Here is a 68875-nt window from a genome sequence, read left to right as displayed (position 1 = left end):
TCCCCGAGCAGTGATCGCTGCCCCCTGGCGAACTTCCCCCAGCTTATAGACTGAGTATGATGTCATATGGTATGGAATACCCCGTTGGCCATTTTGGGTCAGCTGTCCTGGCTATGCTCCCTCCAAGCTTTTTGTGAACCTGCTCGATGGCAGAGCATGGGAAGCTGAAAAGTCCTTGACTTAGTGTAAGCACTACTTAGCAACAACTAAAACATCAGTGTGTTATCAACATTATTCTCATACTAAATCCAAAACACAGCACTATACCAGCTACTAGAAAGAAAATTAACTCTATTCCAGCTGAAACCAGGACAACTAGGCATAGGGGTGAAAATGATGGAGATATCGCAGTAGCATCCATGGCAGTAGCCTGGTAACTTCCACATTGTGTGTTCTTTTGGTTGTAAATAGAGCTCCGTGAGCTTACTACCGACCTCATCATCCTGTGGGAAAACAACTGCAGAATTGGGACCCAAAAATGTATATACAGTTTTACTGATGTCCCAGTCATGGTTTCCATAGTGCAGGAGGAAGACTGATGTGGAGGCATGGCACTTTGGGACAAAACATGGAGAAGCAATAAGGGTTGTGAATACTGAGAACATTTCTTTCGTTGCATAGTGTTAATTTCAGCAGTATTCATATATATGCACATGCATGTGCATATTCACAAACCTCTCATTTTCCTCTGAATTGATGGCTTTCTGTTTAGTGTGAGCCCTCGTCGTCTGCCTGTGAGGGGCTCAGGAACACCCCCATGCCTAGCCCTGACAGACGAGTCTCTAATCTCAGCCACATATTTCTCTGGTAATGGCAAGTCCACAATCTTCCCTGTAAACTTGTTCCGTTGCCTAACTTTTCCAATAGTTATAACATTTGCCTAATATTAAATCTAAATTCCCCCTTGCTGCATCTTAAACCCATTACTTCTTGTTCTGTCCTTGTTCTCTAACGAGAATAATTGGTCTACGTCCTCTCCATAACAGCCCTTTGCATATTTGTAGACAGTAATGCTTCCCCTCAGTCCTCTTTCCTCCAGACTGAGCAGGCCCTGCTCTCGTAACCTTTTCTCAGAGGTCTTATTTACTAACTCTTTAATCATTTTTGTTGCTCTCATCTGAACTCTCTCCAATTTCGCTGTCTGTTTTAAAATGCGGTGCCCCAAAATGAATGCCGTTCTCCAAACGAGGCCTAGCCAATGCTAAGTAGAGCAGAATAATTATCCTGCTTGTTTAACATGAGGTATTCCTCAGCGTGGCTCTCGCCTCATCTGCCAGAGCTTGGTCCTCTCACCTCTCCGTCCATTTGTCATCCTTTATAACGCCACAGAAAACAGGAGCTTTCTAATCCAACATTTTTAGGGCAAAGACAAATAAATTAAGTCCCGACGTCTTAATTACCCCCTTTCCAAAGGAGAGGCACTCCCCTCCCCATCTGCTTACAACATGGAGGAGCATCTGGCAGCCGAGCTGCCAGGTCTCGGGGAGGTCCAGGAGGCTCTGAGGCTTCTCACCCCACCCCACAGGTGCTCCTCGCCACAAGCCATCGCGCTACGGCCTCGCGCTCCCCTTCCCCGCGCCTGCCCAGGGGCTGTGACCTCCCACGCCTTCCCCTCGCGGGGGCCCCTGCAGCCGGGACACTTTCCCCGTCTGCTGTTAGCGGAGATCAGCGCTGCCGTGACCCGGGGGTGCGAGAGCCCCCAGCCCCCAGGAGGTTTTTGCTTGGCGAGGAGGTTCCAGCTGGGATGGCGTCCTCATGCAGGCGCGAGGCTGGCAATTTCACCGCTGTCTCCCCACACCACCACGCAGTTCGATGTTACTTCTTGGGTAGAACCAAGTGCCGAGCCCAGGATGGCTGCTGCAAGCCCACGTCACAGGGTGGTGTGTGGGCAGTGCTGCCGAGAGCCCACCTTTGGGTGAGATGCACCCCACCATTTTTAGTGAGGATTCACCATTGCCCACCCTTTTGGCGTGCCAGGAGTCAAGCCTTGCGGCTTGGCCATTGGGTTTCCCCAGTCCGCTGCAGCTCTGGAGACCTGCACAGGGAGCCTCGCACGGATGGGAAGGACGGGTCTGGGGAGGGGGTGGTGAGTGCCACCAGCACGCTGGTGACAGAAATAGCAGGGTCAGAGGAGGAAGAGCACATTAATTTTTTCAGGCACACCCAGTGAGTGAAGGATGTATTTATCCTAATTCAGAAACGGTTATCAAGGTGAAGGTTTTTATTTTGTTTTCATGACCATACCATGAATGGTTTTCTCGAGCATCATTCCTGATACCTGTTTGGGCTCTTGGCGCGGAAGATTTGAGGGGTGAGGCCGCTTTGCAAGGGCTGCCCGGCAGCATGGGAACTGCTCAGCTGGTGGCTCAATGCCCCTGGCAGGCAGGCACTGTTTCGAAGCTCCCTCACAGACAGCAGCTAAGAGGTTATTTCCAAATTCTGTGCCAGCTCACACCAGCGAGAGCTGAGGTGCTGATACCCTCAGAGGTCGTGATCCGGGGAGAACACAGAGAAACAGGATATCACTCGTAATAGCAGCCACCACCATTTTGCGTAGGAGCCTTTAGCAAAACTTTGGTCTCTTTAACGTTGCAATTTATGACCATGATACAGGGACAGCAATACTTTCCAAGGAGTGCCATGTGGCGTACTTAAAATGTCTGACAGGCTTTGGAGCTGGATCCAGAGCTCTGTCTTTCGAACATCCCCTTTGACTTTGCAGAGCTTGGAGTCGGCCCTGGAGACCCTGTGACTGGAAGGGCTGCTGCAGATGATTACTTCTTTCAGAGAGCAAGACAATACCTGCTGACACACCATTTTGCCTGCAAAGAATTAAAAACTCAGCGAATGTATTCTGTGTAAATGTTCCAGTCTCAGACTTTGAGGGAGAATGCAAGTGGTAAAAGTACACCCGCGTCCCAGGCTCCATGTTCAGCAAAGGCGCTGGGCCAGAGTTTCAGCTTTGCTGAGTCCACATTTGTTGAAGCAGAGTGAGGAACTGGTCATGGCTTCCAAACTCCTTGCCTGGCTGCCAGCCCACAGCCAGGTTGGAGCAGTCAGGGAGCTGCTCTGACATGTTGCATCTAGGGGCATCTCCAAGGTCTTAGCCACAATGAATGTGGATGGACAGTGGTGTAACCTGGGTGCATCCCCTGCACCCTTCTTTCTCCTTCTCATCTCTGCCTCCCCTGCTGGCATGCCCCTTGGAGCAGAGGTAGCAAAGAAGCAGCAGCGTGGTTTGAGGGAATGTTTCAGTGCTGGCAATCAATCATGCATGCAGGTAGCACAGCTTCTCTCTTTTACCTCAGCACCTCTTAAGCAATGCAGAGAACGTGCCCACAATTTACGAGGCTTGTGCTGAATGCAGCCAGCATCATTGACTGCTACATTTTTCCAGATCGGTGCACCAGTATGCTGCTTTATAGACCTCTGGCATAATGTGCAACAGTACTGAGCTCTATACCTTAGAGCTAAAAACGAGGAGACAGGAAGAGATGAACAGCATAGTTGTTTTTCATGCCGCACAAAGTGAAGTTACACAGGAAGTAAGTCACCTCCTGAAGAGACTAGACACAAGAGGAGCTATCTTTCTCAGTTAAATTAAAAAGAATGATTAAGTGCCAGATAGAGCACGTATGGCAGATACTGCACAAGTGCTTTTCTTGCTAAGGAAGTGACCACATAAGTTACCAGCTGACTTTAAAACAACTGAGAAAGTGTAGTTGTAAAAATTGTTACTGCTAATTTACCTTCTGGCAGGAGTAGGAGAAAGCAGCTTTGGCTGGGCGTATTACTTCATACAGTATTAAAATACCGCGGCTTGTAAAGAGCGTCTGAACATGTGAGGACATGGTGTCTGGGTTGCTCCATGCTTGACTGGTGAACTTGCATGGCCCTCACAAAAGCTTCACATATTGATCAAAGAACTGTGAAACCCAAACCCAACTGACTGCATAGTCTGCCGTCTCTTCTGGCTTTGCAAAGGTATGGGACACTGGATTCACATAAGCTGACTGAAGGTGGGGACACTGGAGCAAGGTCTCCTCAAATCTCTTCTCAAATCCAGCATCTCTTTGGCATTTCTTGTTAGCCAGGGTCAATACACCTATCAGAGGAAATCCTTTTCCCGGGGAATTTCTCTTGCTGTCCCAACACTAACCCTGTTCTGCCTCAATCACAGCGGGTAAGCAGGACCAGAATGGTTCCTCCAAAGCGTTTTCAGCACAGCCTACATAGCAAATATCTCTATATCAGAACTTGTATCCAAGGAAAGATTTTTTTTTCACCTTTCTGATTTCTTCCCTTTCATTTCTCACCAGCTAGCACATTACTCATATTTAAAGGAAAAGTACAATTCATTTTAAAGACTGTCCCACTCTGATCAAAACCTTTCCATTCATCTCAGCAAATGCTGGCAAGTTGTAAACCTAACTAGTAAGGGACAGTCCTGTAGAGAGAGGGACTCATCCCATCTCTAAGCTCTGATTCTGGAGCAATTTCCTCTTTGCGAAGATTTGCCTCCTCCAAGAAGTATGTGCATGAGTATTGTAATTGTTTGGGGCTTAATTGGAACTGATGTCCTGTACAAAACCTTCCCCCACAAGCCTAGTTTCTTCATAAAGAGGAAAGAACTGCTGTATTACAGCAGAATAAAATTTTTTGCACAGAGACCTGGCACAGTATTACTGCCCCATATGGGCTATTTCACACAATCAAGCCTTATGTTAGGACCTAACACCTACGTGCCTTTCAGCTCCCCAGTCAGTGGGAAGTTTGGGGGAATTTCTTGATAGGCTCCTGCTCTTTCAAACTCCCAGCATTACCACAGATTCTCTGACTCAGTGGAATAGTAATTAAAAATAAGGAGGGGGGTGTGAACTTATCCGTCTGGTGTCCTAGGCCGGAGGGAGAAGCGGAAAAACTTTATTATTCAGATCAGCAGCGTATAAACTCAGTTCTTCCCTGCTTGTCTTTGGTTACTTCTCTGATTGCTGTCTGAGGGCAATAGCGGAAGGAGAACACCACAGCCTAACATTTTCAGTTTGTATCAAAAGCTAACCAAGCCAACTTAGCCTCTTTCTCCCCCACCCTTATGAATGATAGCAATAACCTTTATACGATAGGATAGGAAGGGATCGAGCAGTTGCTATTATACCTTGCTCCTTTGAAATATATACTTCCAGTTGTCCATAATAACTTTGCTACGGAGCTCCTAACAATGTGATAGGCTACCTATAACTTTCTTTTAAAATAATCTTTAACGAATGAGTGGGACAGGAAGCCCCTCTAATCTTTAGAGACCAACCCTAAAAGCAGACTCCTTCTAAATCCAGCTATTCCAGTTAATAGGGCTTGGCACAGCCACTGTGTCTACTATCCCAGACCTTAAAAGATAATTTATAACAGAACTTTGAATGTTTCCTGGCTCAATGCATTTTTTAATATACTGGATCATTTGCATCAGTGTCTCTGTTCACCTTATATTTCATAGGTAAGTAAATTGTGGAAGGTTAACCTTTTCTATAAAAAAATAGGACTTTATGTGGAAGTCAATATTGGCACAGTCTGTAGAAGAACTGTGTCTCAGCTGTCTGGGTGAATATTTTGTCTGGCGTTCCTTGCAATTCTTCTGGTTTTACTCAGTCTGTCTTTCTTTCTTTCTTTCTTTCTTTTTTCTTTCTTTCTTTCTTTCTTTTTCTTTCTTTCTTTCTTTTTCTTTCTTTTCTTTCTTTCTTTCTTTCTTTCTGTCTTTCTTTTTTTCCCTAAAGCTAAAAAAAGAAATTTAATAAACTAGCATTAGTATCAAATTCTTTAAATTGTCAAGTCATACTCTGGCTAGCTTTTCCCCCTATATAGTATAGTGCTTTGCGCCATGGTGAACATTTATGCTTACGGCACATCCCTTCTTGAGTAATTTATAGCATTTAAAAGCTTGGATGATCTTGTGGGCTTCTTGGTTCCTTGGTGCTTAAGTGGACTCTTGGCTCTGTAGCAGTGATTCTAGATCTAGCAGGCAGCAGGGTGCCACCGCAGTGCTTGATTGCTACCATACTCATCCAAGGACATAACTAGCAGTATGAAAGATTTCTCCAAAGACTGATGCACGCAATTAACTGAATTACTTCAACAGGGTGTAGATAGGATACATTTAAAGTGGAACCTGTTACTGTGCCAGTGGCTGGATAAGGATCCTGCTGTGCCAGTCGAGGGGGAAGAAAATCCTTCTCTGCCAGTTCTCAATGAAGAAGTTCTTGCTGTGACAGCAGATCTAGCTCACATGCTTGATTTAATGCTCTCAATTACCATATCTTTGTAATTATCGTCCATGTCTGATAAGTCTTGTGGAAACTATCAGGTCTTGAGTAGAGGATCTAGGAGTCTTGTAAGAATATAATGTCTTGAATTGATCTTTCTGTTTAATGTTTCATCACTCTGCTACCGATTGATCATTCTTTGAATAAAATGATAGCATAGCTGTATGCCAACACTTGTGATTCATTTTCACTTAGCTAATCAAAATGTTGTTTCACAAGACCCTGATGATGTTCAGGATGCCTTTTAGGAGGTATTACCTTACTCCAAGCTGGCTGACTCAGATGGTCTATTTCTTATAATGTTACCAGACCAAACCCGTGATTTATGAGGCACGTTTTCTTCTAAATTGTTTTTATGGGGGTACAGAACTGTTTCATTGCAAAGTTTTTCAACTAGTGAGAAATCATAGTAAATATTTTTTTTCAGTTGAAGGAACTGCAGCATCTTAGCATGTCCTGGATCAATAACTGCACATTTTCTCTTTTTACATGGAACTTAGAGATTAGCAGATTTCTAGCCTGGTCCATACAGATCGAACATTCATCATTAGCTAGCCAAGCCAAGCATCTGGTTTCGCTCTATCTCATGCTGAAACCATAATGCTAAGATTCAGACACCGACTTGTTTTTAGGAGGGCTTCTTTTAGCAATGCGAACAAATTAAAAGAAAATTTTTCGCTTCTTCAGTAGACATGAACCATGTTCATGTTTGTAGCTGAATTTTGAAAGTGCATACCCATCAGCCAGGGATGTGACTCTTACTTTTTTATGAAGAATTGTTGCTCTTTTTACTGATGTAATCCTAGTAAGTTAAACAGTGTAATGGAGTTTGATGTTGCTGTAGCAATGAAGTGATAAGTAAAGATCACCTTTAGGAAGGCTTAAGCACTGAAGTAGGAAGAGCAGTGAGTCAGGGTACTCTAATGTAGTTAAGAGACTGTAGTTCTCAGGCTGCAATAGTAAGCAAGTGTTTCGTAGGCCTTAGGGACACAGGTGAATTTTACCCAGAAAACTAAGCATTTTCCTACGGTTTTATGTCCAGTATAATTATGTTCTCAAGTTTTAGCATATTTTTTTATTCTGTGAGCCTCAGTAGCAGTAGCATTGGGAAAATTACACTGTAGCACTGAACACTGTCTGCCTACAGCAAAGACAAAGTTCATAAAGGACAAAGAAAGCACAGAGTCCCTGTTAACCTTCTGTGAATGAAGTTTTGTTAGTACACTCCAAGAAAGCAATCTTTTTTCCCCCTAGGTCTGTGTACAGTCTCATATGTTTTCTCTTCTAAAGAGAGAAGACAGCACTGTAGTCATTTTATAACTATCATCATCAGCTTCAAAAAGACTGTAGAAGCATCTGGTAGAGCCAGAATTGTGGTTCATGATGTCAGCCACCGCCTTTCACGTTATTTTTTAAGAAGTGAGTTAAACTGCCTCTCAAACACTGACAGGTTAAGAAAAGTCTGAGAAAACAAGCCTTTCTCTAAGTCCAGTGATTCACCTGTATTTTCCTGAGTGTTACAAATATTCTCATTTAAAGTGTCGTGCCTATTCCTCCTTCACAGATCAATATGTCAGACTTCTAACCACTTGCTTTTGCTTTCTACAACATTGATGGTCCTTTGAGTTAGTGATGCTTGTGCAATTCCAGATGAGAGCTCCCAGTGCTCATGTGGTACCATTTCTTTCTGATTAAGCAGAACAAGTGAGCACCTGATTGACTTTTGCCATAAATGCTGACATTCTGCAGCCAAAGGGGACAGGGGGAAAAGAAATCTTTGATAGTGCTCAAAGCACACAGGCCATTTTCAGCAAGGATTTCCATTTCAAGAGATTTGTTAGTGTAGTCTTGGTTTAGTGTATGCATCGAAAGCTTTTCTTAGGAAGATTTTCATCCTTTGAGGCACACACATACCAAAGCTCTTTGTTGTTCCGAATCCGTATGGTTATATGATGAATAATGAATACTGTTTAAAAGCTTTATGCAGCCACACTGTGACACCTCACCAATTTCAGCCAATCTCATTCTATCTTTTTTTATTTTTTGACATTTCCTAACATAAAACTTCTAGCAAAGAGTTTTAGCAATTTAGTAGTTCTTCAGTGCCAGGCAACTGAATTGCTGAGATGCTGATTTAAAAAAAAAAAAAGGTATCTTATGCTGATTTTGTTTTAGAAATAGCTGACTAGCTGCAATTGAGGTTAATTGACCTTTATAATGGATACACAGGACAGTACTAAAGCTGTATACATAAACTCCAAGTTTATTTGAAAGCAAATTGTGTTAATTGACATTCATTGTGCATCTTTCTGTTGTTTATTGCTAGTTGCTCATGTGAATAGTTTGTTGATATTATAGATAGGACAAACATTTGTTTCAGATAAATAGGATTTTCAGTTGAATAGGTTTTAATTAAATGATCCCCTGTACTCAATTTTGAAACTGTGAAGTACTGTACAGTATGTAGCTAATCCTGTTATCTAGGATCTTAAATTGTTGAATCACGTCTCACACAAATTTGTTTATTTTTGGTAAATAATGTCTAAATTCTCTGCCAGGTGTACAAGATTTAGGTCTTTCTCCAGAGTAAAACATGAAATTATGGTGCTGCAGAGGCTGTTTAAGCAAGAATTATAGATGGTTGGTTTGCCTCACAGGGTAAACCAGTGTTATATTAAACACACATTCACTGCTATATTAAAAGCATAAGTCAGAGTATATACAGCTTCTCTCATACACGGGTCCTGTTCTCCTAGACACTCAGACATTGTCTTTCCTTTCATAGACCTCACTAACCACCTGTAGGGCCTGGCAAATATAGCAAAAGTCTTAATGCTTTTCATAACATACAGTATTTTTGATCCCTTAACTAAGTTCTACATATGTCGCCAAATTCAGTCCAAACTAGTCAATTTTCCCATTTTTTTCTCAAATGAAGGGAACCCATAGCTGACAAAGTCACTGGTCACACAACCACTTCCACTAATGATGGATTTCCCTTCACTCTGGAAGCAAAATGAGAAAGCAACACCTCCAAAGCCCCAGATGGAAGCCTTTTCAAGGTTACAAAGCACGTTTTTCTTAACAAAGTTAAAATGAGCAAAGATTGCTAATACATTTTGTCTAAAAATAAAGCAGAACTAAGAAGACAGGTAGATGTCCTGTAGGCATGTTTGTAGCATTAATTGAGTGGTGCAGAGCTATCAGTTATGCTAATAATCTTCTAGCTCCTTCTGATACTTCATCGCTGTCTTTAAATAGCCATGTAGCTAGACAGATAGGCAAGGAAGTAAAATAAGTATTTACTGTATATTTTTACCAAAACGGTATTTAGAAATTTTATTTTAATGTGGCGGCGAAAAGAATGATGCTAGTCATTCACCTCTTATGTTAGAGATGAGAGCAAACTTAGGAGGCAAAGTAGTTAGGTAATATACAGAGAGATTTCTTTGAAAGCATGCAAGTTCCTCAGTTTTGCTGTATTCATTTTTCTCTGAAGTGTATTTTCCCCACATGAATGGCTTTCTTTTTCCATTTCTTTTACATTTGCACTCTGTAAAGTGTAAGGTTATTGCCAATTGTATTTTAAGAAGTGCTTTCCCTGGAGGATGTTTTTTTGAGAGCCGGCAAGGGATTGCTCTCCAATATGACGGTGAACACTTTAGAGAGATTTGTGATATAATGTGTGCCGCAGACACAACTTACAAGTACCTTGTTTCTTTTTACAGAGAAGTGGCAAAAGGCTGGGTATGTTAGTTTGCACTCAAGGTAGCTATGATTCACACAGTTTGGTTCCTTCTGCAGGAAAGCTAAGGCTTGGGTATGATTCAGGTTGAAGTCCTCCCACTTTCTCCCGTGGCAAAATGGACATGACTAGTAACCAAACAGCTTGGCCACAGTCTGTCAAAACTGCCCCACAGGCCCACACGCTCTTGACCTGTGTCCATGTCTTAATGCTGAGTTGCACAACATGTCTACACCTTTGTTGTTCCACCCTAAATACCCGTGTATGGCGTACAAGAGAGCCCTTCCGTGTGTGGAGAACATCTCCAGAAATCATGACTGCAGAAGGGAGACAGATATTCTGGAAAAGCTGGGTTGTACAGCTTCTCTGATGGGAAAGTAATGGGACAGTAGGAAGGGTGCTCTAACCCTCACTCACTGCGAGTATGGAGGAGCCATGCAGAATCGAACTTCGAAATCTGAGATCTCTGAACGCGGACCGGTTGAGAAAGCCTGGGGTTTGCCACAGCCCCACATCAGAGCACCAGTGAGTAGGAGGGCATTAATGTAGTTGGTTGGCATGGGGAATGGGCCTTAGGAGGTGAGGACATGTGGGCTCTGCCCAGGGAACACACGCATTGTGGGATGCTGTCCAGGTTTAAATTAATCAGCCAAAGTATGTGAACTTGTAAGGAACACCACTTGCTCTCTAGCCTTCTTGTCCCTCATTTGTGCATGACTTCCTAGCACAGGCAGATTTTCTATGCTCTTGCTATCAGCAGGCAGATCTCATGCCTAGCAGAGATAACTAGGTGCGTCAGACCAAATTCTGCATAGCCACAAAAAATGAAATGACCATCTCAGATCCCCCTAGCCTATCATGGTACCCCTCCCACCTATTTCCTCCTTCTAGAGAATACATATTTCCCAAGAAATTCAGGTTCATTGCAATGACTGCTGTTTATTATGCATGCATGATGTGACACTCTGAATTTAACAGCTGTGTTTCCCTGAATGTATTACTATCCCCCATTCACTTTTGCCATGTGCTTGTAGTGGCATTTCTTGGCCTTTCCGAGACAGCAGTAAATAGAAGATTTGACACCACTTTTGTTGGTCTTCCAGTGAACAGACAAGCCCTTTTTCTAGGGCCAGATAAAATATAGAGCTTGACAGAATCACTGGCTGGTTGTCAGTCTGCGGCAAGGATGCTAGCTAGTGCCAGCCCTCTCGCCAGCCCTCAGTTAGAGTCAGACAAGGAGCTACGGGCTGATGGGTTCATTAGGTAAGACAAACACTGGAGATGTACAAACTGAATGCTCTACACAGTCATTTTACAGCCTCTTTAGGGAAAAATCTGCTCATTGCCTACCAGGAACCAAAGGTCAGGGACGCAAGTGAACACCTCATGCAGGAACTCTTAGACCAAAAGAAGATGCTTATACCATCCTATGTAACATATTCCTGGAACTGACCAAAGAGCGTCATTGCATAAAGCAGTAGTACAACATAGACAGCCAGCAGACGTCAGTGTGATGCAAATAGCCTCTTCAGTGGCTAACATAACCCAAAACCTCAGCTTCGAGCTGTGAAAAAGAGGCAGAGGGTTTGCCGTGCTGTTACTAGATGTGATGGAACTACTTCCCTCTGACATGGAAGAAGGCTCAGCTACCTATGAGGACATGTGACTCAGTTGCAAAACTGCTATCGAGGCTGTCTTAGGACAGACATCAAGATGCTAATGTGACCCAAGGCACTGAAAGAGCCTATGGCATGTCTTCCTTTACATGTTGACACCACAGATTTGTGTGTGTACGTATGTGTGTATCTGTGGGCAGAAAGAACTGTACTGACCTTGGCTTGATGGAACAACTAATTTCCAGGGAAAGGGGCAGGTTGTATCATCCTCTGAACTTACGGCGTCTAGAAACTGGCCTGTCTGGTTCACAGCACCCGCGGTATCCTTTTTTTCTTTCAATATTGCCGTATGCTCTCTGCACCAGCCTTCTTTTCTAATGGCTCCACCAGTATGATACAGATCCCCTGACAATGCCAGAAATTATTTTAATTGCCACTATCTGGGAGCAAGCACTATGGTATAAAGGCCCCTTTAGTATCACAGCTAGTGAGCTGTGGGCTTCCTCACGTCACAGGAGAGACTGGCCGCTCAGTGGTAGGATTGGTGAAGTATGGGATGGATAACTGGGCAATAAGGTGGGTGGAAAATTGGCTGGACTGCTGGGCTCAGAGGGTTGTGCGAGCGCAAAGTCCAGCTGGCAGCCAGTAATTAGTTGAGTCCCTCAGAGATCAGTCTTCTCCAGAATTTCCAGAGGTATGCCCACATTCTGCCTTATGCTTCATGTGCTCATTCACACCTCAGCAAAATGAATGCAAAACCCCCCTTGTTGCTAGCTTCTACACTGATGCATTCATGCCCACTGACTTTCAGAACTTTTGTTACAAACCCTGGAGAGCAGGATGCTGACTCCTGGGATCTGCAGGCTAGTCTGCATGGATCGCAGGGCTGTCGTCTGGCGCTCTGCTACCCTGTTTTACAGTAGAGCAGCCCTCCTCTAATGTGATGCCAGCTGTGGACAGCAGTCAAACATTCACAGCTGAGGCTGAGCATGAGGCAACACTGCTAAAAACAACGTTAGCTTTGACCAGAGGTGGTTCTTCCCTCAGGACAAGGTTACCCGCCACCACTTGAATTTTTCTGTGGGTCATTTAAGTCTTTCTGAGCTACTGGCTTTCTGCCACGGGCAGGCGGCAGCACACGTGCCAGCAGCCAGCCCAGCGCCGCAGCCCCAGGGAGAAGTCTGCTGCACCTGCACCGTGGCCCTCTGCGACAGGGGAAATCCCCACCGGCTAAAGTCTAGTAGGGCTAGCCCTGTTAGCTTCGCCTCTGCTATCACTGACTGGTTTTGCATCTTTTTGTACGCTTTGTAGCTGCAGGGAACAGCGGACTCTCGGTTATCTCCAAATAAAAGTCTTACAAACCTTATAGTCCTCCTTAATCGTAGGGGAGGGCTAATAAAAATGAAAAGGGACATGACACCATTGAGCAAGTGACAGAGAGGAACAAAACCTCTGCTGCTTGCTTCTCTTCCCTTTCTCTGGGACATTTTAAAGATTCCTCACAAGTCTCCACCAGACTTTCTCCAACAGTTCCTAGAGTTATCTTTTATTCAGATTACCCAGCACTAAAGCCGGTCGGAGAACTGTTTGTGATATTATAAACAGTTTAATCCATGATCAGTGTGATTAATGAGACCAATGAGAGACGAAAGAAGGTTGGGTATGCTTCTTGTAGGAAACACGCATTTTTTTCTTTGTGGTATGAAATTTCCTCATTCTTTTTCTCGGAACAGCTCGAGAGAACGGAAGTTTCTCAGTTTGAGATCTAATCTGCTCTGCCTTTGCAGGAAGTTACAAATGTCTTGAACAATCATAGAATCATAGAATGGTTTGTGTTGGAAGGGACCTTAAAGATCATCTAGTTCGAACCCCCCTGCCATGGGCAAGGACACTTTCCACTAGATCAGGTTGCTCAAAGCCCCATCCAGTCTGGCCTTGAACACTTCCAGGGATGGGGCATCCACAACTTCTCTAGGCAACCTGTTCCAGTGCCTCACCACCCTCATAGTGAAGAATTTCTTCCTTCTGTCTAATCTAAATCTACCCTCTTTCAGTTTAAAGCCATTACCCCTTGTCCTATACTACATGCCCTTGTAAAAAGTCCCTCTCCAGCTTTCTTGTAGGCCCCCTTCAGGTACTGGAAGGCTGCTATAAGGTCTCCCCGGAGCCTTCTCTTCTCCGGGTTGAACAACGCAAGTCTCTCAGCCTGTCTTCATAGGAGAGGTGCTCCAGCCCTCTGATCATTTTCATGGCCCTCCTCGCTCCAACAGGTTCATGTCCTCCTTATGTTGGGGGTCCCAGAGCTCGACACTACTCCAGGTGGGGTCTCACAGAAGCAGAGTAGAGGGAGAAAATCACCTCCCTTGACCTGCTGATCCTGCTTCTTTTGATGCAGCCCAGGATACAGTTGGCTTTCTGGGCTGCAAGCACACATTGCTGGGTCATGTTGAGCTTCTCATCAACCAACACACCCAAGTCCTTCTCCTCAGGGCTGCTCTCAATCCAGTCTCCACCCAGCCTATATTTGTGCTTGGGATTGCTCTGACCCATGTGCAGGACCTTGCATACGGCCTTGTTGAACTTCATGAGGCTAACATGGGCCCACCTCTCAAGCCTGTCAAGGTCCCTCTGGATGGTATCCCTTCCCTCCAGTGTGTCGACCGCACCACACAGCTTGGTGTCGTCAACAAACTTGCTGAGGGTGTACTCAATCCCACTGTCCATGTTGCCGACAAAAATGTTAAACAGCACCGATCCCAATACCGACCCCTGAGGAACGCCACTCGTCACTGGTCTCCACTTGGAGACTGAGCCATTGACCGCAACTCTTTGAGTGTGACCATCCAGCCAATTCCTTATCCACTGAGTGGTCCATCTGTCAAATCCATGTCTCTCCAATTTAGAGACAAGAATGTCATGCAGGACAGTGTCAAACGCTTTGCACAAGTCCAGATAGATGACGTCAGTTGCTCTTCCCTTATCCACCAATGCTGTAACCCATAGAAGGCCACCAAATTTGTCGGGCATGATTTGCTCTTAGTGAAGCCATGTTGGCTGTCACCAATCACGTTATTTTCCATGTTCCTTAGCATAGTTTCCAGGAGGATCCACTCCATGATCTTGCCGGGCACAGAGTGAGACTGACTGGTTTGTAGATCCCCGGGTCTTCCTTTTTTCCCTTTTTAAAAATCCCCTTTTCCAGTCAGTGGGAACTTCACCAGACTGCCATATCTGAGTTTTCAGATATGATGGATAGTGGCCTAGCGACTTCATCTGCCAGTTCCCACGATGCACCTCATCAGGTCCCGCGGACTTGTGCACCTTCAGGTTCCTTAGATGGTCTCGAACCTGATCTTCTCCTACAGTTCTTCATTCTCCCAGTCTCTGCCTTTGCCTTCTGTGACTTGGGCAGCGTGGCTTTCGGTTGACACATTTTTCTAAACAAGAAGCCCTTTGGACAAAGCCTTACTGATTAGAGACAGGAGTGGTTAAACCACAGCTCATGCCCATAGTTACCAACTAGTTAACCTTACACCTTTATCCTCTTGCCATCAGCCCAAGTTATGCAGGGTTTGGTTCCTGTAAAATAATAGCTGTTGCGTATTTTGCTCTGTTGAAAGCCTTGCCTGTCTCACTGTAACTAGTTAGGAAGGCCTATTTTAATTTGCAAACCTATGCAAATAAACATTTCTCAGAGTATTTGTATCATGGTACATCTCTGGTCTCTGTGGTTGTTAGTCCTTGACCCACCTAACTTAGCTATTTCTTGACAGTCATAATCATATTTAAACTCACCTCAATATATTTTTACAGGTTCATCAATTTTACAGATATCTAGATAGAAGCAACCTGAAGACTAAGCGCCTCTGCCGCAAAAGCCAAAAGATAAGTCCCTCTTAGAGGAATTCAAGCTGACTTTAGTCCTTCTCTAGAATAAGGAGATGATAGAAGCCAATCCAAATACATTATTTCAGAAGTCATTAAAGTCATATTGAGTAAAGTCAGTACTGCGTGTCATGACACACTACTAGTTAGAAAAGCATTAAGAAACAAATATAGCTGCTTGATACAAGCTCTCACATACTTCATCCCGTCAAGGAACTCTGCATCCCCACCATGCCTGACAATACGGGGTCATTGCTGCCTAAATGATGACTATTGTTGCCAGCGTAAAAACTAAGTTAAAACCAGAAACAAATCTTAGCATCTTCCATTTCTGTTTCTTTTTCTAAACAGAGTTTATTTACTCCAAATCTTTGAAATCTACTTAATCCAGTTTTCTAAAATCACCATTTTTATACTATAGCCTTCAAAGCAGATCTGTGTATTAGGAGTCTGACAGCAATAGCCATTTGAGGGGTCATGAAACATATAGAAAGCATTTCCATTGGAAAAAAAAAACGAAAGGGAGAAAAGCTTTCCATTTGTTAATAGATTCTTCAGAAATACTCTTTTTGGGGTGGAACTTTCCATGTTTCATCTCTTCTGAAGGTGATTTTCTTTTAAGCTGCCAGCAATATGTGGAAACTTTTTAACATAAATGCAAAATGCCTTAAATTATGAAAATTGTGTGACTAATTAGTGAGCAAAAAGTTTCTCTGTTGATTTGATACACGGATTATTATGCATGATAAAAATGCACAGTGGAGTTGCCATTTACAGTGTTAGTCTTAGAACAAAGAAGTCTTTGAAATGTAATGACCGTATTAAAAATCAAGTGGTTTTTAAAGGGCTCAAACACATGATTCTGTTTATTATTGAAGGAAGTACTATAAAAGAAGACAGGCAGTTAAAATGTGTATTCCAGTGCAAAATATACTGGGAAATGACAATAAAATCTCATATGAAAAACAACAGTGCACAATAACCATATTAGCTTCCGAGTTTTGTATACAAACAAATACTCTATTAACAAACTTCACACCACATACAAAGGCAAGAGCTTCACAAAAAATGATCATAAAAGCATGGCATTAATACTGATTTTTTTTTCTCCAAGCTTGCATTCTCCATATAATGCTTGGGAAGAATGAGAACAGGTGTGAAAATACCAATAAAGAAATTGCCAGTGCATAAGCCATTCAAATGGCTATGTTCTCTAAAAGATAATGAACACAGAGAGCTCTTGATTCAGATTCATACTACAGTTCTTTTGTACCTCCAGGATAAACTGTAGGAGATGATAGTCTACTTTAGCGCCCGTTTTGGAGAAGAATAGCATGAAACAGCTTTAATATTAATGAGAATTAGCTTGGTACTTTTCAAGGTGAGATGTGAATGTATCCACCATTTTATTATGACGATATATCAATGAAAATACATTCTGTAAAAATATCAGCAGAACACATCTGAAAATAGAGACAGTGTGTTTAATCCGTATCTTTTTAAAATAAATATGTACAATATTTACATTTTGGACAGTTCCAGAAATGAACATGTCCAGATTATGTACCGCTACCTAAAACAATTCTCTATTATTATAGAAAATGCATTTACAAACATCTATAAATACATATGTATAAACTTTTTCAGTGAAATGTCTGTGGCTTCATTGAAAAGAAAATCATGAGATATTATCAGCTAACATTTAGCTATCAAGTGTCCACATATTAAACAGTCTAGAGCATCATACATCAGACAGAAGTAGATTTTCGGTGTTGAGAGTATTTTGTGTTCTGCTTCTGTGCCATCATACCGGCAAATCTGATTGTCTTTTCTGAAAATCTGCAGAAAAGCAGCAGGACTGAATCAGTTTGACTCAGTGATTGTTATTGACTGCACCATGTCAGACAGGGTTTCTGGGTCTACTTCTTCTTTACCATTATCTGAATTTTCTGATGAGATGTAACAGCCAGAATCTCTTGGGCAGTTATTTAACTGTGATTTGTCAAAGCTGTGGTGAGGGCTTAAGCTCCGTGTCTCCTGAGCACCCTCACTTTTCTGCTGTTGTTCAACTAGAAAGAACAGAAAAGGAAAGAAAAAAAATTTCAAAATAAGTATCCTTGGAAAGAGTTTGAGATAGCAACATGACTGATCTTGAAGAACTGTAGAAACAGAGCTGGTAATATACACGTGACTAGATCAATATCTTTTGTCTATCAGAAACAGAAACCTCAGCATCAAAGAACTAAAAATATGATTACATGAGTATAACAACATCTAAGTTAATGTTGAGGTTGGCTTTGATCCTGTGGTATGTTGCTCAGAGATGAATGCTGGAGCCTTTGGCCTCGTCCTTTAAACTGAGGTCTTTAGGCTGTCCATAGGTGCAACAGTCACCATGCGTGGTCACCGTGCCCACAGTAGAGATGGCAGATTTTCCCCTCCCGCGTTCATGTATTCCAGAGCCTGCTCATGCAATTAATCATGTAGCCTACTGTGCCTTGTTTATAACACACTGCATTATAGATGCTGTGTCTTTTGAATGTAACCCCCACCATTTTACCTACTCTGTGCACTGTATAGATACAATGCACTGGTCTTCAGAAGTGCTCAGCATAAAGATGTGGTAATCAGGTTTTCTAAAGCACGGGACTTTTCAGTGGGAGTGGGTGGCTGATGGAAACTTCCTAAGCTTAGCTTGATATCCAAAAGATTATTTTCCAAAACACAAAGGCCTCAGAGAAAGCTAAGATGCCTAACTCCTGCTGTATGGTTTTTGAACGCTGTTCCAGAACTAAGTGGAAGCAAATTATCTTGCAAATAATTTGTCCTTGGTTAGCTGCTGTATGACTAATCTGTTAAAACTCAAAGCTGTGCAACTCAGCGAGAGTATCGACAGACCTCTCAAAAAAAGCTCAACAAGCTGGTGCCTTGCAGACAGGATATACCTGTATATCATGAATCTAATATGTCTTGTGGTTAAAGTTTGTGTTCGTATTTTCTGGCTGTGAAATACATGATGTTTACTCACAGTAAATTTCTTGAGAAAGCAAGCTATAAAATATAAAATCTTTCCCTTTCCTAGTTTTTTTTTTTGGTATCACTCTCCTGTAACTGTATTTTTACTTCAAACTGTGGCTTGCTTTCCAAAGAAAGTATAAGGAACAAATCTTACAGGAAACAGATGGTTTTACCCCAGATTTTTGCCCTTCAGAAAAATGGTACCTTCTTGCTTTTGCAAGGAAAGTTCCCTTATTTCACTTGACTTGTTACTCCATGGTGAAATAGTTAGCTTCGAATCTTTAGTGAGATTTAAGCTGTCTCAATTCAAGTCTAGGCAGAATGGAAGTCCTAATAAATGAAGGATTTTATCCTTTGTCAAAATCTAAATCTAGTTTAGCTCCCAGAATTATAAAATTTCTACAAGGAAAATTCATACTGACATTTGTTTCAATTGTTGGAAGTTATAAGATTTGGTAAGATGGGAAAGATTTTAAATTTGGATTTTTTTTTTTTTAATCTTGTGTTGTATTGTATAACAAAGAATAAATTAGAAATTAAAAATTGAAATGTTTCACTCTAAAAATATTGAAATGCAACAGCAGGAGAGTCAGTGCCTTTCCTCATTGTGTGAGATTTCAATGAACTTATTTCACAAAGCATTTTGATATATTGAGAAACATTTTTAGGTCTTGATGGAAGTCTTGTAGATTTGTTTGGACTGATTAATTCTGTTTAATATTTTCTAGCTTTCAATTGCCTAATTAATTTAATAAACTAATCTGATTTTTGAAGAAAAAAATCCCAAGTCTCAACTTAGTCATTTTTGCATTAAGCCTGAGGTTATAGGCATAACCTGATGTATTTAAAAAAAAACAAAAACCAAAAACCAAAGCAAAACCAAAAACTGTAAATACTTTCCAAGGAATAGAAGTCCCACCTTGTTCCCAAATAAATTAATGGTTAATTCCACTTGCGTGAAAGAGTACACCTTTCAGCAGATTTAATTGATATCTGCAACTGTTTGATCTCCTTCTCACTTTACAGAACACAGTTTGTGATGTCAAATGTTATCTCTCTTTGCAGGGAAAATATTTGATCAGGTAGGGTCCAATTGATTTCTGATTTAAGTCAGGAAGGAATTACAAAAGGCATTACACCAGCGAAGGTATTACTGCTGCTATTAGTAGCAGCAGCAGTAGTTTAGCACAAATAACAGCAGATGCCCCAGTAAAGCCTTGTCTAAACTGTGTCATTAGCTCCTCGCACCCATCCCACCCACGCCAAGACGACCCAGGTCTTGGTCGCTGTGGGCTGACAGAGCTCAGCCGGTGGCTGGGTGAAGTCCTGCGCGGCTGCAGGCAGGGCTCCCCTGTAATCCCCTCATCAGCCTAATGCTGCTTGCTGCTGCTTTTATTAGCTTCGCTAGCATCAGCTGCTGCCCTGGCAAGAAGTGACTTAAAAAGTGTTAATCCTGTTTACATTTTCAAGGTCAAATAGGAACCTCCATCCACTTTGTTTGTTTTGCAGTGGAAAGAAGACCAAGTAACTCGTGGATTAAAAAGAAAATGCAGTTACAGTCAGTGTATTAGTGCCCTGTAACTAGTTGTGATCATAGTTGTCACTCACTAGTTGTGAGTAGTTTCTATGTGAAAAACAGATCCTAAATTCTTTTGCAGCGATGTCTTTCCCTTGTGTGTTTCAAGGGAAAAGCCACAGACAAGCCTGGAACTGAGATTTTTTAAAAATCTGAAATTACGTCAGTTAGGAGAATAAGAAATTTCTATTTAGAAAACATACAGAAATGTAAAACTTCTGTCTCTTCCCATAACACCAGAAGAATTTTTTACATGAAAAACTAAAAACCAAAAATCTTCAGGTGTTTGAGACTAAAAATATTGTATTTTCTAACTTTCATTCTGAGCAGAAAAAGTTGAAGAACTTTTGAAGAAGTTGAAGAATATTTAAGAAAAGACTGAAAGGAAACTTCGGTGCTTTTTTTTTTCTCTCTTTAAAGCAGCCTTAAATATTATGCAGTAACTACTAAACCACTTGCACAGGATACTGAGTATTATAAATATATGTAGCATACAACTTGAGATGTTGCTTCACGAGAAAAGAAACTACGCTTTTTTTTTTCTTTTTAGCTTTTGGCTCTTACATTCAGTTCTACTTAATTCCTTCCTCACGTACATGTTCACGTTCTACATTAGTAAAGGTAAGTTTGCTGTCTTAATCTTTTGGACATCAGAAGAAAGATACAATGCACAGGAAACAGGAATTGGTAAAATTAAACTGCCGTTAGATGTTGCAGAGTCATCAGAAATAACTATCTTATCAACAAATGGAGGTCCTATGATTTTTCTACAGTAAAGCAGTTTTATATAAGATAAATAGCTTTCAGTCACTGTTGTCTATGATATGGCCAGCAGAGTCCAAGATATGCATCATTTTGACACATACATTCTAATACTACTTTAGACGGTAGGATTATGTTCAGACTTCTGAAAAAAATGTGAGGCCTTTAGCCTTGGTGATAGATGTGTGATGCATACTCATCTTCCTCGCTATTTAGATCTTTGAAATGAATATTTGTTATTCAGTGACATAGATGCGCATGACACATGCAGGGATAGATGTCTTGTTTCTTTCACCAGCTTTTTTCCCTTTTTTAATGAGTTTAAAGTCCTGATTAGGAAAGCGCTTTAAGCTTAGGTTTAAGGCAATTCAGCTCAAGAACGTACAGAGGTCACACTAACTCCTGTGCGGTTATATCAGTTTAAACCAGATGAGTGGCAAGAGGCTTGGATTTTGTCTTGGAAAAAGAGAAGGTCACCCAGCAGCAAGCCGTACTTCACGAGTGGGCCCTCTGAGAGTTTGCCGTCATGAGTTTTGCCCAGAAGGAGAACTGGGCTGGGAGCACGATGCTTTAGGCTGAGTCACTTGCGTGCCTTCCTGGAAGGTGCAGCAGTGACATACTGAGCAGCACCATACAATAACTAAAGAGAACAAAGTGTGTCTTCAAGGCTGATGTTAGACATCCTAGGTACGTATGAAGGCCATGTATCAGCCTGTAGTGCCTGTACCAGTTAGACCACCTAAGTGTTAAAATGAAATGAAAACTCACAGAGCATCAAACTCAGAAAGGATCATTTTGAAGCAGTAAATGGCGATACTTCTTGAAAAAGAAGCAGAGAAACATGAAGTGGTTCTGTACACACATGCAACACTTTGGGGACTCAAAGGAGTAAACCTTTTGTGGATATTTACAGACATGCAACTTAAAAACTTGCACTCACTGAAGTCAGTGGCATAGCTTTTCTGGGAGGGATACTGAACTGATGAGAGAGGAGAGTCTATGATGAAAACAGAAATGAGAAGCTTCTTTTTTCTCTGAAATCTGGAAGCAAACAGATGTGCCTGAAAAAAGGTGAAAAATATGAATACTCATGCAAGGATGAGCTTCCTTGGGAAACCTGGAAATATTATGTCCAGGTCAATGAGTTGTACCACAGTACAGAAGGGGAGATTGTCTTTGAGCACTGTTTGACCTTGACATGAAATTGTGTAATCCCACGTACTTAAAGGGACTGCCCAGTGTAAACTGGTACTCTTGATGCTAGGTCCTCACATAAGGAATGCAGCTGAGTACTGAAAGTTGTGTCGTCAGCTATCTACTATCTTGCTGTCCAAGTACAATAAATAAGGAACAAACCTTATCTGGTACTGACAGTAGGATTTAGAGTATGATCTGGCACTTAAATATGAAAAGTAAGCTAAGGATTTGGGGAGATAAGCATAAAATATTACCCCCAAATTGCACATATGCACCTTTTTTTTCTATAAAATGAACTGTATGCACATATCCAATGAAGTCTAATTCTTCTTTAACTCAGAATAACTTTGGACTAATGTAACCCACTGGACTTCAGGAATGAACTTCTTGACTTACATCATCTAAGTGAGAAGAGAATCAAGGCTATTTTGCACACACAAAAACCTGTGTCCTGGGAAGCGGTCAAGAAAAAAGTTCCAAACTTCTTTTATTACTTTATTCATTAACCATCCAGCAACTGCTTCACTTTAAAAATAGCATCTTACAAAAGCACAGACATCCATCTCCTGTCCAGAAGCCATCTGGGAGAAGAATGGAAAGCTATTAAGAAATACTTTGTGAAAAAGAGCTTTTTTTCCCTCCCCAGCCTTGAATTCATGGAAACCAATCATTTTGTACCAAATATATAGGTCTGATCAACTTATAGAAAATCTAAAAAGAGATCTGGGAAGGGGAGGAAGGTCATGAGGAGCTTACAAGACCTTGCAGTTCTAGGATAGTCTTGCTACGTGAAGTACTTGAAGATGGTGACTTTGGGCCTGGACTCCCAGGAAAGGTAGAAAGAAGATAGTGCAGTACCAGGAAGCAAAATCTGCTTTAAAAACACTATATGGTATCATTTGCTAAATAAAACTTACTTTTTAATTCCTGGTATAAGTTGGGTAAAGTTTTTCCTTTTAGATTCATTCAGGTCTAAATCAAATGTAAGGTGAAAAAATTCTGACTGCCAGAAGTCCTACATTTTGCAAGGTTTTAAGAAGCATATAATGTGGAAACTATTGCTGCAGGTCTTTTGGTTAGAAAACTCAGTAACTGTTTATTCTGTAACATGAATTATATAGTCACAAGTATGCGGCATGAAGAAATCACTTAGTGTAACGTACAATAAATGTCAAGAAAAAGCCAAGGACAGAAAAAGAAATTAAAAGCCCTGTAAAAAAATCTGGACATTTCACAATATCAGATATCACATTAAAGAAATAGTAAATCTTGTTTTACTACATTTATAGTAGAATCTAGTAAAATGAGGCTATGTTCCAGCATGCTTGGCTGTTCTGAATAATAGCAGAGTCACAAAAACTCAGAAACCCTTGCATTTCAACTCTGGACCATACCTGAGACTCCATCCATTAATCAAACACGTGCTTTATGGAAACACGAATGTAATGCAAAGACATGGAAGTCTTCCAAGCTCTGTGAGAAAGATGGGCTTAGAACAGTAAATACGGTCCATGGCCCTAGTATATTTTTTCAAAAAGCTTATAAAAAGAGTGAACTTTTACCTGGAAAAGTGCTGAACTTATATCTCGAATACTCTTGGCCAGTAAACAGATTACCTTGTAGCTGTGGGTAATTATGCTGCTCACTTCTAAGCAACACAGAAAATCAATTTTAATTAAAAAATCATTTATGCTGGACTGAGTCATGCCCATTTAGGGAAAAAAAAAAATATTGACGTAGGAAAGTTCAGTTCAGATGCAGAATTCACTTTCACAGTAGCACCCAGCTCTTTCAACCCAATTTTCCAGTGGGATTGACAGAAGGACAAAGAGGTCAAATGATTCAGACGAAGTCAGACTCATGCTGAGCTTATCCCCAAGATCATCTTGACTCCCCGTCTTTCATTATAATGACATAACAGGTAGCTTCCATCAATTTTAGTCTTTAGTATCTTCCTTTTTAGAGCAGGTTGTTAAATTCTGTTCTGTCCCTACCAGTCATGTCACAAATGCTGTGAACCTTTGGCAACCAGACAAGGCAAGGATTTGATTCAGTCCTGATTCAAGACAGTATCCCAAACCAGGAAAGTATTTATGTGTGGCTTACTTTAAAATATTTATGAGTTTTATGAAACTCAACTAGACTTAAATGATAGCTTATTCATCGGGACAAAGATGTCTTGGTTCTGGTCCCCGAGAGTATTCATAAATTCTGGGAATATTATTTTATTGAATTTGAATACTAGAAATATTGGCTATACCTACCTAAAGTGAGTGTAAACCAAATATTCATTTCATCTCTTGATCTGAGACTACAGTGTCATCACTGATTTTGAAACATGGGCCACTTTATAAGATTTACTGTTATTATTTCCAGAACCATTACAAGAATTTAAACTATTAGACTGCCGTACAGATAACATCAGGGACACTGTCTTGCCTGGAGAAGTGACTTAATTCCATACTGCCAATTAGGAAGAACCCTATTTAGATAATTAAGGTAAATTTATTAATTTTCAGTGTATGGGACATGTAAGGACCTTATTAGGTTTGGTCCTTGCACAGGTGTATGTAGAATATTAAGTGTTAAGACACGCTCAGAAAAAGAAAAACTTGGTGTCATCGTCTAAAAAGTTTCTATGCTTTTTGTTACACAATGAATATAAATAGTAAACCATATCCTCACTACTCCAGAATAGTTTGACACTTGCGAGGCCTGTTAAAAACCATTATGTTTTGGTTTTGTTTTTCACAATGATGCAAAACTGCAAAATTACAATCTAGTGTTTTTTTGTGTTAAATATTGATATAGAAACACATACACAGTAAAAAGTGCAGAAAGTGCAGCAAGGCTAGTTACCAAGAAGTGTACACAAATATACATATACTCAGTTTAAGGGCAAACTAAGGAAACAAACGTATTTTGAGACGATTGCAGCTAGATCCCTGCAATACAATCCTTGGAAAATGTAACCCTTTTTTTCCTGGATTCAGTCTTTCAATCACTACTTCTACAGAGACAGCCCTTCAAGAGTCCTCTTCTAGCCTGTCATCTCACAAAGCTATAGACCAGAAAGAACTACTGAACCTGGTGGGCAAAGAAAACCCTTTTAATGCCTCTCTAATGTGTTTGCAAGAACCTTACCTTTCCCTGGAAGCTAAGAACAGACTGCACCTACAAATGGGGTCCTGAAAAAGCCCAAACGTACAGTAAAAAACAAGGTCAGCAACGACACGAAGAGGGAGACTAGAGAACATCTGCAGGGAAAGCTGAATGGCTGAGGTAGCCAAAGACATGCTTAGAGACCCAGAGAGATTTATGTACTGAAGCACAGAGGGTATGTATGTGCATGCAGGTATGTGCGTACATATATACGTGTGCTGGAGTGAGAACTGGAAAGCTACCTACCTATGAGGAGATAAAAAGTGGACACCTGACAAGAATTGCTATTAAAATATCCCAGGAAGACATTGCTTTTCCAGGTCCCCTTTTCTTTCTTTCAGATGCTTCTCAATTGCGAGTGCACATTTGATGAAATGGCTGCTCAGTATAGGGGTGAGTATGCACAAATATTAATAAAGAGGAAAACATCTCCTGTTTTAGCTAAATATCTCATTAAGTAGATGCTTAGCGGTAGTTTCTAGGAATTTAACATAAATTATTTAAAATTCGGAGTCAGGCTGGACATATCATTAAAATATCATGAGAACAGTATTTTCTATTCTGTATCCTAGCTTTTCCATTCCCAGTGAAAGGAACAAGTGAAGAAAACATAATGGTGATCAATACACATACATAGAGACACACTGTATGATCAGCTTTTGGAAACTCACTGGAAACTTGAGTCAGATTCATTTTGAGAAAGGAATACAAACCAGCTATTAGTTTTTGGTTTTGTTTTTTTTTTTTTTTTTACAAAAGCTTCCTAGAAAAGAAACTCATTTGGATAAGAATTTAAGTGTGGGATGAAGTGAGGGAAGAAAAAACTGTATTCTTCTGCAGACTGTTGTTTAAAAAAATTTAAAGAAAATTCTTTACTGTAGCTATTTGAAATAAGCTCTCTTTTGGTTAAGATACTAGCACAAAGTTTGGGAGGTTTTATTTTCTGCTCTTGCACAGACCTTGTGAACATGGGTAAGTCACTTAACCTCTCTGGGGGTTGGGTCCCCAACCATAAATAGGGTTGTTCTTAAGCAATAGTTGCTACCAATCTCTAGTGTAGGACCTATAAATAAGAAATTTTAAATCATTCATGTGTGACTAGTATAGTAATCATACATATCTAGAAGAGATGTACTGTTTGCTATCTGAACAAATAAGAAAACCATCTGACTCCATGTTTCATATTTAAAAGAAAAATCATTTAACAGAGCAGTGTGAGAATCACTATTTCTTTAAATGTGTTTCTTCAGTTAAAACTTGCACATGACTCCTTACAAAACTTAAACACTTACTGTCATAGTCCTGTAGATTTTCAATTGCTGATAACAATCTTGCCCTGTCTTCTGGATTTGAAATATTTAATTCGATCAGGTGGCTCTCCTGTAGGTCCTTTAAGTCCTCTAGATTTTCATAGCCATTTAGCAAGAGGGTTGAGGCATATTCCTACAAAAAGAAACACCAAATCCTCTCATGTAAACAAGCACTATGTTTAGTAGACGAGTAGGAACAATTTCTCTTTTACTTTTTTGTCAGGTTGAAATGGGCTCCATTCTCCAGTCTGATTGACCCGCCTTTGGCGTAAAACCAGAGCTGGAGAGCAAGAGATGACAGAGGCGGAGATGCCTGGGGGTCCTCCTGGCCATCCCAGCATCTGTGCCTGAGTTGTCTAACAGAGTCTGGCAGCAAATTGGACCAGGACAGAGCTCTGCCAGAAATTATTTAATCTGCCGAGCATCTGGACTTTTGTGGGTCACTGCATGAGTGCATCCCATGCTGGGTCCAGGAGGGCCTCTGAGGTGGGGTGTGCTCCACCTTTGCACAGAAGGAGCCCTTCGATATAAGCGAGGTGAGAAGCTGAGGGAGCCCTCAGCCATGCTGTGTCACACATGGTCCCCCTTGAGCTGTGTGTTGACGCAGTATGAAAATCTGCACGTACTCCAGGGAAAGGAGTGTTTGCATCAGCACCAAAGCAATAACCGTTATTAAAAATGTTACCTGTAAATCATGACCTAATTACGCTTTGACACTCAGTCGAGAACTAGGGTTGCAGAGAGGGAGAGAGGCGCAACATGAGCATAGTGCAAAAAGACTATTGCTCCCTGAAGATCACGAGAAATTAGAAACCTGAGTTCTAAATGTTGGCACTGGGATCAGACTGCAGTCCTGTCCCTGAGGTGTCCACCGTCACACACCTCCTACACTGAGGCACACAACTGCAGTCAGGTTACGGTGACTTGACAAGTCACCACCAAGCCTCTTTGTGTGGAGTCTCTTAGCCTAACCAAATGATGTGGTAAAATGCAATTCTATAAGCCACTCACATCAGATGAAAGACAGACACGAAGCTGCTTAGCTTTGCTGACATCAAAACTGCTGAAACCTGCCTTTCTACTTCTGCCTGTAAATGACATCCAAACCCGCGCGCACAGAAATGAAATGTTTCAAATACAGCTGGGAAACGCATTGGCTGACCTGCAGGTGGACACAATCCAGGAGCTCTTGCAACGTTTTAGGCTTGGTCTTTTTGCTTCCTCTGTGTGGCTTTATCTTTCTGGGTGCAGCTTCCTCTTCCAAGATAATATCCACGTAAATGAACTTGAAGTTTCCTACTTTGTTGTTCAGCATGCCTGTCCATATGCCCATGGGGGTTTTACAGATGATATCTATAATGTCTCCTTTCTAGAACAACAAAAAAAAGCACACCACTGTTTACACATCTGGTTTGTTATACGTAGCTTTTCCTCTATGGACCAAAACCAGCACAGAATCTTAACAGTCAGTGCAAAGTAACTTTTTAAGATTACCTAGATTTAGCTCCTTTGCTTTTATAAAATCCCAGCAAAATAATTACAGAAAATTGAGTTAGTCCTTATCTCCAAACCTTTGCAGAGGAGAGGTGAGCATAAGCATCCCCTCTCACCATTTTTGTGCTCCACTTGGTCCTTGAAAAGGGATAGGGTTGCATCAGCAATCAACTTTTGCCGTGGATAGTGGGCATAGCTTTGACAAAAAGCAAGGGAACACTGTGAGGTTATTTTCCAAATACGTGCCAAACCATTTTCACAATAATCTTATTATCCAGCATCTCAAGGGTCTTCAAAAACTAATAGCTGAGCTATGTGAAAGGTGGGCTCTTACCCATTTTACAGTGAAAAACACTGGCTACATTTCTCAAAGGCAATAAAGAACATTTAACTCCCTTAATATCTTCCTGTCTGTCCTTCCCAAAGGACGGACAAATTTTCCCACAATTATTAACACAATTGACTGAGAACATAGTGGAAGGTGCCTTAGCAGACAGATGTAAAGGCTTTGGCTCTCTATACTTGTGCATTCACTCACAAACGTGAGTGCAAAAAAGAGTGACCACACAGCTTCTTCAAGAGGGCTTTTTGGTAAAGGTGTTCACAGCCACGCTGTGGGAACCAAGGTCTCAGCTCAGCAAAACAGTCAAATCTGAGTAATTTTCATAGTAAAAAGGCTCCCTTGTAAGTCATACCCCCTACACAACTTGCTCCCCTGACCTCAGAATTGAGTCCTCTCTTCTGGGCAGGTACCACAGAACTTATAATAACGTTGAAAGTCTTTAAAGAGTTATCCAACAAATCCCCACGTACACACTTCATTTGGCATTCTGTTACAAAGTTAAAAATCAAACTCAGTTTGTTAAAATATCTGTTAACAGCTCCAAGACTGTCGAATCTTTTCTGGTCTGGTCAAGAGACTGCAAGTAAAGCAGTCACCCTAGTTTGGGTACAAACCCAAGTATGAAATTGACTGTGTTCCAGTGACCTGGTTTTGTTAGAATATGGAGCTCAGAGCTATGAGCACGTTTGAAATGGAAACTAAACAAACATTTGTTTAAAGCTCTATAAGCACAAATATTACTCTACACACTCCTGGAGGCTCAGGAACTTCAGATGTGGATGCAGATCAGGATTAGGCAGTGGCTCTAAGCCAAGCTGCAGGCACACTTTGAATTCAGATTCAGGGTACTGAAATTTTGTGAGATAAATTTAGGGGATTTCAACCCTAAGTATTAGTTTATAATTCTAAAATACACCACCCCAGTGACTAAAAAGGAACCTAGGTGAGCCAGCAGACATTTGCCATTTCGTGACCAATTAACTCTCTTGAAAGAAATGCCCTAGGTGTGGGTGGAAGTGGAGGGCAAGTGGTGAAGACTGCAAGTAGTGGCAGAGCAATGGCTGTAATACAGGCCAGAGAGGAGGGGAGGGAGGCTGCAGTGAGATACAGATGAGGATTTTGACAAAAAGAAGAGGCTGTGAAGAAGAAGAAAAGATGCTGAAGTGTGAATATAATCTGGATATGAAGGTGTTTACAAAGACGGAAAAGAAAGAAGTCCAGATTACAGACATGAGTAGTCTGAAGGATGATGATATTGAATGTATCTGTGCATGCAAGGAGGAGAAAAGGGCTGGGCTTTTTTAGTAACGTTCAGCTGGGCTCAGGTCTGGAGCTCCTGGCTGCACCTCGAATACTGTGTTCAGTTTTGGGCCCCTCACCACAAGAAGGACATTGAGGTGCTGGAGCGTGTCCAGAGAAGGGCAACGAAGCTGGTGAAGGGCCTGGAGCACAAGTCTTATGAGGAGCGGCTGAGGGAACTGGGGCTGTTTAGCCTGGAGAAGAGGAGGCTGAGGGGAGACCTCATCGCGCTCTACAACTACCTGAAAGGAGGTTGTAGCGAGGTGGGGGTTGGTCTCTTCTCCCAAGTAACAAGCGATAGGACGAGAGGAAATGGCCTCAAGTTGCGCCAAGGGAGGTTTAGACTGGACATTAGGAAAAATTTCTTTACTGAAAGAGTGGTCAGGCCTTGGAACAGGCTGCCCAGGGAAGTGGTGGAGTCACCATCCCTGGAAGTATTTAAAAGACGTGTAGATGAGGCGCTTAGGGACATGGTTTAGTGGGCATGGTGGTGTTGGGTTGATGGTTGGACTCGATAATCTTAGAGGTCTTTTCCAACCTTAATGATTCTATGATTCTATGATTCTATGATTCCTTTTTCTCACTCACACAGCCTGGACACCCCTGCCATGTTGTCAGGGCCAGAGAAAATTCATGGTTCAAAGGTATGCTTAAAGAAAAGCTTAATGGAAAGGCGAACTGTTTTCATTAAAGAAAATGGGTGCTACTGAGCTTTTGATATATCCTAGTTGTGACTGAAAAAGCTGGGGAGGCAACTTCACATCCCATGAGAGTCAAGTTTTTCTTACTCCAGACTTAGTATGTGGGAAGCAACCTGTATTTTATTCTGAGGAAAGCTGTGGTATCCAGGTAGATACCATGATGAGGTACCTACCTGGAGTCTATGCCTTAAAAAGCCGTTAGCAGCAGTTGGCTTTGCATCATTGTCTGAACTAAGTCCTTATTGAAGCATTGCAAAACCAGATTGGTCTTGCTTTTAGAGGGTTACACATGCTTAACAGTTAAAAATACATTAGTAAACATATTCTTCACATGTAAGAAATGCTCCCCGGCAGAAAAGAAGAAATCCTGGTGCTTGTCTTACCTTGATTTTCAGAGAGTCAGTGTCATAAGGACTTGGTGTGAAGTCGGTGTGAACTTTGGCTCGACCGCAGAAGGGCCCACTGTAAGGGACTTCGTCATCAAACCGGAGGCTGTCCCTGTTGCTCGTTCCATCTGAGCAGCTGGTCACCCCACCTTAAAGAGAGTCAAGTTGAGAGATCTCCTGCACCAAATGCCCAGACATGCAATTCTGCACAGCAGCTGAGAGGAAAGTGTTCAAAAGCACAGAATTAGAGGAGGAGTGTACTCTGTGTGCTTTTGACACATTCCAGGAAAAATACATTCAATAAAAAGCATACTACAACAGACCGAAGAAAATAGGTAGGAGATCTTTCATTAACATCTTCCCTACAATAATCTTTTTCCGGTGATGATACTAATAGACTACACATTTTACTTACAGACTTTTTGAAATATTACTTCTGCAGATTAATAAAATGTACTCTTAAAAGTGCAATTTAGGGAATTAATTCTGCTGAACTTCTGTTTATTCAGAGAAATGAAAACAAGTACTGTAGAAGTTATTTTATTTCATTACAGAGTAGCTGAAACATCAAAGGAACCTGCATTGCAGAGGGCAATTTTAATCTTATCAACATTTCTGCCTGTCATTTTATCCAAGTTGAGCAATAAAATATCGGCAGAGTAATTCAAGCAAATTTGAGCAAGCTCTGCAATATCCCATCCAAATATGTTTTTAGATAAGAGCAGCAGTGTGTTGGAAGTAAACTCCCATATACAATTTTCACAAATCACATCATAGAAAATGATCATTAAAATGGTTTTGTTTGAGGTGATTGCTTAAGTGCACAGCTCCGTCTCCGGGCCAGATTAACTACTAAGTGCAAATGGTCTGGACTGCAGCTCGAGTCCCCACTTAGGGCTCACGTGGTGCCTGCGGTGATGGCACAGCAACGTCATCATGGACAGCTGTGGCCTGCTGCCCAGCAAATGCCCACAGCACAGCAACGGATAGAATGGTGGAGGCAAACTCCACTTCGCAGCAGAGATTCATCTGCCCTCTGGCTGAGACTGCCCTGTTGGGAGAGGGTTTTCAGTGGGTTTGTGGAGAAGCAGACTGTGTCTCTCTGCATCATGATCTGAAGCCACCAGGTCAGGCCCACATCACCCAGCATCTCAGAGAGACCTCTCACTTTGTCTGCCTCACATCTGCAGGGTGAAGGATGAACTCACAGCCACTACCCTCAGAGAGGATGTTTGTGTCTGCATCCGGCGATTGCAACCCTATGGGTGCCAGCACCGTAGCAGTGATAACCCCCAAAAACATTTATGGCATATATGCCAGCAACATCCCCCATAATCCATGTTATTTTTTTACTTCAGTTAGTATTTCCACTCTTAAAAACACTCAGCTTATTTCTGGAGAGAGGTATATCTACCCTAGCTGCCACCCTTTTAATCAAATTACACTTTTGTCTGCCAGACTGAAGAGCTCTCTACTATCATGTTTTTGATCACCAGCTCTGATACCTCAGACTTAAACAATAACAATATTGATCCAGTGACTGAATAAGAGGTATGGATATCTTGTACTTACTAGATGAGCTCTGGCCACTGTTCAGACTATAGAGACTTTCCATAGAGTCACTGGCTTTTAGGGAGACCTTCTCAGTGTGTATTCCACCACCAGGATCACTGTCATCTTTTCCTTCTTCATTCTTTAACACAAAAATCAGATGTTAACCGCCAAGAGATGTATTTTAGACAAACTTTCTTTTTTTTTAAATCATCATTGGAGATTAACTTTACATCGTTACACTTTATTAAGAACCACTGTATGAGAGAAAGCATTTTAGAAGTTGACACCTGGTACTAGGGATGCCCAGCACCACCTCTACGATCTTGGAGAAATCCCCTGTCTCCTCTCTGCCCCACTCGCTTCATTCCACTCCCGGTCAAGCAGCTAAACTGATTCTCCACCTCAGAAGACTGCGATATACCACAGCAGCGACAAAGACTTGTAACGGGAAATTCGTGGGTAGCCAGATAAGGTGTTTTTTCTGATTGTCTCAGAGGAGGAAATATAAAGTTTAATTCTGAAAGCACATGGTGAAGTGCTGACGCAGCTGTGTTTGCATTGAACTTCTGAAAATCATGGGTGCTTGGGGGCAGGCTGGCACCCAAGCCAGAGCGTTCTGGAGACAGCTTGCACACACGTATGGCATCGGTGTGTTCTAGCACCGTGCTCAGCACATTGCCCGACCTACACATTGGCCTCAAAATCCAGTGCATTTCAGAACTAAGATGCGTGTTTCTCTCACAAAATCTAATGGTGTATGAAATTGGCCCCTTGAATTTATAACATTGAATCACCCCTCAGGAATCACAGCCTATTCAAAACAATAAGATCCATATTTCAATCACAGGTAAGTTAGGGACGATGTAACAACTAAATGAAATAACAACTAAATGAAAATTCCTTATTCCTTTCAAAGGAAGGAATTTCTTCGGTAGATTTCATCACGTTGACAAGGTACGTGATATTCTGATGCAACTGAAACATCCTGCAGTACTTAGGATGCCACGTTATATTCGGGGAAATATTAATTATTCATCAGTTGGCTGATGAAGTCAAGCAAACATGACACTGCATGTATGAAGTAGAGACCTATACAGGTACGTATAATGCATAGCATGGAAATGAAAGATTATATTGGTTTTCAACAAGGACGGTGCTTGTTACACCAGGCAGCAGCATAACCCATAGATTAATCAGTCAGCCAGTATTGATTATCATAATCTCCTGCAGGAACGAAGATTGTGGTACGTGTGTGTCCAACCAGGTAATTCATTGAGTTTCTGTCATGTGAATCATTGCTGTAAATGTGCAGAGGTGTGCACATGTGTTGAAATTCTGATTTTTCTTTCTTATAATATAAAAACCATGGATTGCAACCTCTTGAATTTTAGCAAAAAATGCAAACTAAACTAACGACATAGGAATCCTTGTCTTTGATGTCCAAAAACCACCTAAAGGTATCCTGTGAAACACTATTTTCTACTTGTGAAGTTTCTTGCTTATTTTCCCTACTTATTTGATATTGACCCGTGAGATAGGATCCAGACTAGCTAGATTTTTGAGGATGATTAAGTATGACAAGTCCTTTTTCCTTATGTTTTTTAAAATTTGGAACTCACTGACACAACATATTGAGAAAACAGGGTTTGCAGTGTGTGAAACGTTATATGTTTTTATGTTTAATAAAGATAGGTTTGCTAAGATTAGACAAGGTAAAAGCAGATAAGGCATATGAGTTGTCATGCTCTAGGATGCTGGCTGACCTCTACAAAATGGACTTTGGAAATAATTCTTGTATTGAAAGATAAATTCTTCTAATGAAGCGTTTTGTACAGGTTGAGTATCAGACTGCCGATTGGGTTCATCCGAGACTCCCTTGTGTCCACATCAGGAGATTTTTTTGTGATGCTTATACAAATGCTCCTTGATGACAAAGCAAAATTCAATGATGTAAAACTCCTATGTCTATCTTGGGCCTTTACTGTGTGATGCTTTAATTGTATATATGCATATGTGTGTACACTAACATGCACGTGAAAGAAAGGGTACATACTAAAAGCTGTTTTAATTCAGCATTGTGTTATCATGTTTTTATGGCTTGTCATAACTAATGACAATTGAAACATGAACAGGAAAAATGCACATAACAGTTTTACTTCACATGTATTATCATCAAACACGAGATTCTTAACTTGTATTTACCATCTCCTCAGAGAGTGCCTTGATGTACTTTTTACCCATCTTTTTCTTCATGGTAAGGGAAATGGCTCTCATCTTCTTACCCAGACTTCCTCCATTATTTGCTGCTTTAGTTTGTGCTGCATCTCCGATGTCACTTATAGTCTCCAACTCAGATATCTGATTCGAAATAAAAAAGTAAGCAACAACTCACCATGAAAATGAAATTCATTGTAGTGGAATAGGAATTACAGAAAAATACTAAGGACACCAATGCAGTTAGGATGACAAAAGTCAGTCACAGCCATTTTCCTGGGGAATTGTGTACGTAAACAGGTTTGCAGCACACCACTGTATGTGTGAATGACAGAAAGAAAATATATTTTATGATAGAAAATGTTGTTTCCCATTGTTTATTGTCCTTAATCCAAACAAGAATTGAGGGGATTTATGCAGGTTCTTGAAAACAAAAATGACACATCTATGGGTTGCATACACATGCCGGTTACTCTGAGCATGCACCAACCTGAAGTGCACTTTTGTCTTTTTGAAAAATTGTTTCTAATCTTCCCATCAAAGTACCGAAGTTTAGGTGTGATTCTCTTGTTCATTTTGGCAGGGGCTTAATCACCCAGACAGATCCAGGTACACAAGCAAAGTTCTCGCCAGTGTAAAATTTACACAATAGTTTCCCAATGTTTTTGCATAACTGTTGTGGGAAAGTGAAGCGAAGAAAGTAAAACTCTGTGTTATACAGACCTCAGCTGAATCATCTGTCTTTGATATCGAGTGATGCCTGAAACGGTCAAAGCTTCCAAAGCTGCTTGTACGCTGTAAAAAAAGAGAAGACAAATCTTGACTCACTGATGGTGTTTTGTTCTGTTATTAAGACTTAAATACAACTGTCAAGTCACCTGTTTGTGTTAAAAATTCCTCCCAGATCAGCGGACCATGAACTGATACATCCAGCTAGAAACAAACTAGGAGGTGACTATAGGGGAAAAAATTGTGACTGTACAGCCAGAAGCAGAAAAACGAATAAGAGAACCAATACTGCTTCAAATACTGACTAGATCATGGATATGACTGAGTTCTTCTACATCAGTTTCACATTAATTATACAGAGATATCTATGAGATACTTCTAGGTAAGATTGCTGTCTGTGAGCTTAGAAAAAGGTGTTTCCATAAATATTATACAAACTATAGAGTCGGTTATGGTGGTGTCAACCGTGGCAATTTATACAGTTTACTTTCGCAGCTGGGGAGACTGTTTATGGTTCTTTACCAACAAGAATCAGCAAAGATCGCTGAGGATTATGAATACATTTTTTTCAAAAGGCATATGTTGTGGAGGGAGTAAGTAACAGAATAATCAGGCAGGCCCCGTGTTTTTCTTCCCAGTCCCCCAATTTGAAAATCTGATTTTTAAATGTACACAGGTACAATTTTTCCCTGTGCCACAGCACATAAGAAAGGCTGCATCACCTGAGCTATGAACGGATTGCTTTTACTTCCTTCTAATTTTCACCCTTTCTGTGTGTGGATAATTGACATGGTAAGGAGGGAAGTGGCACAGCAGATCTTTGCAAGAGAGATCACACAGAAATAGCTGCCAGACATGCCCAGGCAAAATTGTCTGACACTGCTGCCCATGGTGGCAAGCTGCACAAAATTGGCATTGATGACAAGCCAGAAGTCCCTGTAAGTGTGACCCTAATAACAGCCAGAATTCAGACATTTATCAACTCTACAGTGTATTTAAGAGCTTGGTTTTATATCTTCACCAACACTCAAAGCTAAATCCAGAATTACTCCTTTTTTTAAAGTTCTTCACTCTTCCATACTAAATGAAAGTCTTTTAATGCAGTATCAGATTTCTTGAAGTAGGGTTTACTATTATATCTATTACTAATTATTACCATTACTTTATCCCAGCCGAAACCAGGACAACTATGCAATATCATGTCAGTATATTTCTGAGTATTCCAAATCCCCCTCTGGAGGGAAAAAACACATAAGTGATTTCAGACTACCTGGTTACAGCTTTTCCTGTACTTATTCGTCCATTTACCATGCCCACATAATTTCAGCCAAACCAGTTTCTTGCTCCATTGCTTTCTTCCCCCCAAGCCACACGAGCCATCTTTTCATCTCCCCGCAGGTTTCTAAAGCACGCATCGTGCCCCCTTCCCCTGGCATCTCCAGCTACCTCCTTTTGCTCTCCATCCGGAACGCCACAAGCCTCAAAATGGCCTGTGAGCTTCTGGCTCTGCTCTACCATTACAGCCGCCTTCTACCAGGTAAGAGTTTTCACGAGGTAGCCTCAGAGGCAACTGAGGTAGACCATCCTTTGGGCAACAAAAGAGGAGGAGAAAAGGACTGGTTTAATAGCCGGCCCCATTGCCTGCCTTCACGCTGCAGACAACGCCAGCATGAACCTGCTTCCAGAGAAGCTAAGGAGAAATCTCTCGGTGATGGTAAGAGGAGCAGAACTGCCCAAACACCGAGCGTGGCAGGGAACACCGCCCTTGCTGCGCCCGTCCTCCAGTTCCCTACCCAGGCGGCAGGGTTGGTAGCGCCGCGGGAGTGCCGTCCTCTGGAAAGCTGGAAAACCAAAGACCTGTTTGAGCCGAGACCCAAGTAACGATTTCAGCTGCTGGCAAGCTTCTGAGTGCTGGTACGGCCCCGTACCTGTTCCGCCCACAGCTACCAAGCTGCTGTGTGCTGCTCTGTCTCCTTACGCTCTCCTCTCCCGGCAGCAGTTAGTCCCCCACGGGACTCACCAGTGGCAGCATCAGGCTCCTGACGCCGCACGGGGGGTGAGGTGGCATTCGGGCTTCGCGGCTGTGATCTTAAGGAAGGAGTTCATCAAAATGATACCAGCTACGCGGAGCACACACATACCTCCCCTGGGTGTTTCCGTCCAGGAAGGACCCCATCTTATTCTGTCCCTGCTCATAAATCACAGGGTTACTATCCATATTACCTCCTTTATCTCTTACACACAGTCACTTTTACACTAAAAATAGTTTGCAGAGGGGAAAAAAAAAATGACAAAGAAAAGCTACGGGAAACCATGCACAAACACTTTGTCTTAAAGTCTCCATTTGAGAAGAAGAAAATCAGCATCCCCTGGAATACAACTGAAAATAAAAGCTCCTTGCTGTTTCATTTCCCTGTTTTCCCACACTTATTTTTTAACCAGCTCCCCCCCTCCAAAAAAAAAAAAAAAAAAAAAAAGTGGACATAGCAGTGGGAGAGGCCTGAGCAGAGCCAGATGGAAGAGGAAAGTGTACCCACATTTTGGGTCCATGTTCTGACCGCTACGGCTTAAGAGAAAAAGAAATAACATCCTTTTTTCCACTACATTTCTGGGCACATCTAACCTGAAAAATATTTCCAGCCAAAGGTTATTTGAAGAAGCTGACCCAGATTTGTGAATATTTTTGGACAAGTAAAATGACATTTAATGTTCACTGAGGGGAAAAAAAAAAGAAAGGAAAAAATCACACATCTCTCGTCTTAATTGAATCTAATCTCTCAGAAAATCTCTGTTTGCTAAACATTGTGGTTTATTTTTTTGTTTTTACCCTGTGAAATCGGAAAGGACAATTTGGATTGTACACTTTAATTTTATCTAAAATTCCCATCAAGAACTTTGCTATTAAGTAGATGAACAATATCCTGTGACAAGGGGTTAGCTCAATAGTATGATATAAAAACACAGCCCCAAGGATTATGGTTCTATTAGACAGGATTAGCACCTTTCACTGGCTTGTCAACCCAGCCAAATGTGCCCTGCAGCATGGAGCGGGAGGGAGAGAAAGAGGGAGGCTGGGATTCACAGCAATATTGGGAAAGTATAAAATAGTCTCACACAGCGATCTCTAAACATACACTGACCTTTCTGTTGCATTCAATCACTTCAAGATGTCTAGTAGGAATAACTGTGTATTAAAGTGCAGATGTGCTGCAAATACTTTAAAAGGAACAAGGGGAAAAACATTGTTTATTGTTGGTCTTACCTATAAACAGCTTGAGCACAGGGAAATCAGTTATTCTTTTTCGACCCTTGAAACAACCTTATATCCTACATGTGCAGAAGCCTTGGGCTATTTTGTAGTGTATTTCAGTGTTGCTTCATCCCTATTAAAGATTAATAAGGGTTACAGGATGAGTTCCACTATTCTAGATAATGGTCTTGTTGCACTGGAGAGGACTAAATAGGGCTGCTTCAGCAATTCTCTAAACTAACTTTTTCCATTAAGTAATCAATAGCTACCACCTTTTAAAAATGTATTCAACCCCATTACACCGATAGCGAAAAGCAGATTTAGGAGCTCTGGGCTGCAAAGGGAACAGGACTATTACTTTCAGTAGTGTCAGTCACTGCATTAGTGTCAGGGAACACCTACTTTGCGAAGATACGGTGAGCCCTTATTTCCAGGTGAAGGGAAGCTTTTAAAGTAAATGCAAAGCTACTAGAAGAAAATATGCTATTGACTTTTGATACCAGGATTCAGCATCCTATAAAGTTAAGTGATTTTTCTGGCTGGATGTATGCAAGAGCTACCAATAGATACGTTAAGCAAATACGAATTTGCGCAGTAAAAGCTAATGGAGGCATGGGCAGGGGAGAAACACTTTTATTTTTCCACACAAGGACCAGTAAATAATTTCTACAAATCAATGCATTAACTTTCATCCCTTCCCCTTCGGTATACCAAATTAGCATAATAGAAAATAGCAAAGATATTTTTCAGTATTTTAAATATTTCTTCCATCTTTTCCTATCTCTTCAATTCCCTGAAATCCAGGAACTTTAAGTAATCATTTTAAAGGGATAAGTGCTATGTAATTGCTGTTTATTTTAATTTGGACAGTCTGCAGTTGGTGATCTGGTTTGTCTGTAAATAGCCTATCCTTCTCCCCAGAAAATGGTATGGTATACAAATAGAAAAACAACAACAAAAAGAGGTTCTGCAATCTGTGTCTTTCTGTTATAAAACATCCTTCCCTTGTAGAGCATATCATAGGTGAAGTCAGTTAGTTCTTATGATAAACTAGTCAGAGCTTCTCCGTGTCTAAAGACAACCTTTGAGCCAAAACTGACAGCAGTTATCCTGCTAAATAATTATTATGGGTGATACTCATCTCATATTTCCCTTTGGACAATTGACACTGCTCAGAGATCTGGTTCTCTGCGGTGAGAAGTTTTGGACCATTATGTTTTGCTTCAAGTGCTATTCAAAATAGCTTTTAAGGCCAGCACGGTGCAATGGCTTTGTACTGACCCTCTCGCACAAGTAAATCTCTTCAAATTCCTCCACGCGTTTTCATTTTTAGCTTCCATTCATCCTTAGACTACCCGGACCGAGTAAGCTGTATAGGGGCAAAGGCGGTCACTGGGAGTAACAAAAAGGGAGCTCAGCACGATGCCCAATTTCCTCGTCTGCCACAGACACTTGTAGTCTTCCCTCTCTCCTCGGAAGAAGCCACAGCAGCTCCCAAGAGGATAGTCTGTGCTTGCTGCTTTGATCGATGGAGATAAGTGGAGCTCAGGATTTGATTCATTTCTTCTGTTCTCTGATGCTCCTAGTCCCTTCTGAAGGAGGAGACTACTCTGAGAATGAAATTAAGAGTTACCGAAGTAGGGATGAATATTGCTACTCTGGTAGCTTATCTTCTTGCGTAGATATTCAAAGAAATTGTCTCCTACTTTCCCAGAAGGCAAGATAGCAATTTTTAGCTTTTGGGGTGTTCTGTGAAAAAAACCAACAACAACAAAAGCCCCTCACTTCTGTATAAAGGATGAGAATTTGCATACAAGATTCAGTGACTCTCCGAAGAGTAATAGAGAAGCAAAAAAAGAGAAGACATCATGACCTCCCTGCCTCAGGGATTTTTTCCTATTTACACATTAGTTACACATACAGAACTTCTGACCACTAACCAAGCTATTAATATAACTTTATAGCCCACACGAAACATGGCCTAAACCTTGTACTTCGCCAGTCAAAAGCAATAAAAAAGATACAGCTTGTTCTTGCTAACTCAAATAGGGCAATCAGCTGAAATGGCATTTTTAACTGGCTTAAAAATGACTCTATAAAAGACTGGTTGTTATCGTGGTCTGGTATTCAATAACTGCGTGGAGGTGGGGAGAGAGGGGAGCAAAGTGGTCTTTGAACAGAACTGCCACCATGAAGCCTCAGAGCAAACACCCTAATTTTAGCGACTGAAAATGACTGGAAAAGAAAAGCTGTATAAAATAATGAGTTATTTGTACTTAACACTCCTCCAGGTCAACAAACTTCGCTCTCCAAAGTAAACACTGGGTGGCTGTTTTATCAGTACCGCTATCTGGTACCAGCCTCGGTCTCTCAAGCCTGAACCAATGCTGACACGAAGCACATAGTGCCCGATAACCCAGCCCGCACGTCAGAGTTTCCACTAGAAACTCAGTTCTCGAGTGCTTTCAAAGGGCACCTCGCGCAGGGCAGGCAAAGTTAAACAGGGGCGAGATGGTTCGCGAGGCCTGTAAGTCTTCCTCGGGAAGAGGCAAGCCAGGTAGGAAGTCTGAGCAAAAAGGCAACTTCATCTGGCAAAAAGCGTGCTGTGTTGATTAAACAAGTTTGCGAGGAACGAAATAAGGAAGCAATTTAAGAAACATCGATCTTAACACTAAGGAAGTTTTTTGCAACTGAGTGTTGCAAAATGTGCAGGGGGGGAGGGATCTGACTCCTCTTCCTTTAAAGGCACATTGACCCTGGATTTTGAGCATGTGGTTCTGCCCGGTTGCTGCAGAGCACTCTCAGTTCCTGGTGAGAAAAGTCACTCCAAGTGCTCTTCTGGCAGTCTGTCCAATTCTGGGAGTGTGCACACAGGTATTTGCAATAATTATGTAATTAAGACTTTATTATTTATATGACATTTAATTAAAAGTGACTTTCAGTGGCACACAAAACCATGAAAAGAAAATGACTTTAAAAGAAGGTTAAGGATGTGTGACAAACTCAGAGGAGCTATGAAAATGACAGTTAAGGACTTGGCATGATGTGCACTTCTACCTCCCTGCTATCCTTTTTTACCCTTCATTTACACGTGGGCAGAAACATCGAGGGACAAGCCTGGAAATCTACCCTCCACAGAACCGTGACTGCAGTAAAGGGGAGCGCTGTCTGAGTAAAGACTGGTTAAACACTACGTAAGCACTGCAGGCTTTGATCTTTAATCCCTTAAATACCAACATCTTTCCTCTCCTGAAACTTTCTCCTCTCCGAACCACATGAATTCACAGACGAATTCTCGTATTTTAAAAGTGAAACACCTGTGAATCAATTAAAATCCTTTCCCTGCTTACTTATACAGCATGATTTTATTAATGCTGTGTGTTATCTAGGTCCTGACTTTGCAGGGTTCAGCTGGATTTCTCGTGCGAGAGAAATTACTCACGTGTGTGTTTGCAGAATGGCCTTTAAGCGAAGATGAAAATATATATGCCCAAAGACGAGCCAAGAAGCACGTAGCCCCCCAGGGCTCGGTTTTAAAGGCAGCCCCATGCCTGTCCAGCACACACAGAGTGGGGCAGCCGGCGTACTCCCCCAGCGCAGGTGGGAATCTCCCGCATGCGGCTACCGAAAATGCTCCCACGCCAGAGCAGAAGCGGCCATAAGGAGCCTACCGCCTCGTCGTGCTATACACAGACCGCATGCAGAATAGCGCGGGGAGACCCGGTGTGTCTGAGGGCTTTGCTGTTCCTTTCGGCAAGCCTGAGAAGCGGCCACAGCTGCCGACTGCAGCGTGCTTGCCTGCCAGCCCCGGAGCGGAGCAGCCGGGGATAGGCAGAAAATACTCCTGCCTGGTGTGACAGTGTTTTGGTCAGAGCCTCTGCGACTCAACCGTTGTACCACAGGTCCTTCACAGGGGTTATTTCGATGGCAGCGAGAGCCTCCTTGCCTCTCTTACGCTTCGTTCGTGCATGACGTGGGAGCTGGTCCTGCTCCCAGGGAGTGACCAAGAATGAAAGGCAGCTTCTGCATTCCTTGCTAGGGAGAGGCACGTTTTCAGTGGAAGGTGTTCCTTCAAATGACCTCACAGAGGGAAACAACATTAAAAAATAACCTCTAAGTCACGGTTAAAACTGTCCCAAAAGCTCATTTGTTTTTTCTGAAGAGTAAGCAAACTTTAGAAAACCCTTATACAAGTTTTACTGCTGTCCTGCAGTCTTATCCTTGACAACAGGTAATGACCAACAATAAGCTAATTCTAAGGAACTTGGGGGATGGGGGGAGAAAAAGAGTTAGTTTTTATTACTTTTAAATGAGTGTTTGATACATCATGTTGGTTCCCCTGATTAATGTTCACAGCAAACTCAGCCATTGGAGTTGTAATGTTTCTGCAAGCTTCCCTACAGCAAAGCTCAGCCATTAATTCAGTGGCATATGTCAGCTCAGCAGAGCAAGGTCACTCTTCTCTTTCAAGGGGAACCTTTTTAGAAATAATAAAACTGACAGAAAGTTCTTTTTTGCATGCTTTATGTCACCTGAGGTTGAGTGCTGCAGTTAATATCACAGAGCTTATAAACATTCCCATCTTCAGCAGCCTCCAACACCACTGAGCTCTTGGAACCTCAACGTTTTGTGGTTTTTTTTAAAGTAATATCGTGACAGCTTTATGTGGGGCAGATATACAATATGTAATCCTAAATGAGTAAAAAATGAGTAAAAAATGAACAAATCTTTTCTTAGGCTCTTTAGAGGAGAAATTTTGGAAGGCACTAAGAGACTGCTGATACTGCAGTTACGCATTTAGGATGTTAGTGCTTAGAGAAAAAGATGTAGGATTAAGGACTTTGTCTCCATGGATGCTTGCACCTTTGGCTAAAAGGGAGAAAATCTTAAAATCCTACTGGTCCACCTTGTTTCCATTTCACTGTTAACTGATACTGCAGGCTGGAAATCTGTATAGGCATGTGATATAAAGAGAGCACAAAGTTAATTGATCTATTCATGGAATAATTTTGAACTTCTAAGTAGATAAAGATGTGTTAGTCATCTGTTATAATAACTAATTGCGACTGGAACTTATTTATCGGGATACAAATATTATGGAGCATGATAAACAAACTAGTTAGCTGAAGAATAAGATCCAAACAATAGGCCAATTTTTTCCCCCTCATTATCTCCCTTCAGACATCCTGACTACACTTGATTAATGAATCCATAGTGAGATTAGCTGAAATTGCCTTAATGGAGATGCAGTACAGTAGAGAAGCAAAATTCAGTGCAGTATAGATCATCAGTCACTGTGAATTTTAGTGTTTCATCAAACCTATGTGTCCATTTATTGACATTATTTTTATCTTAGAAAACAAAAAAACTAAACGAAAGACTACACTCATTACAATGGGTTAACATTTGACTCCTTTAAAATGATGACCAGTGGCACCATTTTTTTCCCCTTCATGTATCCTCTCTTGTCAGAAGGCTGAGTTCCAGTGTTGGCTTATTGCCATCAGTGGGCCAAAGTTATCCTTATTGTCCAGTTGTAGAAAGCACACGTGGCACTTCATTGCAGCCTCACAGGCTTCAAAAGCTGGACATGCTTGCACAACATATGCCTGGGAATCTAAAATATGCTCCTTGGAAATTTGAACTCATAAAATAAATTCAATAAGCTTTTGGTTTTGGACCAGTATGGAACCTTCAGGGAGAAGCTCAGGGTTTCCCAGGGATTTAGCACTGCATAAGAATACTTCTTAGTGCAGAAGTTATGATGTGTTAAATTCTAGGGTTTCTTTGTAGCATAAGTTCTATAACTGCAATCCCAGGAAAAAAATCTAGTAACCTGAAGACAAGATAGCATCCTGATTCTCTTCAGGTCACTCTTACACCAGAAAGGAACTAGTACAATCAACAGCTCACTGTGAGTACTGGGTACAGCAAACGGTACTAGTCTAGTATGGGCACATCAATTCTCCTCTCTCCGTTCAATTATCTTTGTGGCATGGGGTTATTGCGATCACAGCTCAGCGGAAAACTACAGTTTCATCTCATGAAAAACAAGTGTACCAGATGTTTGAAGTGTGTTTTCATTCTGACGCACAACAAAATTGAGACTAAGCTTTTCTCCCCTCCCCTGCAACCTCCATGAAAACCACACATAGTTGAGAGAAGCTTACCAATGAGATGGTGCTACTGAGGCACAGACAGCAGTGAGGGCTTTGAGGTGTTATGTGAAGCCCAAATTCGAGGCCATACTCAAATCCTACTCAAATCTGGCCTTTCATTGCAAAAGGGATTGTGTCAGCTGCAAGGTTTCAAGCTTTCATGAACAGGTAGGAACATGTCTGCTCAGATTCCCTCAGGTACTAACCAAAATCCCAAACACACAGTTTTCAAATATTTTACCCATGTAGACACAATTACCAAGAGACATTAATCAAGCGAATATAAACTCCATTATAGAGACAGAAAGAAAATCATGGAAACACCCCAATAGACAATATCAGAAGAGCCTTGCCATGTACTTGTTACTAGAGCTGACTACCTGCTCTACCATCATCAGTCACTTCCTGCAGCCTCTACACAGGCTCTGAGCTGCTCATCCATCAGTGAACCATGTCCCCTTTCCAGCTCTGTGAAGCAGTTTTTGGACTTAACATCTGACCTTAAAAAGGAGGCAGAAGAAGTATAGGAGAAAAACAACGCAGCTGTGGTGAGCGAAAGCAATTCATGAGTAGTAAAGCTCAGCATCCGCTTTGCACAGGTGAAGGCAGCAGAGAGTCAAGCTGCGTGAGCTCATTCAGCTGTCTCGGCCACTTTGTCATCTCATCTTCACACACCTGCTTTTGGCTGTGCTGTTGCTAAGTGAAGCCAATTTCTTTATCTCATGGCTGGAGGCTGTCAGTGACAAAGCTCCATCTCTATCTCAAACATAAGGGTAAAGGGAAGACATGAAGCTGCACCATAGCTTTTCCGGTTGAACAACACTCCTATACTGCTTCTCTTCTTCCTGAAGAAGCCATGAGAAACCCTGCAGAAAAACCTAAAGCCTAGTACTCAAGTATTCCAGTAGCCCCATATCTCACTTGCCTTTCAACATACCTGAAAGACGAGCAAACCTATGAGACCTTTTGAATGAGGTCAGCATGACCAAGTAGAGGAACTTACAACTTCCTACAGTTCTCAAGAAAGTAACCATTCAACATCCCATGGAAATCAAGGACAGGAGTGTGAGGTTACTTGGTTGTTCTTGTAAAGATTATAAAAGAGACAAAGACATAAAAGGGTAGGAAAGGGGCTAAAACTCCATCCAGAAGACATAATGGTGCAAAACATTAGGTGGATCACTAGATCTTTTTCCCAGAGAAAGCTTCTTGCCATGCTCAATGCTGGGTGATGGTTAGAGATGACAGGCACTTTGCTGTTGCCATTCACCTTACCAGAAGGATGCCAGTAGATATTACAACTGGCAACTAAGCAGCCTGAAGACTGTGTACATGTGAAGTCCTTGTCCAGCCTTCTGTGTTTCCATGGAATAAACCAAAGAGGTATGGGGAAGAAAGTGGCAGTATGGTGTATAATATGTATAGTCAAAGAAGCAGCTTCTCTGAAGCAGTTCAAAATCTCCAGAATTTTCCCTAGGCTGGAGTTTCAGTCTCAAGTTTGGGAAGAATAAAAAAAGTAAGAACATGCTCTTGGGCGCACTGTAAGTGGAATAAGATATAAAAAGCTAGAAAGGTAAGAGCAAGCAGGTATACAGAAGAGATTTCACTTGGGGAAAAAGGTAGGTGGTCATTCATCTTCCTGTGGAATATCAACACACGTGCACACAGATGCTTCCACCTAGTGTACGAAACAAAGTCACTTGCTAAATATTCAGAGCATATATAATTTGTAGCCTGGTTCCAAGCAGCAGAATGTCTAGAGTAAAAACACTAACATTGCTAATTTGTGGAAGAGAGTATAACTGTTCCTAAGAACTGAAGTAACTCCGCTGTCTCTGTTGCAAGCTTTCAGGAGATAAAGGTTAAGGGATATTGTGATTACAGAGGCCCAGAAGACTTTTTATCTTCCTTCTCTGCAGTGGGTATTGCTGAGGGCTTCTGCTCACACATCGAGGGGTTGAGTCTTCTGGCTAAAGTGTTTGTAGCCACCCACAAATTGCTTATACCGGCTGGCCAGCGATGGCTTTATAATGACTTCAGTCTGGTTTATCCTATGACACATTACTAGAAGGGTGTTGAAACCTACAGAAATCCGTAGGCCACATCCTCTGCCTGTCCTGCCTGTACACAGTTACTGCTTTTTTCCAGCAATGACAGGTATCCTGGCCAATGTTTAATTCGGGGTTTTTGGGGTTTCCTAGAAACACAATATTGAAGTCAACTGCTCTATAAAGCTAATTAAAGAATTAGAAGGCAACTAATGCTGATTTATGTCACCTTGGTAGTTGTGCTACTGTATTTATCAGAAAGTAGTTATAAATTATGTGGTTGATAGTCCGGTTTCTAAAAATGGCCGGAGAGGGTGGTTCAGACATCTTGAAATGCTCTTGCTTGCAAGAAAACAAACAAAGAATCAAACTGGGTTTGTTACTCTAAGCAAAATTAATATTAATGTGAAAATACTCTCTCTGGGAAATTTGCTCTCACTTGTTTTAAAATATTCTGCTATTAAGGACTTAAGCCTGGCTAGTGAAGGAAAACCAAGACAGGGAAGAAATAAGAAATGACCTGAATTTTGCGCGAAGTTGGACAAAATTTAAAAGGTGCTGTAATCAAGGGAACACACAAAAGAGGCCAGGGCTGGACCAGGCCACAGATGTCATTTTTTCCTTTCGCACACGAGCTAGTCTAGAGTTGTGTGTGTGAGCCCTCAACGAGCCTGTGTGTTGATCTGAGCATCAAAATGTGGAGTCTGGACATCCTAATCAGCCTCCTGAGAGAGAGACAGCTGTTCTTTCCCCACAAAGACCCTGGACTTTTACTTGCTGGTGAGAAAACAGAATTCCTCAAATTTCAAGACCTTACTAGAAGAGATATGCTAACATATATGTTAAGACACAAACAACTTTCTGAAACTGCTGTTGGAAAAAAAAAAAAGGTGGCTGATGATCAAGAAGCAAGATGATAATATAAATTAAGAAAAAATACCAAAGGTAAGAGGACCAGTAATACGATTGTAGACCCTTCCACTCACACAAGAAAAATAATGCAAGGTTAACTCTAACCTTGCTCTAGTTTTTTATGAAGCCTGAGGGGGACAGGAAACACCTTCTGAGGTGTCAGCTGCAATCCCTTTTTTCCCCGTCTACACGTACGTGATTATTACTAGTATCATTTTTTTTGTTTCTCTGAACCATCCCTGATAAAGGCCCACAGGTATTTCCACTATAAACCAGGTTCTTAAAACTACTTCCCAGATGTTGTCATCCATTTCTGCTTATTTAACAGAGTTCAAATGGATTTTGACAAACAGTCTTTCTTCAAGAGGCAATGCAGTAAAGACCTTTAATGACAGAACTATGTGTCATCTTTGCCTATAAGCATAAATTTGCACAGCGGGCAGTACGGTAAAAACAGCTTATCATCAACTCATCACCTCTCATCATTGTTAGAATGAAATGCAAATGGAAACGAACATCACTTCAGTCATGGTTGCGAAAATTAACATCTATGACATTAACAGTGGCTCATTTATTATGTACTCAAAAAATTCAGGGGGAAAGAAAATAATATAAAACTTGCTGTTTTCAGAACTCTACCAGTCTTTACCTTTTAAATAAAATTAAAACCCTCAGCTTTCCCCACTCAAGGATAAATCCTAGTTAATATTTATTAACACTGAGCAATCTCTTCACTGCAGATCTTGTCCTACAGAAGATCTAATTATGTTTTGAATGATTTTTGATGTTTAGGTTTGCTGTACCTATTTTCTTTTTTTTTTTCCTTAATAAAGTCCCCCATTGGAAAGTCATAAGCCACTGTCTAAGAAAAAAGCAGCACCAAAAAACTTGTTTCTACCGTCTATAAAAAGGGGAAATCCTGGCCTCAAGTCTATGGCAAAAGTGTGCATTGATTTCTGTGGAGGCAGGGTTTCATTTAAAGCTTATAAAAAGGAAAAATATTGGTATGAAATAGTACTAGGGAACAAAGTTGCACATTAAAATATTTACTCCCATTGGATTTGCCACTATTTTCTCATAACCCTGAAAATAAATAATAGTTTATCACCTAAGTAAGTGAATATTGATTTAATTAGAAGCTTGGACATATTTTTGCCTAAACAAAATGCACAAGCATTGACCCTGAATTGTCTTACATACCAGAAGTAAGCTGAGTTTCAAGCACCAAGTGCGTTTGGAAGCAGAATAAGGAAACAAAAATGTCTCAAACCTTTAGCATAAACATAGATCAACTGTCATGTAGAATAATGACACAAGACTTTCTTCAGTCAAGCCAGAAAAAAATGGCACAAAGTAGTCTTTGCTTCAGCTTGAAGTAAAGCCAAGAATCATCAGGCAGTTCTCAAGTTTGCTATGTCCATAGGAATTTGAAAGAGAGAGAGAAAGAAATAGGCTCTACCCAACACATTACATCCTGTGAAGTAGACAAGACAATGCGGGGATGTTTTACAGATTATTTGCATCTTCCATTGTCATTTGCATCTGGTCAAATGTGTAAAACATTGCAAAACGGAATGCAGAGTAGCTGCAAAATGCTTTAATGGTGTTTTATTTGTATGGTGCCAGGATATGGTGCTGTCTGAAGCATATGAAAAAGAGAAGACTAGTTACCTCATAATTTCTTAGAATGTTTTTTCTTACCATCTTTCTAAATCTGCTTCATGCCACTCCCCAGATACATTGACATCTGTAACGTCATAAGGGCCAAAGAGGCTAAAATCCAGGTGATTTTAGGGTCCTTTGTTTCATCTTCTAAGTCAACTGCTCTCCTCCTCCCCAGCTCTCTAAGGGGTGTTGGGACAGACTGCACAAACTCATAGCTAAAACACATCTAGTAAAAGCATCCTTCCCCCCACTTGCTACCGTACTTTCCTGCTCTGCAACTAAAACCCCAGCAGTGGAGGAGACACATGCTCTCTCTGCCGTGAGCTGCCAGAGCTGGGCTGACTCTGGCCACCAGCATGACCACGAACCTCAGGGCTGGGTGCAAGACCTTGTTTGTTTGACCTCACCTGCCCACAAATAATACTGCAGCTGACAACAGCTATGCCGTATAAACCAAGCCGTGTCTCGTCTGACAGAAAAGAAAGAGGGGCAGGTGAGGACTGAAAGGAAGCGCTGAGAGAGAGCTGCCTCTTGGTGGGCACCTGATGGGAGGTGCACAGGCTCTGTTGTGACAGAAAGTCATTTAAGGTCCTGGATAGACAGATAGGTTAGATTAGACAGGCTTGAATTTCTTCAATATTAAGCAGGGTATTTTTAAGCCTTAGGACTTTTCCTTTATAGTTCAACTACCTGGGTCCTCAGCTGATGTACAAGGTATAAATGTACAGTTCCGTGGCAGTATGTGCAGTACAGTGATAAACATTGGCAAAGGATCAGAATCCTTCCAGTATGTCTTTTGAAAATGTTTCTCTCACATTTCTCTCCCTATTTTCTCTGGGATGACACCAGGTGTAGATTTTTTTTGCCTAGCAATGAATGTTTATTTATTTAGTTTACATACAAAGCATACAGTAGTTATGCGCATATCCATGCATATGCAAAAGCCGCCAGATATGCAAAAAAGTTATTAGCATGACTGCAGCACTACAGAAATCCTGCTGTGTAACGAAACAAACGGCAACGCTATTTCATGGCAACGGACAAGTATCAACCCTTTCATAGCAGACACTGAGAGTTGTAAAATGCTACTTTTTGTCTAGGTAGCACCTAACGCATCTGCAGAAGTCCCTTAAGCACCACAGTAATCAATAAAGTAAATGCATTGAACTGGCAGTTAGATACTGAAAATCTGTATTGGTCCTGCATTGGTCATTGACTTGCCCACCACTACTAGAAGCTTTACACAAGGACAGCAAATTGCCTCGAGAGGGGTTTTAACACCAGCCTTGCATGGTATTCCTTCATCTTTATCGAAAGACATAACTGGATGCTGCTATTCTTCACATTAGAAAGTAATAAAAGCAAAAGGATTAAAAAGAAAATCTTGGTGGAACACTTGAATTAATGCACAGAAGTTCATCCAGTTGTGATAAAGACAACTGGTCACTATGGGTAAGATTCAGTTACCTAAAAAGATCTTTTTGGTGTCCTCTTTGCCGGCCTAAGGTAGCAAACCTGATTTTCACTTAACGCTCCAGACCTTATGGCTCTCTCATAGGTCTCGTGTCAGCCCCGTGTGGATGTGTTGGAGACACTGGGACACCTAAGCTGCCGAAAGGTGAGGTGAGGTAGCCCAAGACCTCCACAATGACAATGGCATCCTGCCCTGCGAGTGTGAGGAGGTACCAGATGTTGCCTGCGCAGAGCAGGGGCAGCCAGGAGGGGATCTAGGGAAGTCACTTGTGAAATCCTGTAACTTCTGTCGGGAGGTAAGGACCTGCACCCCATGTTACCCAATTCAGTATTAAGCAACTTAAGTATTTGCGTTGCTTCCACGGGGCATGTTTCGAAACATGCTACAACAAGCTAGGATTTCCATTCCGTGCGACATGGGGGCTGTCTCCTCCCATGCCCTTTTTGTGAATAGCACACTCAGCAAAAGCATTCCCATCGTGGAAAGTTTACACAATTCTGTGCAAAAGTGGGACTACAGTAGGTGATGTGTTTCAAAGCACACTACTGAGGCAGAAAGACATCCTGAGCCACTTCACCAAGACCTTTCCATTTTTGTAAGCATTTACAATAAGACAAAGTCAGCACAGCAAAGTCAACAGGTTTGACACTCAGTCAGGTGGTTAGACTCTTTTTATCCCTGCTTTACACATATAGTGAATCAAATCCATGACCATGAGAGAGAGAGAGAGATTTGAGAAGCCACAATGCCAGCATTTCAATAGCATGGAGTGCATTCATGAATGAATAGCTAACTGGGGAATAAAGAAAAAATAAAAATCAGACTGTTGTTAAGGAATGTATTATTCTGGAAGAAGAGAGTAATCAAAACTTGTTTTTGAAGTTATTTAACAGACAGTAAAACAAAGCCTATCCACAGAGTCTCTCATGGTCATTTCCTGCTTAACCTATAGTGTAATTAGATATTAATTATACTTTTGCCCTATCTTAAAAAAAAGTATGATGTTTGAACAGAAGAAAATACGTACCATAACAACCAGTGAAACGGTTAAAAAACCATTCAAATCCATAGGAAAATGGATTCAGAATTGTTTCAAACCCATGGAAAAAACCATTAATTTTAATTGCTAATGAGTCATAGTCTAAAATTGCAAGTGCAATACGCAGAAGCCAATGTTGAGTAAAACCAAAAGACATCTGAAATTGTGTCTGCAATCATATTTAGGACCCGGAAATCACAAAGTGAGGTGTATTCCCAAACAATGAGAAGATAGGTCTGTAAACTAGGAGATGGTGAGTTACTGAGAGCAGAGATATACTAAAAGGCTTTTCTAATCTCTTATTTAAATTTTCAGCACTGGCAAATTGAAATAGAAATGGATACTGATGCACTCAGGTCTAGCAGTAGCCATTTCTCTTCAGGCTTACAACACACTTGCAAAGGTCATTCTGCACCCAGTCCGGGGACTGGAAGTAAATTTCTAGCACAGGACACATCCTTATGCATCTTGCAAAACTCTCACTTTCTTTCTTGCAATTCCAGATTGTGGAAAGTGTCCAGTGTAGCCTAATATCAATTTATTCAGAGTATTTATTTCAGGCTGAAGGTATAATAATTCCCAGAAAAGTAGAGATGACAAACACTGATTTCCAAGTATCCTCTTCTCCTTTGGTTATGATGATGCAGAAGCAAATTTATTAAAATAAGGAACAAATTTAATAGCTTTTCTAATTCTTCACTGATTCTCACACTCTTTTGTGGGACATCGTCTGTTTATCATAGATGAAAGGGAGAGAGGGGATTTTTGTAAGCAAGCCCCTCTGTTAAAAGACAGATGCAGAGCGTGTAACAATAGGCAAAGTCCAGTACCAGGACTCTTTAGCACAGCTATAGCAGCTTCACAATGATGATATCTTGAATTGGATCATTACTTTTATAAAGTAGGTGTATACAACTCGATTCCTGAGATTATACCACTGAGGCACTTGCTAGCACATCAGGAAATCCTGAAGCTAGGATTTAAAAGGAAATCCTCCTTTTAAAAATTGTTAAGATTCCTGTTATTATTCATTGACAGTAAAAATTAAACATTCTTACCTTTGGCTTTTGACTTTTCTCCTTATCAGACACATTAGATGGTTTTCTCTTCAACATTTTTAATTCCGGTTTATCCAGCTGATGTGCAACTGCTACTAGCTTGTAACCAAACTAAGTACAATGAAGTGTACTGCACAAGCGTACATCAGTTACGCAGTTTCTTATTCTATCAGGATGTGGCTTCATGCAGCTGCTTTGCGGCATGGGTGAGCAAGCTGAAATCTTTGTTTGGGGAGGGAGTGAGGAAAGAGGGTAGGAAGTGACGGCAAAAAGAGAGAGGTGCACTAAGGAGATGAGTTGAAAATGAGGAAAGGGTCCAGAGTGAGAAATGCTTTAAGACTTATCTCCTTCTATGTCACCATCAGGCCTCAGTAAGACTTTGGACAACCTCAAGCAAATCATCCTCTTTTCCTCTCTCATTTTTCCCCACTCAACCTTGTGGCACTAACTGCATCATTCATTTCAACTTCTGCTGGGACTCGAATGTGAAGAAGGTATGCTGCTGTTCAGAGGACCAAGGAATATTATCCCCCAGCAGATTCACCCCGGTCTAGCTGGCCCCTAATGCCTGCCTTTCTTTCTTAGCTCTACAGTAATGCAATAGAAGTAATGAGATTGAAGGTCACTGTTTGGCAGAGAAGGGAAGTTTTCTAAAGCCATCTTTTTCTTTTGCATGGTGGAATAATTTTTTGCCATTCATCACAGAATTTGGACTCCCTGAAATAGCACTCTTCAGTCCTCTGTTGTCCTTGATTTGGTGACAAAGTCACAGGGAGAAAAAGCAAATCTAACAGAAGGCTTACAACGAAGACACAGAGGAGAATGACAAAGGTCCTTTACCCTCTTGAAAAACAGCCCAGAGGCTAAATGAAAGTGGAGGTATTAAGATAGCTTTGAATTTCTGCTTCATTTTGCTTGATATTATTTGCCAAACAAATAAAAGTCTTGAATGTCCTAAGTAAAACTTATTTGTTGTGAATCATAGGCCACAAAACCTGAAACCATGAAAAATTCGCAACTTTTTGCTGAAAGATGGAGGCAAATTCTCAATTTCAACCCCCAAACTTTTAGGCCACCCACAGAGCTTCAATTAAATCTTACTACAAAAATTACTACAAATGAAAAAGAAATCTATTTCTAAGTAAGTTGCAAGAAAAATGTTCCAGAGTAAGTGGCAAGAAAAAACTTTGGTGAAAATGCTCTTTTTTTTTTTCCAAAATTTTGATAACATTTTTTCAAAATTTTTTTTCAAGCAAATCTATTCTAAGCAACTTTTACTCGGAAGTTTTGCATAGATAAAAGCTCTTTTAAAAAAGCAAGTCACTGTGGAGGTCTCTTACACCAAACAAAAATTCAGAAGTCCTTGTCAAACCAAATACTCAGTGCACAGACCTTTCTTTCTCTATGTCATTCTTTTAATATGGTTGAACTCAAATTTCAAGGAAAGCTAAACCAAGAAACCATCCAAACTGAAAACCAAAAGAACTGATGGTTGAAAGCTGGTAAGAAATGCACAGGTCTTATTTCTTAGAATTGCCTTTCCTAGTCCCATAAACACTTCTAACTTTTTGAAGCATCTGTGAGGAGACAATGCTAGATAGGCAGGTAGTCTCTTGGGTGAATTGCTCTCTTCTTCCTCTGTCACATGAATACTCCAGGGAGGGATAAGACACTGCTCATCACATGAATTCCCATTTCAGTTTGCTATTTGGACTTCTATTTAAATGTTTAAGAAAAGTTTTGGAGGCCTTCTTGGATTCTGATGGACGGGCAACTGAATGGACTGAAACTGACTGACGAAAGAATAATTATTATATGCTGATGGTATAATGAGGTTTTCCTTTCCAGACCTTCTAAGAACTGGGTTGGTAAGAAGAGGAGTAGGAACTGGGGTTAAGGTGCTGAAATTCTGCCAAATATAATGCAAGATTTTTCTCTAGGTTATCAGATTGCAGTGGAGTACGTGTTGAACTTCAACCCATTAACCAAGATGTTTCACTTCACATTTTAATCAGAACTACACTCATCTAGAACAGAGTTGAATTTATTATTGTTATTATTAATAATAACATATCCATCAGAGTTCATAATAATTGTTATTATTAATAATCGGTGATTAATTAATAATAATGATGAACTCTGAGAGGTATGTTTTTTTCATATATCTGATAACAACACCTGAAAAGTCCATTTAAGTTTCTAACCATAAGGAGGTTTTACCATGGATATTTAATCAGCCTTAGTAATTCAGTAGGGCCGTATGTTGTTATAAAAGCTGCATATATGTTTAATACTAATTAAACCTGATTATTTATCTACATAAATGTACACTGCAGTATATTGTTTTTAATCTGATCCAAACGTGAGGATTAAATCAGACTCTGCTGATCATTAGACTGTGATTTCCTGTCTCAGGCCCCTGTTAAAATCTTCATGATTAATAAAATGGGAACTCATCTGAAGAGTAATATATGAGCTTCCTTTCTGTAGAATATTTATTGTTAAACAGGAAGAAAGAGGCCATTTCAAGAGATATAGTACCCACCCATATCTATTTCCTTTCCTCATCCACATATCAGAAAAATTATAGCAGCTTGAAAGCTGACCTGATTATGTTCTTGCCCTTGGAAGGTTGACCCACACTAGTTGTAAAAAGTAACAAAGTGAAGAAAATCAAACAGAAATAACATTAAGTTCATTTAATTTAGTTGACCAATACATTTCAAAAGGAGCTCCTTTGAATTAAGAATTAGTAATAAGCTTGGTGCTTATATCCTCTGTATTTGAAGCTAATTTTTCAAAGGGGAATGAATATCTATGTAAAATTAAAAGAAAAATTCTCATGCTTAGTAACTTATTCCATTTCCTTGCTGGTCTTTGAACCTGATCCAAACCCCAATGAAATCAATAGAATTTTTTCAGGTGAATTTTATGGGGCTTGGATTGACTCCTCCATCCTGAAATACCCAGGCAATGTCACTCTTCTCTCTGGGAAGTCCTATGGGGAAAAAGGCTAACCATTTAAAAATAATTGAGATGACCCCATGAGAATGATTCCCACCGACATTATATTTATAAAAGGCAACATACCTTATAGCTTATTATTATCATTATTCAGTTTTAATGAATGGACCGTGATGAATGGTCCTGGACATTCAAGTGCTTTATGTGCCTCCCTCCCACACGATATCAAGTGCCGCAACAGTGCCATATCCCCTCAGTGGGTCCATCCACTTACCTTGCCCTGAAAGGAGAGATCATTTCCAGTCTAAACTGCAAGTGTAAACTTATCCTTTCAATACTTGATTATTCTGATAAAACTAAAAAGTAGAGTGCAAAGCAGATTGAAGGGTTTAGCATACTGGCCACCTGTCAAAAAGCAAGTGAGATGAGACTTTTTTCATATTAGCAACTCGTTTTTCATTGTCCGTCAGACAAATCTGGTCCAAGTTTAACCAGAGACTGAGAGATACCTCGGGGCTGTACATTGCTTTCCTTAATGCTAAGCAACCCCAGTCTGTTTATTTTAATTAAAATAAGACTTGTGTTTTGTGCAAGAAAGGAATCATGCCTTTGGCCTCTGCTTTTTATGGCCATGCCTCTCCCTGTATGATCTAGATCCCTTAGATATTGCGGAAATCTCAGAATAGCAAGTGGAGCAGAGTGAATAATTTGCAGTGAATAATTTACTTAACAAATTTAATCTTTATTTCCTCAAGGAACATTCATGAGCAGGACACAATTTCCTCATATGTATTAATTAGGGGCCAGTACGTAGCTAGATACTTCCCTCTCCTGGTTTAATCTGAGCAAGGACCAGCCACAGTTATAGTCACTGCTACTCCTCAGCAGACCTCTCTCCATAAACTACCATGGCAAAGACTCTACGGAAACTAAAAAGAACAAGTGTGAAAAAGTGAAGTTAAGCCCTCCCTCGCCTGACAACAGCCCATGAAAGAAGCCAGGTGTTGCAGGCTGTCTTTATAACTATTTAAACTAAACACTCACTTTTAAGTTTAACTCCAAAGGTTGAGGCTGCGATTTTCCATGGGGATGCTGGGGAATGGAGCTGGATACTTAAGGTCCCATCTCTGAAACTCTCACACTCACTGCAAACACATCACTGCGAGCATCCAGAACATAGTACTGAAAATTTGTTCAAAATGGTTAGGGCTTCATGCAACAGGATGTAATTTCCTACGGAATAGGCTCCTATGTGCTTTTCATCAGAAATAAAAAATAAAGAAGCTACAGAAACTCGGAGTCTTCGAGAGACAAGACAGGATTAAAGAATATTTTAAGCTTACACCCTGGTTTTGGCAGAGGGTTGACACTATATCAAGAAGATTCCTATCCCGTACAAAGTATAATTCTTATGAAGCCTGCAGAAACTGGCTATTCAGCAAAGCCAGTAACTAACATCTGAAGTTAACTTCAAAAACTTGATCTTTGCCAAGTAATTTATATTGGGGGGATTTTTAATGCCATACATCCACTGAAACAGCGTGAGGGAACAATGACAGAGCAGAGTCTAAGCTTGTTGAAGCAACCGTCAGGGTGCAGAGCAACAGGAATACCCTCATCATGCCAAGTCCCAGGAATTGTGAATTCAGCCTTTCTCAGACTATTGGGCTTCCTTCTCTTCCTGAAAAAATATTTTTGTGATTCTTCCTTCTCTTATGCTAATCCTTTGCCACTAAGGTCAATGGAGTCACAAAGAAATATGGCAGGGACAGGCTACAGAGCATCACTACCAGAGCTCCTACTGAATTTAAAGATGTGTCTGGTACAAAACGCAGTTGCTACTCTGTGCGTAAGAAAAAGTGTCTCATTGCCAGGCACGCAGACTGTGTCCTTGGCATGCTCCCAACACCGCCTAGCCTAAAGAGAAAATGAAGTACCAAGAACTCATCGCAAACTTTGATCCCAACACATTCTCTTGCATTAGCAGTAGATGAACAGATCAGTCATACCTACACTATGTCAGGTTAGCACTAGCACTAATAAAAATCTATACTATTGTGACAGAAGGATTCTCAAGGAGATTGGCTTTCACCTATTGAACAAATCCCTTTCTTGTTACCTTGAAGAGTAAGAACCAAAGTTGTATCTATATCTTCCAGGTATTCCTGTTGGGAAAACTCAAAGTCAGCAAGGTTGGTGTCTTGTAAAACACAGCCACAGGCTTATCCAGCATCTGTGTAATGATTTCCAACAGAAATATGTGCGTCACTGGTGGTTTTCCTGTACAATTTATAGTAAGCAGAATACACTTTACTGTCTGTGATGAATAACAGAAAGTAACTGGCAGGACAGTGCTGCTGTGGTTTAAGCCATGTAAGTGAACAGCACACCGTTTCTCGGAGAGAATGGTAAAACGTAGCTCAAAGCTACATCACAATGTTCATGCCTAGAACATCTCAATGGATTCTGTTAGTGAACACTGTGATTACTAATCAGCTACAGGGGCATTTCATCCCAGGTAGTTTGCAGGTTTAAATGACTGTTGTTTTATAGTTGTCCAGCTGAAGCTCAGCCTCCCAGAAATGCATTTACAGATAAAGAGTGACAGTTGGCTTGCATGTCTATTCAGAAAACCCAAATATGAGATTTTCGATAAAAGGAACTGATATAAAAATAAATTTAGGCTCTCCGTTTTAATCTCGTACACAAAACATGACATGCTTCATTCGGCATTTAGGAGGCCAGCTTAATGCACAAGCACTGGCAGTACAGCAGGGGATTTTTTCAAGGTATGTACATGATGTCTGCCTGCCTATCTCTGATTAGAATCAAGATCAACAAAAGTAAATTCTGATTAACTCTAATGCGCAGCCTGCTGTCAGGAAACTCTGTGTAATTTGAGCCGTCTTTTACCTTTTTTGAATTTCTTCACTGATGTCAGAGTGTCACATCGCTGTGCTATCACAGCGCTAGGACTGCTGTGCAAATGCTAACATGAAAAGGCATAAAGTGTGGTACACTGCGTATTCTCTTGCAGGGCTTTGATTTCATTTTGCTTCTAGAGGAAAATGCTATTCTTCCTTTCTCCTTGAACATGGTTTCAAGTGTGTGCAAATCAAAATCTGGAAGGGACAAAGAGGGACAAGATGGCTTTATTTGTAATTAGTTTTACAACTTTTCTTCTACCTATCTAACTGATATGATACCTGATTGGTAACCAGCAGAAACACAAAAACTCTTCATCATCAAGAATAGGTGATTAGTTTCAATCTTACGTTTGATTTTCTTTTCTTAAAACACTCTGTACCAGAGCTGTGGGCTTACCTGTTGCAACACTTGATTCAGGTGCTAACATTCATGGCAATACCTTCAAAATCAAGCAGGATGCGGGTCAGGCTAGCTCCATCAGCAGACCTGCCAAATCACACACATTCGGAATGAGACTTGAGCGGTTGATTTGCTCTCCTGCTCCCTTCCAGGCCTGAACCTCGCTGCAGGGAGGTCTGGCTCCTGCTCTGTACGTGTGTCTGGCAGGCATAGGTGGTTACCCCGATCCATCAGCCACTTGCTCAGTGCAGGGGTGACGGAGGGTGGGCAAGCTGCAGCCATGCTGAGCTCCCCCATAAGGAAGAGGAGGCACTTTTCCTGCTGGATTTCAGCACCAAGTCCCTCACTGGGGATGACTGGCCAGGCGATCGCTGCATCCTGTGCCGGTCATGGTTGGTGCCCTGCTTGCCTCACTTGGGGCTCCATGGGACCCTTAGGGCCAGGGCTGAATGGTCACGATTGAGTAAGTTGCCCCAGGTCAGCTGAGCCTCACTAACAGGGTGAGAACATGGTCTTAGCCTATCACCAAGATGAAGAGAAGCACAGTCACGTGAATTTATTTCATTAAGGATTTAAGATAACATGTTTATCTCAGGCTGTGGGCTAAAAGCACTCGCAGGGACAGTCACGGTACTCAGTAGATAAAAGGTAATTACTTACATGTCAGTAACTTGTCTTTAGGGAGAGAAGGGAATGGAAAGGGGAGGCTGTCTCTGAAACTGTACTCTGTGGAAAGAGAGATGGATGCTTTGCCTCTTCACAAGCACCCCACTTTTCTTCAGGATTCCCTCCACCAATCTTGATCTTTTTCACTGTATTATCAAACTCCTTCCCCTCTCACTTCCCTACAAAGTATATGAGCTTTTGACTCACTCCTTGCATACCGCTTCTCTAGAGAGTCTTTTCTTACCTCTTACTCTCACCTATCTGATCTTTTTTTACTTCTTTCACACATGTTATCTTGAGTGTTTTCTGTCCCCTTTGCCTTGCTGCTGCCATGGGAAACAGAGGTTGATGAAAAGGCAACAAAACTGTTCCCTCCAACAGCTCCATGATCTGCTAAAAGTTCACCTGAGCTACAGCCAGCAAACCGGAGAAGAGTCTCACTCCAGGAGCAGCAAAACTCTGAAAGCTAGATATAGGCCTGTTAGTTTACAGCAAGTAATTTTTTTCATACATGTACAAACTGGTGAAGAGAAATGTTAATATTATGGTCCTCTAGTTTGGGAGGTGAAAGTTCACAAAAGTCTTTGAAACATCTTTGGGTTCAAACACCCCTCTAAACCTAAATAATAATACCTAAAACCCTAAAAAATAGCACCCTCACGTACACACAAAAACTCATTAGATTCAGAAAACAAAGTTTTAAAGCCAAGGGAAGGCAGAATTAATGCTGTCTCTGATACCTGAATCTCCCCCCTATGCATGTATGTTTTATGATGCAGTTTTAATGATGCAGTTTTAATATTTACCACATTATCTCTAGTGAATGACTGTCTCATTCAGTGCAAAGTCTGATGTGTAAAATAACATACTATCTCCATTTTCCAAATGAAGCCTGAGGCAGACAAGCTAAGTGATTTGTCTAATATCACACAAGAGGTCTGTAGAAGTGCAGGGAATTCAATCTGCATTATCTACATCCTTAATCACTGGATCATGATTCACAGAGTTAAGGAACCTATGCTGCTATGAAGAACTGTAATAAGGATTTATTTTGTCATTATGGTTCAATGAAATGCTAAGAAATTGTGTTAAAACGTACTTACTTTGCAGCTGATTATTGACTGCACGTAATCCTCAGTTTTTGACCCTGTGGTTAGATGTGCAGAAAATTTAAGTGAATATAGCTGCAAGCGAAGTTTTGGGAGTTTGACTTCAAGGCTTTCAGACTAAAAAATCTGAACAATATCCTGCCTATCTTAAAATGATCACCGGAATTAACTGATTTTGCCCTTTTCCACCTGTACACATCTTGCTGTAGGATGTGAGCTGTCATCTATATTTATCTGAGAAGAAGAACTGTCTTGTGAGCTAGCATGGCAGCCAACACACTAGTCCCCTGTCATAACTGAGGCCACATGTATTGCTGTATTGCCATGCTGATTAATTTTTAGGGGAGTTACGTGGAAGCAAGGATGATCTGTGAGGAAGGAAATCTAGGTATTAAAACACCTACACAATCCAGAACTAAATATAGAATGCCTCAAAATATCTGCAAAAGTTTCTGTCTCATGATCTTAAACAATCTGAACTCTTGATTTTCCTACTTCCCACGCGCTGTTTGTCGTCATTTCTTGTGGTATGCTATCAAACGTGAGTTGTAAGTAGAAGTGAACGAGAAGTTTCATGTCATTTAACCTAATTCATTTGGTCCTTTCACGAAAAATATTCAGATTTCTTCAAATAGACTGGAGTGTAAGCACTTCCAGCAAGAATTATGTTGTGTTCAGGTTTCCAATTTGCTTTGCTTATGTATTAGGGAAGGTGAACTTCTTCAATCAATTAAATGTCTACAGAAAGTCAGTCCAGAAATTTCATTACCATAGACGAATTCCTTTCAAAATAAAAGAGAATACTCAGATACAAATCATTGTTCAGTTCTTTCTGAAAATCCCTGTACTTTGTCTTCTGATGATCTGTTCATATACCTGAAAGTATTTAAATAGCAGAATTAGAGGGGTGTCCACTGTGTGTCCATTGTTTCACTTCCAATCTTATTTTTCAGGCCCTATTCTTGTTCATTTTACCCACAATTATTTTTTGAAAGCTGGATGAAAACCCAGTATTCAAATTATGTTTTCAGATTCTAAAAACAAGTTTGAAATTATGCAAGACATACCCTGCTTTTGGAGAATGTCACAACAGAAGTACTTCTTTTACTGGACTTTGAAACACATTCATTATAATAATGCTGAAGCCCTGGAAATCTTAATGCCTTTCTGGCACTGAAAATCCTCACTCTTCCATTTACGCCATTGCTGAGCACCGATATCATGTGACTTTTCCTACATTTCTATGTGAGGGAGATGAACACAGAACTAATTTCTTCTGATTTATGAAAGGCTTATTTCACAAATAGGCTTTACAGGAACACTTTAAAGCATACAAAAATGACTTACCAAAGAGAATGACTAGCTCAATCTACACTCACAAAACAAGCAAGCAAACATAATCAGCTCCTGAAGCCAGCTCAGAACTTCCAAAAAATTTATGTTCCCCAAAAGAAAAGTCATTTGAATTAGCTAGGGAAGAAGACAAGGAATATCAGGCATTGTTGTATGCACTGCTACCTACCCCCTACATATTCTTGTAACTTAAGGTCAGTAAGGATCCTTGAGCCATCTTAGGTTGCAGCTTCCTCACCGAAGCCTTAGCCTCAAAATCCTTACCAAGTTAGTCATGTGGGTAGCACTTTAATTTCAACTTCATCAGGGACACTGAAGAAATCTGAAGCTAAGCTTGCTTTTTCTCCTGAATAAAGATGAGCACACATAAAAGGTATACTGAGCTAATGCAAGCACAGTGAAGATTAAACATTTTGACTACAAACGAGAAGCTTATCACCAACTCAACAAGCACAAGATCAGGCCAAAGTTTAGGTTTCAAAAGTGAATCTATGCAGAAGTAAAACTGCATTACTTTGTGTGAGGAGATAAATTGCACTTAAAAAGTTGCAGTCTTGGATAGGCAGATCCCTAGGCACCTGATGGCTTCATTGGTCAAAATGTTCCTCCAGCACCAGGAGCTAATGCATTAGCACAACACAGGATCAAAACACAGCCTGTATTAGCTGATTCATTCCGCAGGAGCACTGCTCAAGCAGAGTAATGTATAGGTTTTTTTGCTTTGTATGGTGTATGGGAAAAAATGATAGCTTTAATATAAAAAAACAAGAAGTAAAATGTCAATTATAAAATACTGGACTGACAGCAGATCCACAGAAGGATAATATTATCACAGCGTAGGTACAAAGCAGCAAAGAGACAATGCAATCTATTTCTTTCGGTATGCAAAAGTGCATTGTTTTGACAATTCTAAAGGATGCTAACAGGAAGTCATCCTGTCATCAGACAGTTTGTTATCAACAACTGTACTTAGTTTAATTATATTTTGATTCTTAATCATGTTTCACGAAGCAGGTAGCATTCTTTTTTTTCTATTAAGAATTCATATGCCATTTACAAAGAATAAGGATATGAAATGCCCAATTTTCCCTGCACTCTCAACAATTATATTCCCCTTCATACTACATTCATGACAGTAATCCAAAATCCAAAATAACCTTTCATTTCTCTCTCTAGCTGTAGCTCTGCAGTACCTAACAGCTATGTCAGAAGCAAACCGATGAAATCTGCTGAGGTGAATTGAAATGTTCTTCTGCAGTTATCTGTAAACATATTAAAGATGATATGGTATTTTATTTTAAAATATCTTTTACTCAAATAAATTCACTTAATTATCATTCTGCCTTATATATACTAGAATGTACTAACAATCCAACTTTACAGAACTTTGCATAGTATTTCCAGGAAAAGTAAACACTGAAAATTCACTCATGGATCTTGACTTTTTCCCAGTTTTAAAATCGAAGCCATTCCAATTTCACCAGCATTTGACTACAACAGACATGTATAAATATATCTCAATCCCCACCCCTGCACAGGCTTAAAATTCAAAATAAGCTTTCACAAAGTTCTGGGACAGGGTTTGAATTGGGAAATAGTGAGTGCCCTTGATTTAGCTGTGGCACTGTCCCTCTTTGTGTATCAGTTCATGTACGTTCAAAGACTATGCAGTCTGGGGAGCAAGGGACGGGAGGTTCTAGCTATCTCTTTACCCTGCAAGAGAGGTGCTGAGTACACAGGGTGAAGGGCTGAGCTGGAGAACTGATGGGGAGAGCAGGGTAACAGGTGAAATTAGCTACAATGTTATAAAAAGCAACACGAAACCTGTCAGGGGCTTGTAAATGAAGATATGATAAGATGAAAGAGAAGCAGCTGGGGACAGTTTCATATCTTAGAAAACAGCACAGCTTATCACCTGAACACCCATCATCATGGTCTTGACTGTTTTGTTTACTGCCACCCTTTCAGCTGCTCTTCATCTCTTCCCTGGGCAAAGGCTCTGGTCCTCAGCTTGGGTACATCTGAGCAGGACTTCCTAACACCAGTAGAAAATAGATTTTTACTTGGTGAGGATCTGGCTTCCTACCTTGTCACTGAAATAGGAACAAGTAAGAGCTACAGCTTTTAAAAGGACCACTTATTACTGACACTGAAGAAGCTAGAGTGACTGGAGCAGTTGAAAATTGGTGTCTCAGAAAAGCAATCTGGGGATTTCCAGGCATTCTTTTTTGTGCTATGTTTGTGCCAAATGAGGATTCAAAATGTAATTGAGAAAGCTCTTCTAAGGCATGTTCAGGTGTCTCTCAACAGAAAGACATTAGCTGAAGAAAGAATTAAATTCAGAAAACAGTCAAATTGCTTAAGAAAATTGAGCAGCCAGAAAGTCCATTAAAGCCCACAGCATTCTAGTGTGCAGGAGAAACTGCTGGCTGAAATGAAGTAGAAATCTTCCCACAGCCATTCTCCGGGCTGTGCAAATGGTCAAATGCAGCTTTCAGCTTTGAAGCACATTTTGCTAGAGAAGAGCACTCTCTGTCCTGTTTATTCGTTACTGGCTGTCCATACTCTTCCTCCCCACACCACTAACCTAGAGAACAATGATCAGTCACTGCTACCACGAGAGATCCAATAAACTGTGTAAACCTCAGGGCAATATACAGCACCTCTTTGAGAACCAAGATGATCAGGAGCCGCAGAGGCAGTACAGCAGCAGAGGGTAAGAGCAATCACAGCAAACAAGCAAGCTGTTATGGGGCAACCAGGAACCAGAACCTAGTAAGCAGAATATGTCAGGAAAAGTTAGGACAAGAAAAGGTCCAAAAATAGAGCTGAGAACAAGCAAATGAGTGTCAAATTAGACATGTCTACTAAGGGTCAAAGGGAGATGCTGAGAAATGGCTTGTCTGGCAAGAAAGCAAGTCAGACCAGGAGGAAAGCAAAAAGCCACAGGGTCACTGAAATGGCAGAGAACCATGGCCACAATAGCAGGGCTAACGTAACCACTATAAGACCATAAGGCATATCTGAGAGGAATATGGAGAGAATGAACACAGGCGTTTGCATAAAGTCAGTTGCAGTTTTCCCAAACTTATTGTTCATTCCACCACAATGTAATGCATTTATATTGGATAGAAACCAATCTTTTGAACCTTTCTACTCTCCTCGTAACCTGAAAATGGGAGAGAAAAGATATCTTGCTCTGCAGCACCCTTAGATTTTTTCTTTCTCCTCACCAAAATTCCAGGTCTTCTCTAGTCTTGGGAAATGACCCTCATCTTTTCATTCTCACTGAATACTAAACACAGGTTGCAAATATTCTTATGGTATCAATGACTAAATCCTTCTTCTGTTAAATCTAACGAAGCTTCTAAGATACTGCAAGAAGAGAAACCCACTTCCAGTAGCTCTTTGCTGATTTGTCTCCAACAGGAGATGTTGTCGCCTCTCCCTTTCCTGTAGAAGATGCCTGTGTCATCCTACAAACACAGCTTCCGCATTGCACAGTTACTGGGAGAGTGGATGGGTCAGCCAGTGAAGTATTGAGGGAGAGGAGAAAGGGACTCATCAGGTTTTCTCTCTCTGTCTCAGGCTGTCCAAGACAGTCTGGGAACCCTTTTGTGAAGAAGACTCCTCAGTTGTGACCCCACTACGTGCTCTACTCTGTGCCTGTTTCACGGCCAGTCAAGCCCATCAAGCTCCTGTACTTTCCAAGCTTCTGAGTCTAGGTTTTCCGTGCCTTAGGTGAGGCTGTAAAAGCCTTACGCAATTGCACAGATTGACAAAAAGCAACAGAAGGCTGAAATGGCTTGTACAAAGGTCATATGGACATGGCACTTCTAAGTATACTACTTTTTTAGGGTAGTGAAGATCTTAGCATACAAATAGCAGAAGGGCAGCTTCTAGTAACCACAATTTAAAAAAAAAGAGGAAAAAAAGTCTGAGACAGCTGAACTGTTTTCTGCAGGGCTAAGGTTGAGGAATAAAAAGTAAAAAAAACAATAACCTTTCACATTAAGGTGAAGTGGTTGTTAAAGTAGTGTCTGGACAATCTTTTCTTCCGTCCTCTGCCTGATTTTCAGCTGATTCATAACATTACAAACACGGGCCTGGATCACTCATTTCTCTCCCCAATATACTTTGTGGTAACATGAAAATACGCAGCATAGTAGGTTCTTTATCCAGGCATATTTTTTTCTTTTTTGCTGAAGCATTCAGTATTTTCTTAACTATATTATTCCACTTTCTAAGGAAGAACTATTTACAAATTACATCTCCTTAGGAAGAATATCAGTAACAATAATTTCACATGGCAATCTTGACACACCAAAAAAAGCAATGCTCTGTGTTGCCCCTAGCAAAATTTTGACCAACGACTAATTATATTGTAAACAGCTGAACAATGCAGAAAAAAATTACCTATGTCTAAGTTAACTTCGCACAAAGTTGCTAACGGTGGCACCGTGGCTATAAAATGGTAACGCAGCACACTCAGTTCTGTATTTAATTAAAGGACAGAAATACAGACTTCTAAAATGTTTTCATAATACATGAAGGTGGGCAGGATGGGTGAGACGTGAGTTGTCTCCAGTGTCCCTGTGCCGGAGGCAGTCAGCTAACACGGGTGTTTATTGTGCGCCTAACTGGGGGAGGCTGAAGGAAGAGTAGCTGGAGGAGTTTGATGAGCCTCTCGTAGCTGAAGATGGATGTGACTTTTGCAGTCTGTTCTCACAGTTCTTGTTTAGGTGACCAGCTTGGATAATCTCTGTCAGCCTGTTTATTGTTTTAGGTGAAACAAACAATGGCAATATGAAGCACCATAAGGGAGGCTGTGTAAAGTGCTGAGGAGGAAGAAAGGAAGAGGAGAGGAAGAAAGAAGTCAAGGGAAAAAACTGGAGGAAGGGAATTAGGATCATTCATATTTTGTCTCTCTGAACAGCAGTCTATCATGAAGAAATACGGGTCTTTTTCCTTCTGATTAGGGGAGAGCACTACTTAATTTACCATCTGCAATTCAAGCTTTAATTAAGGCTAGGCTCAATCAGCTTTGCGTATGTTGCTGAGATGAGTCTGGATAATATCTGTCCAACCTAGATATTCGTTTGTCCCCCAAACTAGATCAGCTACAGTTTGCTGATAGAATAATAAAGTCTTGGATCTTAGTCTTGCATCTACCAGTTTTGCCTGTTTGCCTCGATTCAGGACACACCAACTAGGATTTCAGTGGCACATCTCAGGCTATCTCCTCCACATCATGCTGCAGCAAAGACAACAGAGTAGTAGCCAAACCAAGATCAGCCAAGAAAATGAAATGATACTTTACCCAGAGAATCAGAAAGAATATTATAGAATATATTGGGTTTACTCTAATAAGAGTAATCAACATCAGAAGGAACATCTGCATCATCCCCAATGTCTGATCTCTCATAGCAAAACCACCAGTGTCGGCTTATTTGATTCTTAAAAAGCAAAACTGAAAATCCTGTCTTTGTAATCTTCAATTGAGCCAGTTGGTAGAATGCAAATGCAAAGAATGAGATGTCTTGCCATTGCCTGTAATTTAAATCTAAAGACGCTAAGCCCACAGAGATACACTAAAGTCAGGGAGCTCGTCAGGAAAGCAGATGGCAAAATAAACAATAATGCAGGAAAAAAAGCACTAAACCTCTTGCTGGCATTTAATAGTAACATGGGTAGTACAAATCTCACCAGGGTAGAGAACGTTAACAGCCTGTTTGTGACAAAATGAAATAAAATTATTTGAATTGACACTTATGCTCTCATAAATCTGACTGACACATCTATTATTACTATTTTGCCCTGGGACTTCAGCCTTAGCTTGGGATGCTGAAAGTTGCTTTCATTAGGAGCAGGCATGTGACGGAGCCCAGCATCCCTGACACAATTTGGTTTCTGCAGAGTCCTCTTTACTGGCAGACGGGACAACTCACCCGCCAGAGCACAGTCTTTGTTCACAGCTCCCAGCCTATTTCTGCCAACACGCTGCCCCAAAGGTCTGACTCCAGGGGCTCTCCCTGGGAGTCTGCAGTGCTGAGGCTGTCCAGGGTTTCACTGCTGCACCTTTCTCAGCTTTTTAGGGGTAATTTGCTTTCTCTCTCTTCTAATTACAGTTCCATCAATCAAAGCTTTAGCCTTTCTGTTTTCTGTGTCGAATCCCAGGAAAATCTTCTGGGCTACATTCAGCTAGATAAATCCCATGTTTCAGGTACTGGCTGTTGTTATGTCAGCTACTGTGTCATTGGAAAGAAACTGAATGACTACCTCCATTTATTTAGAAATATGGTTGCTATATTGACCCACACATCTATGTGTGTGTACCTTTCCTATTTAGCCTTTCTGTTTTCTGTGTCGAATCCCAGGAAAATCTTCTGGGCTACATTCAGCTAGATAAATCCCATGTTTCAGGTACTGGCTGTTGTTATGTCAGCTACTGTGTCATTGGAAAGAAACTGAATGACTACCTCCATTTATTTAGAAATATGGTTGCTATATTGACCCACACATCTATGTGTGTGTACCTTTCCTAATG

The 68875-nt window shown here is 41.0% G+C and overlaps 1 protein-coding gene across 1 annotated transcript; it reads right to left on the bottom strand.

Annotated features, from left to right (window-relative positions):
- Positions 1–16408: 16408 nt before the first annotated feature.
- SAMSN1 (SAM domain, SH3 domain and nuclear localization signals 1) lies at positions 16409–53088 on the bottom strand. Its single transcript, XM_009587492.1, has 8 exons — positions 52910–53088; positions 35300–35371; positions 34565–34720; positions 32381–32501; positions 30806–30957; positions 27748–27954; positions 26568–26718; positions 16409–17629 (listed from the first exon to the last, which is right to left on the bottom strand). The coding sequence occupies exons 1-8, from the start codon at positions 52964–52966 to the stop codon at positions 17424–17426; spliced, it is 1122 nt and encodes a 373-aa protein (XP_009585787.1). The 5' UTR covers positions 52967–53088; the 3' UTR covers positions 16409–17423.
- Between the last annotated feature and the right edge of the window lie 15787 nt (positions 53089–68875).

The sequence above is a fragment of the Fulmarus glacialis genome, unplaced genomic scaffold (assembly GCF_000690835.1).
Source record: "Fulmarus glacialis isolate BGI_N327 unplaced genomic scaffold, ASM69083v1 scaffold15441, whole genome shotgun sequence".
Taxonomy (NCBI): domain Eukaryota; kingdom Metazoa; phylum Chordata; class Aves; order Procellariiformes; family Procellariidae; genus Fulmarus; species Fulmarus glacialis.
Note: the sequence above shows the minus strand (reverse complement) of the source record. Positions and strands in the feature narration are given on the sequence as shown.

Excerpts from the sequence above, each read along its gene's own strand:
- SAMSN1 (XM_009587492.1), bottom strand. The coding sequence starts at position 52,966 with ATGTTGAAGAGAAAACCATCTAATGTGTCTGATAAGGAGAAAAGTCAA. Across the intron at positions 32,502-34,564 it reads AGGCACTCTCTGAGGAGATG|AATGAAGAAGGAAAAGATGA; the intron begins GTAAATACAAGT and ends TTTGTGTTAAAG. Across the intron at positions 27,955-30,805 it reads CTGACTCTCTGAAAATCAAG|AAAGGAGACATTATAGATAT; the intron begins GTAAGACAAGCA and ends TTGTTGTTCTAG.